Here is a 72,089-nt window from a genome sequence, read left to right as displayed (position 1 = left end):
GCATTAAAGTCCAGGAGCGCCGCTTGTGGATGTGCATTTTCTTGTTTTCTTATGGCCTTATACAGCTCGCTGAGTCCTGTCTTAGTGCCAGCATCGGTTTGTGGTGGTAAATAGACGGCTATGAATAATATAGATGAGAACTCTTGGTAGATAGTGTGGTCCACAGCTTATCATGAGGTATTCTACCTCAGGCGAGCAATACATCGAGACTTCTTTAATATTAGACATCGAGCACCAGCAGTTATTGACAAATAGACACATAGTCCCTCGTCTTAACAGACGTAACTGCTCTGTCCTGCCGATGCACGGAGAAGCCAGCCAGCTCTATATTATCCGTGTTGTCGTTCAGCCACGTCTCAGTGAAACATAAGATATTACAGTTTTTAATGTCCCATTGGTAGAATAGTCTTAATCGTAGATCGTCCAGTTTGTGAGTGAGTGCTACGGGGCGGTAATCAATGATTGCACATTGGTCAATAATACAGGGAGTAGTGGTGGTTTACCTTCTCGTCAGCAAATTCTTACTATGCACTCCGCCATCCTCCCCCTTTTTTCTCCATCTTTTCTTCACGCTGATGACGGGGATTTGTGCCTTGTCTTGACAAAGCAGTATATCCTTTGCGTCGGACTCGTTAAAGAAAATATCTTCATCCAGTTCGAGGTGAGTAATTGCTGTTCTGATGTCCAGAAGCTCTTTTCGGTCATAAGAGACGGTAGCAGCAACATTATGTACAAAATAAGTTTAAACAATGCGAAAAAACAAACAAAATAGCACAGTTGGGACCTCTCGAGTGGCGCAGTGGTCTAAGGCACTGCATCGCAGTGCTAGCTGTGCCACTAGAGATTCTGGGTTCGAGTCCAGGCTCTGTTGCAGCCGGCGGCGCACAATTGGCCCAGCGTCGTCTGGGTTAGGGAGGGTTTGGCCGGCAGGGATATCCTTGTCTCATCGCGCACTAGTGACTCCTGTGGCGGGCCAGGTGCAGTGCACGCTGACACAGTCGCCAGGTGTACGGTGTTTTTCCCGACACATTGGTGCGGCTGGCTTCCGGGTTGGATGGGCATTGTGTCAAGAAGCAGTGCGGCTTGGTTGTGTTTCGGAGGACGCATGGCTCTCGACCTTCGCCTCTCCCGAGTCATTACGGGAGTTGCAGCGATGAGACAAGACTAACTACTACCAATTGGATACCACGAAATTGGGGAGAAAAAAGGGGTGAAAATATAATTTTTTTAAATTAAGAAAACAGCACAGTTGGTTAAGAGCCAGTAAAATGGCAGCCATCCCCTCCAGCGCAATTATTAAAAAGGTGCAAGCAATATGGTGGAAACTTCCCTAAATCCAATTAAAAAGGTAGGTGGAGCCATCATTATATTGCTTAAACTTATCCTGTCCCCTCAAATCTACTAAATCAATCTCAGTACCTCTTGGCAATTGTCTCCTCCTTGTGTTTAATGTCCTTCAACATGCAGTCCATTGAGGGAAGCTTATTCAGCCCTGTGGGTGAAACAGATAATCCAACTGATATACAGCATGGCTCTGGACAAAATAAGTGCACCAAAGGGACTGTTGTGTCATTTTGATAGTTTTTTAAAAAGAACTGTAAGTGCCTTCTGAACAGAGAGGTATGCTTGTGGGAGCAAGACAGAGAGAGAGAGAGAGAGAAAGCGAGAGCGGGAAGTTAAACAAGTGGGCCAATGTCTGGTAAAATAACAGTGATGTACCTTTGAAGACCCTGGTGGCCCATCGGGCCTGCATTTCAGAGATGGGCATGATGGCTCCAAGCGGCTGCACCAGCCCTATAACGGCCAGTGTGGGACGCTCTAACCCCGGAGGGAACATGTACTTATACAGACTGGCCTTGTTACCGGAAACCGGCAGCATATTGGACGGTAGGAAGGGGAAGGAGAAGTTGTAGCCAGTGGCAAACACCTGGAAATGAGGTAATGGACAGGTGAAAGGTGGCAACTGTGCATGAGTTTGGGTGTGCGTATATATGACTATGTCTTGTTACGCACCACCAAGTCTATGTTGTCCTCCACGGTTCCGTCGTCAAACTCAATGCTGGACCCCTGAAGCCTGCGGATGTTGGGTTTGACCTGCACTGTGCCAGACAGGATCCGGTTGGGCAGCTCATCATTCACTGTAGGGTGCTGGCTGAACAGCCTGGGACATACACAACAGGTTTAAAATATACTTAGTTCTCTTTCTTTTTTTCTTTCTTTGTATGTGTGCTCTTACCTGTGTTTGGGCTGTAGAGAGTAGAGGCTGTGGTTGAATCTCTGGTTGATTTTGTTCTCTCTCAGTCTGCAGACCAGGCCAAAGGGCAGTACAGACTTGGCCATATTTAGCACCCTTCTAAATAGAACCAACGCAATGTTAGTGTACACTGAGTATACAAAACGTGAAGAACACCTGCTCTTTCGATGACGTAGACTGACCAGGTGAATATAGGCAAACGCTATGATCCCTTATTGATATCATGTTAAATCCACTTCAATCAGTGTAGGTGAAAGGGAGGAGACAGGTTAAAGAAGGATTTTTAAGCCTTGAGACAATTGAGATATGGATTGTGTGTGTGTGCCATTCAGAGGGTGAATGGGCAAGACAAAAAATGTAAGTGCCTTTGAACGGGGTATGGTAGTAGGTGCCAGGAGTACTGGTTTGTGTCAAGAACTGCAAAACTACTGGGTTTTTCCACACTCAACAGTATCCCATGTGTATCAAGAATGGTCCACCACACAAAGGACATCCAGCCAACTTGACACAACTGTGGGAAGTGTTGGAGTCAACATGGGCCAGCATCCCTGTGGAACGCTTTCGACACCTTGTAGAGTCCATGCCCTAACAAATTGAGGCTGTTCTGAGGGCAAGGGGGGTGCAACTAAAATATTAGGAAGGTGATCCTAATGTTTGGTATACTCAGTGTATGTTACTGATGGAACGCAACCTCCTTCAAGTGGAATCCATTGATCAGGCATGTTTCTGAAACGGGTGACATCTATGACCAAGTACTTTCTTTCATCTGTCCAATAATTTCTTATCAGTAATGATGGAGGAAGACATTTTGCATTTGTAATGTTTTTAAAGTGTAAGGCGCAAAAAGGTGATTTCCAGACAATCTACCTGTTCAATTCAAAGTCAATGGGCACCCCTTGTTGACCCACACGGTTGAGGATCCATGCCCCACGCCTGGTACTGAGGAATACCTGGAGAGAGAGATGGGAGAGTGGGGGGAAGAGCATGGAAGAGGAGGAGGCAAAGACAGGCAGAGAGGTCAGAGGATGATTTGACATAATAAAATGGTACTGGATAGACAGACTTGCCTTGTTTTACTGTTTCAGTCTTCTGCCCAAGTTTGCAATCTTATCTCAGTACCTCTGAGCATATGACAATATTGGCCCCACCTCACTACACACAGCAAATTGGGTTACATTTTGTGAGTGTGTTCAAATGGTTTTGATCATTTCTAGGAAGCCGTTTGATATGAATATGAACTGATTGTTACAAAATGCCCTGTTTGACTGGGGCCTACTTGGTGGCGTGTAAAAACGTTTTGCTTGGTCGTTGTACCCGTTAGGATTCTAACTCCCCGCTGTTCTACTGTACCTGTTTGGTGACCCTGCTGAGTTCCACAGCGATGTCTCCTCCAGAGTTGCCGATGCCGATCACCACCACCCTCTTCCCCCGCCACTCCTCTGCTGTCTTATAATCCCGACTGTGGAAGTACTGGCCCTTGAATGTGTCGATACCTGGAAGACAGGCCTGTGTCACTGACTGACTGACCACCCCGTACAGTACTACTAGGGGTAGTAAGTGCACAGTAAGCGAGATAAGACTGTGGCTGAAATGAGACAGAGAGAAAATGAATCAAGACATTTCACATATGGGTTCTGTCCGCTTTGTAAAGAGTGATCATGTACTTGATATTAACTGTGTTTCTAACCAACAGATAAATACCTTTTAAATCTGAATCGGACTTCAACCTACCTATCATCCGCCATGCATTGGTCTCTATCACGACTAAGCTGCGACACAGTGCCCTTCAGCCACTATTATGAGACTGCTTGATCAACAAACCTTAAAATAGAGTTGAGATAAGACCAGACTCGGGGTTGGAGCTGACATAGACTATATATACAAAAGTATGTGGACACCCCTTCAAATTAGTGGATTTGGCTATTTCAGCCATACCCGTTGCTGACAGGTGTATAAAATCGAGCACACAGCCATGCAATCTCCATAGACAAACATTGACAGTAGAATAGCCTTACCGAAGAGCTCAGTGACTTTCAATGTGGCAACGTCGTAGGATACCACCTTTCCAACAAGTCAGTTCGTCAAATTTCTGCCCTGGTTGAGCTGCCCCGGTCAACTGTAAGTGCTGTTATTGTGAAGTGTAAACGTCTAGGAGCAACAACGGCTCATCTGAAGTGGTAGGCCATACAAGCTCACAGAATGGAACAGCCAAGTGCTGAAGCGCGTAGCACGTAAAAATCATCTGATCTTAGTTGCAAAACTCACTAGCGAGTTCGAAACTGCCTCTGGAAGCAGTGTCAGCATAAGAACTGTTCGTCGGGAGCTTCATGAAATGAGTTTCCATGGCCAAGCAGCCGCACACAAACGTAAGATCACCATACGCAATGTCAAGCGTCGGCTGGAGTGGTGTAAAGCTCGCCGCCATCGGACTCTGGAGCAGTGGAAACGCGTTCTCTGGAGTGATGAATCACACTTCACCATCTGGCAGTCCAACGGACGAATATGGGTTTGGCAGATGCCAAGAGAACGCTGCCTGCCTCAATGTATAGTGCCAACTGTAAAGTTTGGTGGAGGAGGAATAATGGTCTGGGGCTGTTTTTCATGGTTCGGGTTAGGTCCCTTAGTTCTAGTGAAGGGAAATCTTAATGCTACAGTATACAATGCCGTTCTAGACGATTCTGTGCTTCCAACTTTGTGGCAACAGTTTGGGGAAGGCCCTTTCCTGTTTCAGCATGACAATGCCCCTGTGCAAAAAGCGAAGTCCATACAGAAATGGTTTGTCAAGATCGGTGTGGAAGAACTTGACTGGCCTGCACAGAGCCCTGAACTCAACCCCATCGAACACCTTTGAGATGAATTGGAACGCAGACTCCGAGCCAGGCCTAATCGCCCAACATCAGTGCCCGACCTCACTAATGCTGTTGTGGCTGAATGGAAGCATATCCCTGCAGCAATGTTCCAACATCTAGTGGAAAGCCTTCCCTGAAGAGTGGAGGCTGGAATAGCAGCGAAGGGGGGGCCAACTCCATATTAATGGCCATGATTTTGGAATGAGATGTTCGACGATACTTTTGGTCATGTATTGTATCTACAGGACACAGTTCAAGGTTCACTCTGTATTGTGCCAACGTCTAAAATAAAACTCTATTCCTTAGGGGTGCTGCGTCTAAAATAAAACCCTATTCCTTAGGGGTGCTGCGTCTAAAATAAAACCCTATTCCTTAGGGGTGCTGCGTCTAAAATAAAACCCTATTCCTTAGGGGTGCTGCGTCTAAAATAAAACCCTATTCCTTAGGGGTGCTGCGTCTAAAATAAAACTCTATTCCTTAGGGGTGCTGCGTCTAAAATAAAACCCTATTCCTTAGGGGTGCTGCGTCTAAAATAAAACCCTATTCCTTAGGGGTGCTGCGTCTAAAATAAAACCCTATTCCTTAGGGGTGCTGCGTCTAAAATAAAACCCTATTCCTTAGGGGTGCTGCGTCTAAAATAAAACCCTATTCCTTAGGGGTGCTGCGTCTAAAATAAAACCCTATTCCTTAGGGGTGCTGCGTCTAAAATAAAACCCTATTCCTTAGGGGTGCTGCGTCTAAAATAAAACCCTATTCCTTAGGGGTGCTGCGTCTAAAATAAAACTCTATTCCTTAGGGGTGCTGCGTCTAAAATAAAACCCTATTCCTTAGGGGTGCTGCGTCTAAAATAAAACTATTCCTTAGGGGTGCTGCGTCTAAAATAAAACCCTATTCCTTAGGGGTGCTGCGTCTAAAATAAAACCCTATTCCTTAGGGGTGCTGCGTCTAAAATAAAACCCTATTCCTTAGGGGTGCTGCGTCTAAAATAAAACCCTATTCCTTAGGGGTGCTGCGTCTAAAATAAAACCCTATTCCTTAGGGGTGCTGCGTCTAAAATAAAACCCTATTCCTTAGGGGTGCTGCGTCTAAAATAAAACCCTATTCCTTAGGGGTGCTGCGTCTAAAATAAAACCCTATTCCTTAGGGGTGCTGCGTCTAAAATAAAACCCTATTCCTTAGGGGTGCTGCGTCTAAAATAAAACCCTATTCCTTAGGGGTGCTGCGTCTAAAATAAAACCCTATTCCTTAGGGGTGCTGCGTCTAAAATAAAACCCTATTCCTTAGGGGTGCTGCGTCTAAAATAAAACCCTATTCCTTAGAGGTGCCACGTCTAAAATGACATACCTTAGGGTGGGTGTCATTTGAGATTGGCCTAGTATCTGAGGTCACTGTGTTGTAGGCTACCTGGGAAATCGTGTAGAGGCAGGTTGGGGTGACAGTGGTGTCCTATACAGATCATCACAGCATCAAAGATATGTTTCTCCTTCTCTCCCTTCTTGTTCTCCGTCTCCACATCCCACTGGCCCGAACGAGAGAAGTCTGGTCTTGGCTTCACCTGGAGGACTCTGATCTAACTCACACACACAAGTACACGCACGCACGCAATTATATCAGTGTTGTGTAACATATGTTCTAAACGCCTCACCTCCCTGAGTACAACCTTGAAACTGTATAAATGATTGCTGTGACCAGGAACTGAGCTCCTACCTGGAAGCGTATGTGCTTGGTGAGTTGGAAGTGTTCGGCGTACATGCGGAAGTAGTCCATGATGAGGGAGTTGTGCATGTAGTTGGGGAAGTGGGCTGGGATGGGAAAGTCAGAGAAACACATCATCTCCTTGGAGGTGTTGATGATGACAGAGTGGTAGATACTGGCCCTGTCAGCCTCCGGGTTCTCCTAAGGATGGAGAGAAGAATAGGTGTAAAAGGTCAGAAAATGATTTCCCCACACTTTTTATGAGTGATTCAGACAAGGAGATGGAGCCACTTTAGCCTATGGAGATGGAGAGAAGATGAGGCCACTGTATCTAGAGCAGTGTTCATTTTGGCAGCTATTTTAGATTTTGTTTTAGTGTTAGCCTTTATGACTAAAATACCTTTTAATAGTAGCAGGGAAGACTTATTTTGCTACTGAGTCCAGCAACCAAAAACACGAGTCATTGCTAAAATATAACTTAAGCCAAAAGCACATCAAGTTCAGGGACAAGTGCATCGGGGCAGGGGAGGGAGCAATATCACTAACTGAATTAGAGATTGAATTTAACACTGCTTATTGCATTGCCAAAGAGGAGATGGCCTTTACCAAATTCAGACCCATGTTACTCTCCCAGAAAATAATGGATTACAAATCTACCCGACATATGGAAACGAGGTGTCCTGCGCAAACATTGTTGGCACCATCGAGAACACTATCCGGGAAGAGGGTTAGTATTACCCGGGATCCTTGGGACGTATCTACCCTAAGCCTTAACCCTAAAAGCAAGTTAGATGCTAATAGCTAATATTCTTGATCAAAGAAATTGACTTGTTATTGTGAGAGGCGACTAAACATTTATTTCATTATCCAAGTATCAGCTCATAGTCAGCATGTTGCCTTGTTACAACATAAATATTATTAGCTACATAGTTTTGTATTATTCTGTTAGCTGAATGCAGTTATGGATAACAGTTCAGTTTGCAGTTGCACTTTTAAATACAATAAAGATTGTTTTAATCATCTATATACATTTCTTTGCTGTTGCACTTTTGAATACAATCAATGTTCTGTTTTGTATATTACTTTGTCCAAAACTAGTCACCTATGCAAATATGTTTGCAGTTGCACTTTTGAATAAAATTATTCAAAGTTGTTTTTATTGTAATGTCTTTCCCACTCTAGTGATGTGTTCTACAACATCAAGGTAACAACTGATAACAATTAGGGATGATAGGACAGTCATTTGCAGTAAATTTTGTCTGGTGCTCCTTTATTTTTGAAGTTAGTAGCAGCAATGCTACCAATTAAAAATGTTAATTTAGAGCACTGACTATACTCCTAATATTCAGCAAATAGCATGAAAAAACAACTGCAGCATTTGCGGACTGTGATAGCGGTAACACAGACGAATAACAGCGCATATGGGAAAATAGAGCTTCTGATGTGATTAAAGCTAAAATAGCCTAAAGGAAAGTAAGAGAGAGTAAACATTATTGTTTCTAGTTTAGGTTAGTTACAATTGAAGTGTATTGTCCTCACTGCGCATCAGCTCAAAAGATTGACGAGTGACTGAAGTGACCGCCCGGGAGCTGTGTGTGAGTCAGGGCAGATCAACTTACAGACCACGTAAATGAAAGACATTAATTCTGCCAATGAGAGGATTACATTAAATATTCTACAAAGGTTGGACAAAACAGATGATGTCATATTGAATGTCCATTAGTCACACTTGTAAATCTCATCGTCACATTTTTTCCCCGTCAACTAAAATGAAAGCTCATTTGTTACAGCTATCGTTTTATTCATGGCATCCCGTCTAATTATCATCATTCGTTTTCATCAGGGAAAATAGGATTACAAATATTTTTCGTCATAGTCAATGTTGACGAAATTAACACTGATTGAGATGCAGCAGTCCGTCTTACCTTGAACCGCCACAGCCCTCCGATGTCATCACTGCTCTCAAAGCAGGTGGGCTCCAGACCCTCGTCCAGACAGCTCTTGATGCTGGTCAGACCTGAACTTCCCCCTCCAATCACACACACGCGCCGTGACATACCGTCTGTCTGTCTGTCTGCAGAGGCAGGGAAAGACACAGTATAACGCAAAACATTAGGGTTAGTAGCCTACAAAAAATACATGCTGTCTGTCTCCACAGGAAGGACAGAAGTAGAGAGGAGATTCAGTAACTCATGAAGGATAAATGGAAGTAAATACTGTATACAGACTAGATCTAAATCTATTCAAACTCTCCAATCAGAGGGGTGGGTGTGGTCGCTGGTGAGCTGCTTGTTTACCTGTCATGCAGCACAGGCTACTGTAGCCATTGCTGAGTATCTCAACTCCTTCCATATCAAAAGAGGCTGCTGGGAGGAGCTATAGGAGGACGGGCTCATTGTAATGGCTGGAATGGAATCAATGGAACGGTATCAAACACATGGAAACCACATTTGACATTCCAGCCATTACAATGAGCCCATCCTCCTATAGCTCATTCCACCAGCCTCCTCTGGTCCATATATACATCTATACTGAGTTGAGCTGCGATTTGTGTAGGCGGAGTCTACCACCAACTACATGGAGTCGCTATCAGTCGACACTGAGCAATTCCACGGAATCAGAATGATGCTGAGACTTTTCACTTCAACAAACAAAACCAATGATTTCAAAGGTAAACAAACCATACAACTCTATGCACAAGGACTACTTGTAACAATGTACACATTTACTTGAAGAACAGTGCAGATGCCAAGTTTGGTAACAAAATGACAGTTTGTGCTGTCATTCTGTTACCAAATTTTGTATCTGCACTGTTCTTAAAGTAAAATGTTCTGTGAAAATTGATCAAAGTAGTCCTTGTGCATAACGTTGTATGGTTTCCAACTGGGCACACACTGGTTGAATCAACATTGTTTCCACATCATTTCATACATAAGAATTCAGACCTTTTACTCAGTACTTTGTTGAAGCACGGTCAGGTTGGATGGGGAGCGTCGCTGCACAGCTAGTTTCAGGTCTCAGTCTCCCAGTCCCTGCCGCTGAAAAAAATCCCCAAAAGCATGATGTTGCCACCGCTTCACTGTAGGGATGGTATTGGCCAGGTGATGAAAGGTGCAATTGTTTCCTCCAGATGTGACGCTTGGCATTCAGGCCAAAGAGTTCAATCTTGGTTTCATCAGACCAGAGAATCTTGTTTTTCATGGTCTGAAAGTCCTTTAGGTGTCTTTTGGCAAACTCCAAGCGGGCTGTCATGTGCCTATTACTGAGGACTGGCTTCCGTCTGGCCACGCTACCATAAAGGCCTGATTGGTGGAGTGCTGCAGAGATGGTTGTCCTTCTGGAAGGTTCTCCCATCTCCACAGAGGAACTCTGTAGCTCTGTCAGAGTGACCATCATGTTCTTGGTCACCTCCCTGACCAAGGCCCTTTGTCCCAATTTGCTCAGTTTGGCCGCCTGGCCAGGTCTAGGAAGAGTCTTGGTGGTTCAAAACTTCTTCCATTTAAGAATGATGGGGGCCACTGTGTTCTTGGGGACCTTCAATGCTGCAGACATTTTTTGGTATCCTTCCCCAGATCTGTGCCTTGACACAATCCTGTCTCTGAGCTCTACGGACAATTCCTTCGACTTCATGGCTTGGTTTTTGCTCTGACATGCATTGTCAACTGTGGGACCTTTATATAGACAGGTGTGAGCCTTTCCAAAACATGTCCAATCAATTGAATTTACTACAGGTGGCCTCCAATCAAGTTGTAGAAACATCTCAATGAAGATCAATGGAAACAGGATGCACCCGAGCTCAATTTCGAGTTTCATAGCAAAGGGTCTGAATACTTATATAAATAAGGTATTTCTGTTTTTTATTTTTAATACATTTGCTAAAAATTCTAAAACCTGTTTACGCTTTGTCATTATGGGGTATTTTGTGCAGATTGAAGGAAAAAGTATAATTTAATCCATTTAAAAAGAAGTCTAAAGTAACAAAATGTGGAAAAAGGGAAGGGGTCTGAATTCTTTCTAAATGCACGGTACATTTTAAAGTGTTGATTAACATACATTCTCAAGCCTCGTTCCCATTACCTATAAGCACTTTGTTACGTTCCGCCAAAAGTCATGCATTTCAGGAGGTTGCCGGCCACGCAGGCTCCTCGTGGAGTGCAATGTAAGGCAGGTGGTTAGAGCATTGAACTAGTAACCGGAAGGTTGCAAAAAATGAATCCCCGAGCTGACAAGGTAAAAATCTGTCGTTCTGCCCCTGAACAAGACAGTTAACCCGCCGTTCCTAGGCCGTCATTGAAAATAAGAATGTGTTCTTAACTGACTTGCCTAGTTAAATAAAGGTGTACATTTTTTTATAATATATATATTTTTTTAAATCGGCAAAATCGGTGTCCAAAAATACAGATTTCCGATTGTTATGAAAACTTCGGCCATTCCGATTAATCGGTCGACCTCTAATGCATATACAACAAGTCACCATAATCAATTACAGAGAGAAAAGTGGCCTGAACAAGCTTCTTTCTAGCCATAAGCAGGAAGCAAGCCTTATTACAAAAATAAAAACCCAATTTCAATTTAAGCTTTGTAACAAGATTATCCACATGAACTTTAAAGGACAACTTGTCATTCAACCAAATACCTAGGTATTTGTAGGATGACACTTTTTCAATGGATAAGCCACCAGATGTGACAATGCTAACGTTCTCTGGCAGAGTTCTAGCTCTGGTCATGAATTTTGTTTTTTGTACATTCAAGACCAGTTTGAGACCATAAAGGTAGGCCGGCTGTGACTGAAAAGCAGTCTGGAGCTCTTCAACAGCCTGAACCAGAGAAGGAGCACATGAATATATAACTGTATCATCTGCATATAGATGTAACTTTGCTGGTTGCATCACATTTCCCAAATCATTAATAAAAATTGAGAACAACACAGAAGCTAAAATGGAACCCTGGGGCACACCTCTATTAATCTCAAGAAAGCTAGACTTGTGATTGTCAGTATGTACACATTGTGTTCTGTCAGAAAGAGTTCCTAAACCAATGTTTCACAACCTTCACTGAGACCAATGTTTCTGAGTCTAGCTAGCAACAATTCATGGTCAACTGAATCAAAGGCCTTTGATAAATCCACAAAAAGATGCATGGCTGCCAACTTTTTGAAGAAAGCTTGGATTGAGATTTGCTATGTGAATTTCATTGCCCCCTGGTACAACCCCTAAATGGAAAATTTGACTGTTTTAAAGCTAATTTCCTGCAATTCTACGTATTTTGACATGGCTTAGGCGTATGAACATGGTGGAAATAAAAATAAAAAAAACATTTTAAAACACAGGTCAGGTGTATTCAGGGTTTTTTGAGCATTAAATGAACACCCAATTCGATGACTTTGTTACTTTGAGATTTGGGGGGGATGAAATTTAAAGAATGCTAATATTTTTTTAAATATATTTTTAAGGTGGTTTACAGTTTATCCAGACAAATGAGATAGGGAGACAGGCAAATGCTAGAAACAGTGGGAAGGTTGGAAGCAGGGACTGATCCCTGTTCTCAAGTGGAATGTTGTATGTGACACGTGCCAGGGAGTGTCACCACTACACCAAGGCTCTCCACAGGAAATACTAATAATAATGGTTGATGGCAGTGGGTAAACAAATCATAGATTGCTGTCTACTTGTTCATAGACTGCTTTTAGGGTAAGGACACAAACATTTTGTAATTTGGGTGAACTGTCTCTTTAAAATAGGGCTAGAAGAAAATCCTGCTTGCTCTCCAGGAGGGTTGGCCACCCCTGATCTATATAAGTTTCCTAAGTGCTGGGTGTTTGAAAATGTTCTAACAATAATTCCTCAAAATCACCCAAACTTCAAGAAAAATCTAATGAATATCAATATTCAGGTGGTTTTTGACCTTCAAGACAAATCTAATGAAAATCAATATTCAGGTGGTTTATGCCTATTAGTTGAAGATCCTTGCCATCATCTTACTCTACATAGACAAAATATGTGCTTATAAATTGTGAGTCCCCCTATCATCTCTGCCTAGCATGTGCACAATACTAAAATATAAACAATTATATTTGATTCCCGGACCATTTAATATCCAAAGCTTATTTGTATGACATATTATAAACTGGCCATGAATGGCTGCAATAATTCATAGCTTCATATAATTAATTTTCAAAGACACAAGTAGGCATATTAGATTTCAAATATGTCATTACACTGGCAAAATTGGGAAGAAATGGAATAATAAAATAAGTGTGGGGAATAACAGTGTTCTTGCTGACAAGAACAGTAATTACCCTATATTTTAGCCCATTAAGAATGAGAATTGTTCCACTGCTCAGACTAAATATAATAAACAGATAATCACATTTCTTGAAGACAAAATGACAAATCTGCCCTTACACCCTAACCAAATTATTTTTCTATTAATTGTCCCTCCTCTAGAATCAAACCTACACTTTTCAGTTCACAATCTGTTAGACAAAAATGTTCATAGTTACAAATCAGGTCACTCTACCAGATTTCCCTGCTAAAACGTGCTGTATGTAGGTCTGTCTGCTGCCTTTTTCGTTGTCACAGCCTAAATGACAATCACCAAATGAGGGGACTAATGCAAGTGGATTATATCGACTTTAGTACATGCTGTCAAAAGGCTGCATTCTGCAATAGGGACTGGAGTAACAGCAAACAAATTGTTGACAACATTGTACACTGAACAGAAATATAAACACAACATGTAAAGTGTTGATCACATTTTTCATGAGCTGAAATTAAAAATCCCAGAAATGCTCCATATGCACAAAAGCTTATTTTTCTCTAAGTTTGTGTATACATTTGTTTACATCCCTGTTAGTGAGAATTTCTCCTTTGCCAAGATAATCCATCCACCTGACAGGTGCAATTGGCATGCTGACTGCAGGAATGTCCACTAGAGCTGTTGCCAGAAAATGTTATGTTCATCTCTATACCATAAGCTGCCTCCGTCATTTTAGAGAATTTGGCAGTACGTCCAACCAGCCTCACAACCGCAGACCACATGTAACCACGCCAGCCCAGGACATCCACATCCGTCTTCTTCACCTGCAGGATCATCTGAGACCAGTTACCCGGACAGCTGATGAAACGGAGGAGTATTTCTGTCTGTAATAAAGCCCTTTTAACTAATTCTGATTGGCTGAGCCTGGTTCCCCAGTGGATGGGCCTGGCTGCCAAGTGGGTGGGCCTATGCCCTCCCAGGCCCACCCATGGCTGCACCCCTGCCCGGTCATGTGAAAACAGCAAAATTACTTTTGACTTTTGAACCATACACAAACATTATTACGTTTATGTTCAGTAAATTCATGTTTATTCTTATATCATTAACACTTAGCTTTAAGTATAAGCAAGTGCAAGCAAACGAGCTGCAACGAGGTAAGGCCTATTCATTCATCACTTTCAAAATGGACACCGACAGAAATTGAGACAGATGTTAGTTCAGATTAATTCAGCAACATGAGGCCTTGGCTCCTCTTTAAGTCACCGCAGAGAGCGAGAGAGAGAGAGAGAGACACTTGGTTAGCCTACCATTTGAAGTATTTTATTAGGCCTATGAGGTCTAAAAAGGAAGGAAAATACAATCATGAGGATCCACTTTTATATACAATATACCGACACACAGACAGCGCATTGCGCAAACAAAACAACCCTCGCAATATCAACTGGAATTACATGGGTCTATTACTGAACTTTTTGTTGAAAACAAATATTTGAATTTGAAGAGACTGTCACTGGCAAACATGGTTACAGACCCACCAACATTATATAGCATCTTCTCCTCGTCAAGAAATGCACGAGCTAATTATAATACACAAAGTAAGCAAAACTATGAAATCCTTCCAACTTTGCCTAAAATCATGAAGACGACACTAATGAAATAGACCTATATAACAATATGCCTATAACAAGTGAGATGTACAAACTATGGCATAAGGGAACGATGAGCGGATAAGAGGCTATCCCTAATTTCGATTAAGACATTAATGAACGAGATCAGATGGACGTGGTCAATATAACTATTTGTTCAGCACTTTTGAAATGTACAGCGACAGAATTGAGAACATGGGGTGTTCTTACAATATTCTCCCTGTACACCAAGTCAGAACCAAATGATGAATAAAGGGGGCATATAGGCAGACAGAGAAAGCTCTTACAATATTGTATAATGACATTTCTCTAAAACAGGCAATAGGCTACATGTGCACCACCAAGTCAAAGCAGTAGGCTACGTTCTGAGGGGAAAGGGATCAAATGATTAGGGTGAGGCACATGGGCTATTAACAGCTTACTACACAACATACACTTATTCTTACTTTCTTAGCTACAGTATACATATCTCCCTGGCATATTACATAATTTATGCAGCAGCATACAAGACATTTTTGGACTTGTTGTGCTGTGCTCACTTGAACAGGAACATGGAGTGGAGGTCTTTCTTGTGGGAAAATTTTGTCATCAAACTTCGTCATCAAAGTCTGGCCTTCTCTGGATGTATGATGCTTTCAAGACAACTGGGAACTCAAGAAAGCTCTAGAAAGAGGCCCAAGTTCCCGACTTGGAAATCTGAGTATTCAACCTTTTCAAAACTTTTTTTCCTAGTCGGAGCTAGTTTTTTCCCCCAGAGTTCCCAGTTGTCTTGAACTCACTGAAGTCTGAGATTTCCCAGTTCCGAGTTTCCAGTTATTTTGAGCACGGCAGGTCATGCTGGAATGACAGCATGGCCAATGTATTCAACCTTTTCTGTCTCATGGTGTTGCGTGTTAATGTTTATCCTTATAAGCTTGGAAAAGAGACCCTTTCAGATAGGTGTTTTAAATCCTTGAACCCAGACTTGGACTACATACCCTCTCCACCGAATAGCAGGCAGGGGAAGCAAAACAGCGATTGCTTTGCAATGCTTGCAGTTTGCCACTGATTCATTCAAAACCACTCATTGTTGCCAGTAGATTGTCGATGTGATTCATGATGATGACTGCTTGTCTAGCTTTTTTAATATACATATATATATATATTTTTAGCTAAGATTGAAAGATTGAAAGTATGATGTATCAGTCCAATCAAAGCTATGGTGACAGAACACTGAGCCAATCACTGCTCAGATAGAGAAGATTACCAAAGCCTACGCTCTGTATTTTCTGCTGGCTGCCCCTCCTCCACAGAAAGCACTGAGCTAGGCTGGAACACCTGCATTTTGGAGTTGCCTAAACAGGTGGGGCTCAAAACACCTGTCCTGAATGACTGGACGCCACTAAGCATAAATAAAACAGCGCTACACTTTTTCGTTTTCTAAACTCAGCAGAGAACATTCTCTCGCTCCATTCAGCTCAGCTCTAATCTTGAGGGGCGTATCTTTAAAACATGCATCCAATCCCCTTGATCCCTTACATAACTAGACCAATCACATGCTTCAATGTGCAGAGGTTCACAGTACTGTGGCAAGACAGGACAATGACAATATACTTTTTTCTATTGTATTATTGACTGTATGTTTGTTTATTCCATGTGTAACTCTGTGTTGTTGTTTGTGTCGCACTGCTTTGCTTTATCTTGGCCAGGTCGCAGTCTTGTTCTCAACTAGCCTACCTGGTTAAATAAAGGTGAAATAAATACATAAATAAAATGATAGCGCGTCAAATGTATGTCACATCCTTGCAAAGTTATTGTTAACGTTATAACGCATAATAAGACACTGTTATAGTTACATTGTTCTACTATTAAAGTACGACTTCGAATAAAACCGTGGTCTTACCTCGTATTATCCCGAAAAAAATCTGCAAATAGAAGTTCAGGAAACTTGCATGTTGCAACACAAATCGTCAAATGTATAATGTTGAGGGCAGAGTCTAATGCATGGCGCGTATAGGCTGGACTGACTGAGGCGGTCTGTCTGACTTCATTTGAACGTGCCTTCTCTTTATTAAAGGGACACTGCAATTGGGGATTCTGGGAATTAAAGAGCCACTGAACACGCAGATTTGGCACGTGCATTTTTCTGTTGCTCATTAGAAAAACAAGATTTCAGTCTTGGAGTCATCCCCAGAATGAATCTAAGATGACTCAAGAAATCTGTAATTAATTTATGTTTTTGTAGAGGATGTTTTAGTTGTATACTTTTACATCTAAGGTGTTTGGTGCAGTATTTCTCAAGTAAAAAATGTGTGACGTGTTGTCTGTCGGAACTGCTGGGTATGTATGTCACATCCTTGCAAAGTTATTGTTAACGTTATAACGCATAATAAGACACTGTTATAGTTACATTGTTCTACTATTAAAGTACGACTTCGAATAAAACCGTGGTCTTACCTCGTATTATCCCGAAAAAAATCTGCAAATAGAAGTTCAGGAAACTTGCATGTTGCAACACAAATCGTCAAATGTATAATGTTGAGGGCAGAGTCTAATGCATGGCGCGTATAGGCTGGACTGACTGAGGCGGTCTGTCTGACTTCATTTGAACGTGCCTTCTCTTTATTAAAGGGACACTGCAATTGGGGATTCTGGGAATTAAAGAGCCACTGAACACGCAGATTTGGCACGTGCATTTTTCTGTTGCTCATTAGAAAAACAAGATTTCAGTCTTGGAGTCATCCCCAGAATGAATCTAAGACGACTCAAGAAATCTGTAATTAATTTATGTTTTTGTAGAGGATGTTTTAGTTGTATACTTTTACATCTAAGGTGTTTGGTGCAGTATTTCTCAAGTAAAAAATGTGTGACGTGTTGTCTGTCGGAACTGCTGGGTATGTATGTCACATCCTTGCAAAGTTATTGTTAACGTTATAACGCATAATAAGACACTGTTATAGTTACATTGTTCTACTATTAAAGTACGACTTCGAATAAAACCGTGGTCTTACCTCGTATTATCCCGAAAAAAATCTGCAAATAGAAGTTCAGGAAACTTGCATGTTGCAACACAAATCGTCAAATGTATAATGTTGAGGGCAGAGTCTAATGGCGTTTATATAATTCATTGGCAGAGTGTAAAGGTCCTTGCTTTCCGGAATTCTTGGGACGTCCCTACCACATTGAAGTTGAAATGTAACATGGTTAAAGGGACAATCAGCAGTTGTTACATCCATTTTTGGACTTATAAATTAATTATATGTATCAAATCGAATACAATTGTATTTGTCACATGCGCTGAATACAACAGGTGTAGTTACAGTGAAACGTGTACTTACAAGCCCTTAACAAACAATGCAGATAAGAAAAATAAGTGTTAAGAAAGGGTAAGTGTAGGGGTTAGAGTTTAGGCAGTGGTGTAGTGGTGCCAAAAATATGAACTAAAATGTCCTAGTTTCAAACATTTAAGGAACTGGACAAATATAGTGATGCTATTGATAGGTCTAACCGTCTTATGGTAGATGGAAAGGATTTCCCTAAAATGTTCAAAATTAAATGTTAACTAGCTACAAAGTAGCGTATGACTACCTGGATGAATTATATAATGATTATTTGCATCATTCCAGTGGCCATTTGTTTTGCAAACTCAATCTCATGTGGCTACAAGATCACACAAGATGGCGCTGACAGAGAGGGCTTCCTCACTTCTAGTCCTTAGGAAACTTTGCAGTATTTTGTTTTTTATGTATTATTTCTTGCAAAATGTACAAGCATTTCGCTACCCTCGTAATAACATCTGCTAACCATGTGTATGTGACCAATAAAATTTGATTTTATTCACAGAAGCAGAGGTAACCAAAGAACAGTGCTAGCTGCCTGTGCACTTGAATTAAAGGGTAACTACAAAAAAATATATATACTGTATATATTTATTTATCCCAGACCTCAAAAGTGGTCTCCTGATGTGGTTTAAGCATAGTTCTGGACTTATAACTTCCAATGTTGTTATTTTTCTATTAAAGTGTGACTTTGAAAGCAAAAACCTGAAGAAAAAAAAGAAACCTGTGAATTTATGACTCAGTTGACAGCGTCTTTTATCTAGTTCAATAATAGGCCTACTATTAGCCTACATGCACAGTACAGTTTGGGTTGGCCTGACTGAAAAACCAATATGATATTTATCATTTTAGGTCATTCAGAGTACATGTTACTGTTTCTCGTATAATTTTTCCACACGGGCACCTTTCCTTTGCCGGGCAGGCCGTTTGGGAAATGTTAAGCAAAATTACAGTATACCCACTTCTCCAGACAGCACTTGCATGGCGCGTATAGGCTGGACTGACTGAGGCGGTCTGTCTGACTTCATTTGAACTTGCCTTCTCTTTATTAAAGGGACACTGCAATTGGGGATTCTGGGAATTAAAGAGCCACTGAACACGCAGATTTGGCACGTGCATTTTTCTGTTGCTCATTAGAAAAACAAGATTTCAGTCTTGGAGTCATCCCCAGAATGAATCTAAGATGACTCAAGAAATCTGTAATTAATTTATGTTTTTGTAGAGGATGTTTTAGTTGCATACTTTTACATCTAAGGTGTTTGGTGCAGTATTTCTCAAGTAAAAAATGTGTGACGTGTTGTCTGTCAGAACTGCTGGGTAGGTCTTTCTCACTGTCTATGCTATTGGATAGAGAGCAATCACCGCAGCTGTTCACCCCATGTTAGTGGGCAAGTGGACATTGTCAAATCAAAACCTAACCTTCATTTACCCATTGTGACGCACAGATATCCCAAACTCCATTTTAGATGAGATTTACTTTATGAAAAATGATCCTATTTACACTTTATAGTCAATTTTGACACTAGAATAAATGTTTGACTCATATCGATGCCACATAGGAAGTTTTGAAGGGATTTGTTGCTTTTTAAAAGGTAATCACACTTTAAGCTGTTTTTCACCTACTCAAGAGTCAGATGAACTTATAAATACCATGTTTACATCTCTGCATGCAGTGTAAAGGAAGTTAGAGGTAGTTTCACAAGCCAATGCCAACCAGCGTTAGCCAAAGACTGGAAGTCTAAAGTTAGTAACATACGCTAGTAACAAACAACATTTTAATGTAGGCCAATTGATAAAAGCTGGTGGGTAATGTGTCTCGGTAATTAATTCAACAAACTACCCCAATCAATATGTTTCAATAACTGTATTAATCAAACAATTTAATAGATTATAAAATATTCATATAAAATCGTCTCCATTCATTGACAAATACTTATTTTCAACTCCTGCCAGGCCTACTTTACTTGCAGGGGCCAAGGCAAGCTCTATTGGAGGGCTTATCCCTGTTCATGGAGAGCTACCATCCTGTAGGTTTTCACTACAACTTTTAATGTAGCACACCAGATTTAATTAGCTGGTTGATAAACTGAACCATGCTGCTTTTATAATCAAGTGGGAAGGTGGTAATTACCAGTTGTGAAGTCTTAAATATGAGTTGGGTACATTTACATTTTGAACTGGGAAATACACAAACATGGACGTCTTTAGAAGGCTTGTGATTGTTTTGCTCAGTCAGTTTCTGCCCATAAAAAGTATATCCAGAGCTGCTTTCACTTTCTAAATCAAAAGACATAACAGAATGAATTTTGTATCAACAATTTGTATTTAGTTCTTACCATGAACAACAACTGCTGAAGATGCCGCCAGGCTTGTAGTCTTTTTGTTGACAGTGATGTCAGAGGTGCAAGTGGGAAACTCAGAGCACAGTGATGAGACAAGTTTCCCACTACTAATTACCAGTTGGAGGGCCATTCAATTGGATTCTTCCCAGTTGTTTGTGGTAAATATTACCACCTTCCCACTTGGTCGTGAACACAGCATCAGGTTAGTTACAACTGGGGTTGGAGCGAAAACATACGAGGGCAGCTCTCCAGAAACAGGGTTTGATAGCCTTGCTTTATTGCATTCTCTTGTACATTTTCTCTAATAAGGCAGCACAATGGTATTAGTCTACAGTAGTTGTCTTTCACACACTTAGTACCCCCTGCTCTTATGGGCCCATTGCAACCAACAGGCAGAACTTAACACTCAGTTGTATGTTAGCACTTGATGCTACTAACGGGAAATTACATGCACCTAAGTGTTAAGACAAACTTGCTTTCAACCAAAAACCCACAGATCAGTTGATCTCATGTTGTTACCATGTCAAACAAGTCTGATACCAAACATCTGCATCTTGGCTATCTACTTCCGACCCCAATGAAATATCGAACTATAAGGAACATTCCAAATCGGAAGGCTGGTAAATAATGTAAAATGCATATTGTAAAAATATTAGGGCTGCCAAACTAAAAAAACATGTAATTGAGTTAATCGAAAGTATTCCTGTGATTAATCACGATTAATGGAAAATTCAGAATTTGCTCAAATTAAGCTGTCATTTAAGATGTTTTATACAAAAAAGCATTATAAGAATATTGATGTCTTGATTTTGTCCAAAGTAACGGTTAGCAAAATCGGGTAGATTGATAAAGCACACTTTCTTTAACCTCAATGTCAACTTGTTTTGACATTGCATTGTTGTTTTTAGCTGTATAGACTGTTTTCAGTGTATTTTGTACGCTTTTAGACAATTCGATTAACCACGATAAAAATAAATGTGAGCACTAAAATTACAAAAACGTAATTTGAGTTCACTGAATAACTCTTAAAGCCCTAAAGAATACAGTATTCATATAAACATACCAATATAACTAAATTTTTGTCATCTGAAAAACCTTGATTAGACTATAATTTAATACAGATTATATTAACTTAATCATGATTGGCTTGATTTTGTTACACATTTCAGATGTGGACAGTTCAGGGATATTTTAGCCATACTTAATTACACAAGTTATAATTCATGAATTACATAATTTGTAAATGAATAAGTAATGAGTGCACCAACATGAGTTTTCCCTTCATATAACCTATATTGCCACAGTATAATTGCTGTCTTAAACAAGAAATGACTATTGTCGTTGTACTGAATGATTATCAAATAGTTAAATCACCCCTTAGTTTGCTCGATTACCAGGTTTTATTTCTACCAAAGAAAATACCCTGTAGAACATGTTGGGAGAAAACAGGACTAACTTAACACCAACCTCACACGTAGCTCTGCTTTTTGGGAGCAGCAAATTTTGGAAGCAATTGAGATCAGCTGTACGGGTGATGTTAATGTGTATTGATGGTTTAACAAGAGATCACCTGGAGATAAAATAGTGGCCAACAGTGGTTGCAATAGGCCCATAGTGTTCATTTCCACCCCCACATGGTCTCAGATGGACTGTACATCTTATAGAGGAGGCCTGTGGGATGTGAGAGGAGTGATGAGAGACTGTGTCTAGTATAGAGGGTTAGTAGGAGAACAGCGCCAGACAGGGTCAATGTCAGTCTCAGACTACAGGAAGCTCTGGTTCTGCTCTCTGGTTGTGCAGCCATCCTGGTCCTGAATGGCTGGGCTACTCGCTCCCACTGGGTGAGGATAGCCTGTCGGGCCCCGTCCCACTGCCCTGGCCCTCTCAGACGGTACTGGTACGGAGTGCAGGGCCCCAGCAGCACACGAAGCCCCACACCAGGCTCCCTCAGCAGCAGCCCTAGGAGGTTGGGTCGAACTCCTAACTCCTCTGCCATGGAGTCCAGGTAGGGGATATGGTCCACCTGGAGAGGGTGACGCTCCAAACAGGCAAACCTGGAGGGAGAGGGAGACGCACACAGGTGAATAGTTTGTTACCTATTAGCAAAATAATGATGTGAGTGTAATAACGCATGGTTGTTGTCCCACCTGTTTTGCAAGGTACTGGTGTCTCTCTTTATATCCTGCAGCATGGCTTCTTCAGAGGGCAGAGTTAGTAACCCTGGAGCAAGAAATTATGTAATCACACATTAATAATGACAACAACCTCAAAGCTTCAATCACTCGCATTCAAATACACTAATCTACCCAACAACTTCAGACACAGAGCTGGACAATTCAGGAAAAGGGGAGTTAATGAGTTAGTTAGTTTTTACCTTTAAAGACCCGGGTGGCCCAGCGGGCCTGCATCTCAGCCAGAGGGTTGATGGCTCCCAGGTTACAGATGAAGCCCACTACAGCCAGACTGGGCCGGGCCAGCCCAGGGGGGAACACATTACGGTACAGAGACAGGCGGTGACTGCTATTAGCCAGCAGACCCGAAGGCAGGAAGGGAAAGTCATAGTTGTAGCCGGTGGCAAACACCACAACATCCACCTAGAAAGGAGAGGTAGAGTAGGGTAAAGGGGAGGTGAGAAGGGAGGAGAGAGAGTGTGTGTGTGTGTGTGTGTGTTCACCTTGTCCACAACGCTGCCGTCCTCAAACGCCACACTGGAGCCTCTGATCTCCCTGATGTTAGGTTTGATCAGAACACGACCAGAGATGATTCGACCAGGCAGGTCATCATTCACCACCGGGATCTGGGCAAAGAACCTGAAATAGATGGATCAGTCAGCCAGCCAGCCAGTCAGCCAGCCAGTCAGATATGTATAGAGCATACCTGTGTTTTGGCTGTAGGCCGTACAGTCTGTGGTCAAAGCTCTGGTTCAGATTCTTCTCCATCATCCTGGTAATCCAGGAGGGGAAGAGCTTCTGCAGCAGCTTGTCCAATCGTGAAGTGCCCACCAGGTCACCTGGCAGGCCCCCTGCCCCCACCCTGCTGACCACCCATGCCCCCTTCCGTGTGCTGAGGTACACCTGTAGACCAGGAGAGGAAGGGTTAATGATCTTTGTCAGAGGTGGCCTAGTTTCATTATACACCGACAATATTTTACTTTATCTAAACAATGTATCTCAATACCTCTCAAACGCTTTGAAGATCAGTCAAATTCAGCACCATCAAGTAACAAAATAAATCTAACCAAATCTGTCCTACTGCCTCTCAAGACCCCGATGGAGGACTCCATCTATACTTATGGAATCCCAATAGTTTTCCATTTTAATATTTAGGAATAAATATATTTCCTTCCATAGATAAAACCATTTCTAGAAACTTCAACAGAACACTCAAGTCAATACGACCTCGGTAGATAGACTAACATCCGAGTTGCGTTAATTGCCACTGATGAATTTCTGTACAGTGCCTTCAGAAAGTATTCACACCCCTTGACTTTTTCCACATTTTGTTGTGTTACAGCCTGAATTTAAAATGTATTAAATTGAGGGGTTGTCACTGGCCTACACACAATACCCCATAATGTCAAAGTGGAAATTCTAATTAAATAAAAATGAAAAGCTGAAATGTGCTGAGTCAATAAATATTCAATCTCTTTGTTATGGCAAGCTTAAATAAGTTCAGGAGTAAAAAGTTGCTTAACAAGTCACATAAGTTGCATGAACTCACTGTGTGTGCAATAATAGTGTTTAACATGATTTTTGAATGACTAACTTATCTTTGTACCCCACACATACCAATAATTGTAAGGTCCCTCAGTCGAGCAGTGAATTTCAACCACAGATTCAATCACAAAGACCAGAGGTTTTCCAATGCCTCGCAACGTTCTTGACCCTAACCAGTCAGGCTTCAAGACGGTTCACTCAACCAAGACTGTTCTTCTCTGTCACACAGAGGCTCTACGCAATGCCAAAGCTGACTCTCCTCTGTTCTCATCCTCCAAGATCTATCCGCTGCCTTTGACACCATGAACTATTAGATCCTCCTCTCCACCCTCTCAGGGCTGTGCACACTCTTGGATTGCATCCTACCTAGCAGGTCGCTCCTACCAGGTGACGTGGAGAGGATCTACGTCTGCACCACATACACTCACTACTGGTGTCCTCCAGGGCTCGGTTCTAGGCCCTCTCCTCTTCTCTCTACACACCAAGTCACTCGGCTCCGTCATGGTATCTCCTATCATTGCTATGTGGATGACACTTAACTACTTTTTCCTTCCCCCCTTCTGGCACCCAGGTGTTAACACGCATCTCTCCGTGGCTGGCAGATATCTCAACTTGGATGTCGGCCCACCACCTCATCCTCAACAAGACTGAACTGCTCTTCCTCCCAGCAAAGGCCCTCCTACTCAAAGATCTCTCCATCATGGTTGAAAACTCCACAGTGTCGCCCTTCCATAGTGCAAAGAATCTTGGTGTGACCCTATCGTTCTCTGCAAACATCAAAAGCAATGACCCGCTCCTGCAGGTTCATTCTCTACAATATCCGTAGAGTACAACCTTTCCTCACACAGGAAGCGGTGCAGGTCCTAATCCAGACACTTGTACTCTTCCGTCTGAAATACTGCAGCTCGCTGTTGGCTGGGCTCCCTGCTTGTGCCATCAAACCCCTGTAACTTATCCAGAACGCAGCAGCCCGCCTGGTTTTAAACCTTCCCAAGTTCTATCATGTCACCCCGCTCCTCTGCACATTCCACTGGCTTACAGTTGAAGCTTGCATCCACTACAAGACCATGGAGCTCACCTATGGAACAGCAAGAGGGGAAGGTTGCTCTAACCCTACACCCCAACCCGAGCACTCCGTTCTGCCACCTCTGGTCTCTTGGCTCTCCCATCCCTACGGGAGGGCAGCTTCCGCTCAGCCCAGTCCAAGCTCTACTCTGTCCTGGCACCCCAAATGGTGGAACCAGCCTCCCCCTGAAGCTAGAACAGCAGAGTCCCTACCCATCTTCCAAAACCTTACCTCTTCAAAAAGTATGCTAAATAATCCTCCTCCTCACCTCGACCCCTTCTAGCTCTGACTCTACTGACAGCCACATTATTGAGGAAAAATGTACTTTCTATGCCTGTGATATGTGGTTGTCCCACCTAGCCGTCTTAAGATGAATGCACTAACTGTAAGTCACTCTGGATAAGAGTGTCTGCTAAATGACTAAATTGTAAATGTAAAATGCAAAGAAACCGCACAGGGATTTCACCAGGAGGCCAATGTTGAATTTAAAACAGTTTAAATGGCTGTGATAGGAGAAAACAACATTGTTACTCCACAATACTAACCTAATTGACAGAATTTAAAGGAAGCCTGTACAAAATAAAAATATTCCAAAACATGCATCCTGTTTGCAACAAGGCACTAAAGTAATAATGCAAAACATGTGGCAAGGCAATTCACTTTTTGTCCTGAATACAAGTGTTATGTTTGGGGCAAATCCAATGCTAAGTACCATTCTCCATATTTTCAAGCATAGTGGTGGCTGCATCATGTTATGGGTATGCTTGTAATAGTTAAGGACTGGGGAGTTTTTCAGGATGAAGCAGAAATGCAATGGAGCTAAGCAGAGTCAAAATTCTAGAGAAAAACCTAGTTCGGTCTGCTTTCCACACAACCCTGGGAGATGAATTCACCTTTCAGCACAACAATAACCTAAAACACAAGGCCAAATATACACTGGAGTTGCTTACCAAGAAAACAGTGAAGGTTCCTAAATTGCAGAGTTACAGCTTTGACTTAAATCTACTTGAAAATCTATGTCAAGACCTGGAAATGGTTGTCTAGTAATGATCAACAATCAATTCGACAGAGCTTGAATAATGTTTTAAATAATAAATGTCACACAATCCAGGTGTGGAAAGCTCTTAGAGACTTAACCAGAAAGACATAGCTGTATTCGCCTCCAAAGGTGCTTCTACAAAGTATTGACTCAGGGATGTGAATACTTATGTAAATGAGATGTTCCTGTATTTCATTTTCAATAAATGTGCAGAGAGAAATTGTAAACATGGTTCCCTTTGTCATTATGGGGTATTGTGTGTAGATTGGTGAGAAAAAAACATATTTAATCCATTTTGAATTTAGGCTGTAACACCCAAAAAATGTGGGATAAGTCAAGGGGCATGAATACTTTCTGATAGTACTGTTGTTCAAATGCTTCCCTTGTCTCCCCCTTCTAGCTATTGGGGGAAAAATCCATAGTGGGTTTCGATCCCGGGTTAAAATGAACAAACTTACAAAGAGGGAAAGACGTAGGAGGACTATCCGTACTAAACTTTAAATGTCTGTTAGCTTAGAAAGTGAATTAATGTCCAAATCGTAAAGATAAGACCTGTGCAATGTTGTGCGCATTTTTTCCAAAATAATGACACATTTGGAGTCTGTGGCTCAAGTGGTTTGAGCGCTATTGAGGTTTGAAAGCGCGAATATCCGTTGAATACATCAGCTAACAGGCTGAGGTAAAGACAGTTTCAAGTTGGATATTCGCGCTTTCAAACCTCAATAGCCTACAAACCACTTGAGCCACAGACTCCAAATAAGTGTCATTATGTTGGAAAAAATTGCGCACAACATTGCACAGGTCTTATTTTCACGATTTGGACATTAATTCACTTTCCTAAGCTAATAAACTTGTGGAAATGTGAGCAGCATTTTGTATTCCTGGTTGAATTAGTTAGGGAGCGTAAACAAAGTACAAACTTTTTTTACATTCGAATTTCAATAGCTCATTGGTCATGTGACCTACTTGACTCAAACAAGGTCCAGAATGTCCACTGACTACCCTTCTATATTGCACAATCTTTAGTTTGTCAATTTTCATCTCACAAGATTTTACATTAATTCTTCAAAATTTAGAATTTCAATAGCTCCTTGGTCATGTGACCTAGTGACTTCAAAGACGGTTCAGAATGTCCACTCAGTGGGTCTACACATTGCACACCCTTTAGTTAGTCCATTTTCATCTCACAAGATTTTACATGAATTTTTCAAAATGTAAAATTTCAATAGCTCCTTGGTCAAACAAGGTTCAGAATGTCCACTGACTATACCTTCATATCGCTCACTCTGATGTTTGTCTACTTTCATATCATGCTATTAGACTAAAATTTGTAAGCTTTGCAGGCCTTCATTTCACATGGGTGTTAAACATTTTTATTTATTTATATATATATATTTTTTTACTTCTTATGGCTTCAGGCGCAGGATTGAGTAGGTGCACAGAGGTGCCCAGGCCTGCTCCTCAGTCATAGTTGCTAATACATGCATATTATTATTAATATTGGATAGAAAACACTCTGAAGTTTCTAAAACTGTTTGAATTATGTCTGAGTATAACAGAACTCATATGGCAGGCAAAAATCTGAGAAAAAATCCAAACAGGAAGTGGAAATTCTGAGGCTGGTCGATTTTCAACCAAGATCCTATTGAAATCACAGCGAGATATGGATGAGTTTGCACTTCCTACGGCTTCCACTAGATGTCAACAGTCTGTAGAACCTTGTCTGATGCCTCTACTGTGAAGGGGGGCCGAATGAGAGGGGAATTAGTCAGGTCTGCCATGACCTGACCATTCTTTGACCATGCACGTTCACATGAGAGGGAGCTCTGTTCCATCGCTCATCTGAAAATGTAATTCTCCGGTTGGAACGTTATTCAAGATTTATGTTAAAAACATTCTAAAGATTGATGCAATACATCGTTTGACATGTTTCTACGGACTGTTACGGAACTTTTGGACATTTCGTCAGGTTTTAGTGAACGTGCTTCCCTGACGTTGGATTTGTTTACCAAACACGCTACAAAAATAGCTATTTGGACATAAATGATGGACATTACCGAAAAAAAAACATTTCTTGTGGAAGTGGGAGTCCTGGGAGTGCATTCCGACGAAGATCAGCAAATGTATGTGAAGATTTATAATGCTTTTTATGAGTTTTGTTGACTGCACAATTTGGCGGGTAACTGTATGGCTTGCTTTTGTGGCTGAACGCTGTTCTCAGATGATTGAATATTGTGTTTTGCCGTAAAGCTTTTTGAAATCTGACACAGCGGTTGCATTAAGAACAAGTGTATCTTTAATTCTATGTAAAACATGTATCTTTCATCAAAGTTTATGATGAGTATTTCTGTTATTTGACGTGGCTCTGCAATTTCTCCGGATATTTTGGAGGCATTTCTGATCATGGCGCCAATGTAAACTGAGGTTTTTGGATATAAATGTGAACTTAATCGAACAAGACATATATGTATTGTGTAACATGAAGTCCTATGAGTGTCATCTGATGAAGATCAAAGGTTAGTGATTACTTTTATCTCTATTTGTGCTTTTTGTGACTCCTCTCTTTGGCTGGAAAAATGGCTGAATTTTTCTGTGAGTTTGTGGTGACCTAACATAATTGTTTGTGGTGCTTTTGCTGAAAAGCCTATTTGAAATCGGACACTTTGGTGGGATTAACACCAAGATTACCTTTAAAATGGTATAAGATACATGTTTGAGGAATTTTAATTATGAGATTTGTTGTTTGAATTTGGCGCCCTGCACTTTCATTGGCTGTTGTCATATCGATCCCGTTAACGGGATTGCAGCCATAAGAAGTTTTAAGTTAACAAATGTTCCAGCCTCGCAAAACTATCTTTTACATGGACACTGAAAAGATCCACAAATGGCTGTATGTGGTATGGATCAAGCGCAGGAGAGGTGTTCAAACAGAGGTGCTTAAAGGAAGGCGCACAGGTAGGCCTCATGAAAACAATGTTTCATATGCTCTTTTTAATCACAGTAATAGGCACAGATTTGTCAGTCAGAGTGAGCTTGATAAGGTGAAAGAATCCTTTTCATTGCATCACTTTCATATACTGTACATTAAGATAAATCCTTCTACGTTGAGTATTAGAACGCAGTTTACATAACCTGATAATGACTTGATATTTGAGTGCATTCACAACAAGCCACCTGCAGACAACGTACAAAATGCAATAGTGCATTTGAGGGTTGGATTTTCTGATGAATATAATTATTTGATGCACGGCCTACTATTTCTAAAAATAAATTCCTACGTCTTTTGTGAGTAAAATCCTTTTCCCAAAATTAATTTAGGTACATTTTTGTGAAGATGTATGAGGGTTGTGATATGGGTCATTTAATAGTAAAATCATTTAAGGGATCAATACATTTCTATATTGCTTCCCCAGTATCTGCATGAACCATCAGGCCAAGTGTTTTTGGTTGACCCTGCTGGACAGAAAGAGAAGGAGGAATCGGAACACGCTAGATTCAAATTCAGGTCTTAGTTATTCCATTGTACTGGATCTAATACATATTAGCATTTTACATACATTCATAGATGTAATCATTTTTTATGACATACTGTGAAAAACTCTTGGCTGCTGGCTCTGTCACTTTCAGACATGCGCAGAGCAGACTGAAAGGGGAAGGGTAGCTCTTGACTTGAACCTTGACTTGAACCTCTTTACTCTCTGTAAAGAGAGTAATCCAAAAGGCACAGACACACACCCCTTGACCTGTATGTATTCTCTCCTGATTGGCTCTGTGGTGCACAGTCTGGTAGTCTGACTAAAGTGCCAGAGGTATGAGGAGAGACATCCTCCTTTGTATTTATGGGAACAAATATTTCCTAACACTTTGGATCCTATTCTTGGATAGTTAGAAGACAAAATGCATCAATGCAAAAAAAACAAAAAAACATACTATTTACTGTCCATGAGTAACCTCAACCTTGTGTGTCTGTGGGTGTTTTGGCCAATAAAGTGCCAACTCAATTCTACCAGTGACGAGTCACTCATGCCCCTATGAACGGGGACACAGGGCAATAGTTTTTCATCTAAACCAGCCCTTTTTTACTGGAGTACACTAACCCCTAATTGGGGCTCTTTTCTTGACACACAGTAGCAGTTTACCAGATAAGAATTCAAGAAGATCAAAAAGTAGATTGTTGTAAGGGTGTATTACGTCCTGTGTTGGCCACATTGTCATATCTATTCTGGATTCTGAGTGGTAAAATCATAGCTGAAAAATGCCTCTATGTATGTGTACACATTTTTCCCCAAAACAGAACTGCCAAAGGGGGTGGAGTTGCAATCTACTGCAGAGACAGCCTGCAGAGTTCTGTCATGCTATCCAGTTCTGTGCCCAAACAGTTTGAGCTTCTACTTTTAAAAATCCACCTTTCCAGAAATAAGTCTCTCACTGTTCCCACTTGATACAGACCCCCCTCAGCGGCACCCTGGACACCATATGTGAATTAATTGCCCCCCATTTATCTTCAGAGTTTGTACTGTTAGGTGACCTAAACTTGGATATGCTTAACACCCCGGCCGTCCTACAATCTAAGCTAGATGCCCTCAATCTCACCCAAATTATCATGGAACCTACCAGGTACAACTCCAAATCCATAAACTCAGGCACCCTCATAGACCAACCTGTCATCTAAATACACGTCTGCTGTCTTCAACCAGGATCTCAGCGATCACTGCCTCATTGTCTGCGTCCGTAATGGGTCCACAGTCAAACGACCACCCCTCATCATAGTCAAACTCTCCCTAAAACACTTCAGTGAGCAGGCCTTTCTAAATCGACCTGGCCCGGGTATCCTGGAAAGATATTGACCATTCCGTCAGTAGAGGATGCCTGGTTATTCTTTAAAAGTGCTTTCCTCACCATCTTAAATAAGCATGCCGTGTTCAAAATGTTTAGATAGTCAGGTCTGGTTCACTCCAGACCTGACTGCCCTTGACCAGCACAAAGACGTCCTGTGGTGTACTGCATTAGCATCGAATAGCCCCCGCGATATGCAACCTTTCAGGGAAGTTACGAACTTATCGGCAGACTCAACAGCCTTGGTTTCTCAAATGACTGCCTCGCCTGGTTCACCAACTTCTGGCAGTCTCTATGGGGGTGCCAAAGGGTTCAATTCTCAGGTTGACTCTTTTCTCTGTATACATCAATGATGTCGCTCTTGCGGCTGGTGATTCTCTGATCCACTTCTACGCAGACAACACCATTCTGTATACTTAGTTTACTTCAAGTAAAACTAAATGCATGCGCTTCAACTGATCGCTGCCTGCACCTGGCCGCCAGCCTAGCATCACTACTCTGGACGGTTCTGACCTAGAATATGTGGACAACTACAAATACCTAGGTGTCTGGTTGGACTGTAAACTCTCCTTCCAGACTCATATTAACCATCTCCAATCTGAAAGTAAATCTAGAATCTGCTTCCTATTTCGCAACAAAGCCTCCTTCACTTATGCTGCCAAACATACCCTTGTAAAACTGACTATCCTACCAATCCTCGACATCGGCGATGTCATTTACAAAATAGCTTCCAATACCCTACTCAGCAAATTGGATGCAGTCTATCACAGTGCCATCCGTTTCGTCACCAAAGCCCCATATACTACCCACCACTGCGACCTGTATGCTCTCGTTGGCTGGCCCTCGCTTCATATTCGTCGCCAAACCCACTGGCTCCAGGTCATCTATAAGTCTTTGCTAAGTAAAGCCCCGCCTTAACTCAGCTCACTGGTCACCATAGCAGCACCCACCCGTAGCACTCGCTCCAGCAGGTATATTTCACTGGTCACCCCCAAAACCAATTCCTCCTTTGGCCGCTTTTCCTTCCAGTTCTCTGCTGCCAATGACTGGAACAAATTGCAAAACTCACTGAAGCTGGAGACTCATATCTCCCTCTCTAGCTTTAAGCATCATCTATCAGAGCAGCTTACAGATCATTGCACCTGTACATAGCCCATCTGTAAATAGCCCATCCAACTACCTCATCCCCATATTGTTATTTACTTTATATATTTTTCTGCTCCTTTGCACTCCAGTAGCTCTACTTGTACATTCATCTGCTGCACATCTATCACGCCAGTGTTTATTTGCAAAATTGTAATTATTATTTTGCCACTACGGCCTATTTATTGCCTTACCTCCCTAATCTTACCTCATTTGCACACACTGTATATAGACTTTTCTATTGTGTTATTGACTGTACGTTTGTTTATTCCATGTGTAACTCTGTGTTGTTGTTTGTGTCACACTGCTTTGCTTTATTTTGGCCAGGTCACAGTTGTAAATGAGAACTTGTTCTCAACTGGCTTACCTGGATGAATAAAGGTGAAAAAAAAAAAAAAAAAATACTGTATGTGGGAATGTCTTCTGTCCGTCCTACATGTAGTGTTGGTACATGGAATATTCCTGAACTGCATATATCATAAATTGCTATTGCAAATAGAAGTATTGTGTTCCACAACTGACATTTTCAGATATTACTTTGACAAACACACTTTGGTGCTTACAATTCATTCTCTATTGTCATAGATTTGGTGGGCACTGTCATCTGTGATCTTTGTGATATGACTTTGTTTAAGCACGTACTGATGAAACTGTCACTTCATATTTTTTTCTTAAAGTCTACAAACGCTCTACATTTATTCACTCTGTGATAGGGTTGGATCCTATATGCTACTTTTATTATTGTCCTGTAAATGGTTCAGTGCCTATAATTTAAGCTGTGTGTGTGTGTGTGTGTATATATATATATATATATATATATATAAATAAATAAATAATGGGGCATAAAGGAAATTACCTCTACTACTAAATTATAGTGATAAGGAAAACAGCATACAAATGTGGCTTGTGTATTCATTTGCCTATTACTAATCAGAATTCCATTATGTTTACATAAAAAAGAGAATACTTCAAAATGAGAAGATACTGCCATGGAAAAGATGACTGGATGGACATAAAGTGGAATGGAGGGGAAATAACTCACACCATGCAGCAGGACACCTTCAGCTGCAGGGTCTTTGTAATGCAGGTTTGATAGTTATATTTTCAATAATGAATGGTTAGCTGTTATGTGACAATTAGGTCAAAAACTGTATTTTATTTTTTGGTGTAGATGGCCAAGGAAGTTGCACAGAACTTCCCCAACATCCCCTCCCAAATTGATATGGAACCTTCAAAAACACATGGAGCAACTGCGAAAAATAATGGCTGAGGATATACAAAAATGTCTGGTATGTAATGACATTTAATTCAAAGTAAATGTAAATTCTTTATTTGTATGTAGTTGTGTGGGACAGCCATATGTTCAATTCATGCCTATGATTTCAGAGGTCAACAAAGCCAACGACTGCTTCATGTGTGCCACTGATAAATAACCTGGATGTGGCCCAAAGACTGACTGGGTTAGTAACTTTATTTAACATGTTTAGAATCTTTTGACAACAGTGACGGCATGTAAGACAATTTATGATATAACACAATGGATGGCTAATTCGTCATACTACATTGATATTATTTATAACGTGTTACGCTTTGTTTTGTTTTGATAGAATGTTTTGCATGCCAACGGTGGTTCCATGCGCTGTAACTAGGAATGAAGACAAAATAGTTCAACAGAGTAAAGAACACAACCTGGAAGTGCTGTCTTTGTTGTTGAAAATGTATGCTATACCCCATCCATACTGAAGAGGCTCTGAATGTACATCAACCAGGGATAAAGAGAAAGTTAACACGGTGAAATGTTTCATACTTATTTGAAGTTAAGTGTCTGTTGACATGTTGGAAAAGATTAAAGGTCTACAATTTTTGTTTAATTTGTCAATATTACATTTTTATTCATTGATATACTGGCCACCATTACTGTGGTTACATGTTCAGTATATGTATTGACCAGCAAACCCACTGCAGCCTACCTCACTAGCTCACTCCATCCCTGCTTTGGACAATTAATAGCATGACTCTCGTACTTTGCCCTTTTCCTTTATGGTTGATATTAACGACGAAAGGAGATATTATCTGTCTCTCTTCTATTGTGTACTGCTGTTAATAAATACTGTGGAAAAATAAACAGGGAAAATAAGTACTTAGAACTACCAATTATTATAGATAAATATTAAAGAAAAGGGTAAACACAACACTGGACTGAACCCCCTAATTGTCAAACTAATATTAATGTACAACAATATAGAAGAGACATAACTAAAGGTTATGCAATATGGGTGTATATCCACTGCACGCTTCAGAGGTGTGTAATTGACATGACCAAGGAGCTATTGAAATTTAAAACTATGAAAAATGTATGTGAAACCGCGTGATTTTACAGTACACGAACAAGAGTGTGCAATATAGAAGGGTACATTCTGCACCATGTTTGAAGTCAGTAGGTCACATGACCAAGGAGCTATTGAAATTTTACATTTTGAAAAATTCATGTAAAAACGTGTAAGATGAAAATGGACAAACTAAAGGGTGTACAATATAGAAGGGTAGTAAATGGACATTCTGAACCTTGTTTGAGTTCAGTAGGTCATATGACCAATGAGCTATTGAAATTCAAAAATTTAAATAAATAATTTAAAATAGTGCGAGATGCAAATCGACAGAAAATAAATGTGTGCAATGTGTGTCTATGCCATCGGGTTAGCTAGAACCAGTTTTTAAAGTTTTAGGAGTAATGGTTAAATAGCTTTTGAAATTTGAAAAATGTGATTTGTCACTATGTTGACGGTCCCTAACTGGTGTTGGTGGACGTAAGGAAAACTGCAGGCGAATATCCGTCGAATATCCAACTTGTCTTTACCTCGGTTTATTTAACACAGGAAATATTTTACGATGAAATTGACCCCATATGATGTGGGAGTGCATTGCAGTTAAATGCTGCTAGGACAAAGTTACAAAATTCATTTTGAAGTGCATGAATTTAAATATTAAATGCTTTGCATTTACTATGTTACTTAACGATGATAGCTCCTTACAGATGATTACCGTTGGGAGACAGCACTGCTGCAATAAAGATGTTGACTCTCAGATGGCAATCACCTCACTCTTTCCCAATTTGCCAGTGGATACAGTTACCATTAGAATTATCGACAGAGAGAATGAATGGTGCTAGAGATTGCTTAGTCTCTTCCTGTTCATGATAGCTAGGAGTTTTGCATACTTCCCTACATAATATCTGAGAGAAATACTTCCAGAAGAATCAGATGACTTCCCACTCACCTGCTCCGCTACTCTGCTGGCATCCACAGCGATGTCACCTCCAGAATTCCCGATCCCGACCACCACCACCCTCTTCCCCTGCAGCCCCTCAGCACTGCGATATTCCCAACTATGCAAGTACCTGCCCTCAAACTCCTCTATACCTGGGTGGATAAGATAAACAAATGATAAATAATGATACTCTATCATGGTAATTGATTAATGATCGAGCATATTATTCAAATTATACGTTGTGAGGGCTATGACTGGGATTTACACATGATGATGTATGTATGTAAGAAGGATGTGATTAGGATTTGAGTCTATATATCTCCAGTGATAGTAGCATATAAAATGAACAATACACAAATACACAATGTCACCGGAGACTATGATAGCGACAGAGATTTGACAGTTACCTGGGAAGTCATTGAGAGGCAGGTGTGGTTGTGTAAAGTGACCGGTGCAGACCATCACAGCATCAAAGACCTGAGTCTCCCTCTGACCTTCTGTCCCCTCTGTCTCCACCTCCCACTGGCCCGACACTGGGAAGTCTGGCCTCTGTCGCACACTCACCACAGTGGTCTGACACACACAGGTAGACAGGCAGACACGCACGCACCGCAAAATGAATCATTATTTACCATTGAAAGGGATCATAACATAAGATGTGACTGAATAAACATCATCTTCCTTCCTTCATGCCCTCTGACCTGGAAGACGATGTGCTTGAAGAGGTCAAAGGTCTCAGCGTAAAGTCGTAGGTAGATCAGCAGCTGGGAGTGGTGCATGTTGTTGGGCAGGTGAGCTGGAGGGGGGAAGTCGCTGTATGACATCATTTCCTTGGAGCTGTTGATGATGACAGACTGGTAGATGTTGGCCCTGCCTGGGTCTGGATGCTCCTACAGGACAAGGACACCGACTAAGGATATGCTCCAATAGACACACTACTATTCAACATATAACAACTAGCAAGGTTATTTGGTAAATATTTTCTTAACTCTTCTTGAACTGCACTGTTGGTTAAGGGCTTGTAAGTAAGCATTTCACGGTAAGGTCAACACTTGTTGTATTCTGCGCATGTGACAAAGTTTGATTTGAAGGGCGCATCCAAATTGTTACGACTGTTATCCTCCTTACGGCCCATTAACTTCTCTAGGGTAGGGGGCAGCATTTTCACGTTTGGATGAAAGCATACCCAAATTCAACTGCCAGTTACTCATCCCCAGGAGATAAGATATGCATATTATTAGTATATTTGGATAGAAAACACTCTGAAGTTTCTAAAACTGTTTGAATCACGTCTGTGAGTATAACAGAACTTATTTAGCAGGCGAAACCCCGAGGACAAACCATTCAGATTTTTTTTTTTTTTTGAGGTCACTGTCTTTTCAATGAGTTTTCATTGGGAAACCAGATTTCTAAGCGAATTGCTTGCAGTTCCTACGGCTTCCACTAGATGTCAACAGTCGTGAGAAATAGGTTGAGGTTATTCCTTTGTGTAATGAAGTAATACGGCCATCTTGAAGTCGAGGCACTCCAGGTGTCCTGGACATGCGCTTCAATCAAACAGAAGGCATGCTACATATCGTTTTAATCCTGTATTGAACACATATCATCCAGTCTTCAATTTTATCGATTATTAACGTTAAAAAATACCTAAAGTTGTATTACATAAGTAGTTTCACATTTTTTGGCAAAGTTTACAGGTAACCTTTGAGATATTTTGTCGTCACGTTTCAGCAAGTTGGAACCGGTGTTTTTCTGGATCAAATGCGCCAAATAAATGGACATTTTGGGTATATATCGACGGAATTAATCGAACAAAAGGACCATTTGTGATGTTTATGGGACATATTGGAGTGCCAACAACTGAAGCTCGTCAAAGATAAGGCATGAATTATATTTTTATTTCTGCGTTTTGTGTCGCGCCTGCAGGGTTGAAATGTTCTCTCTCTTTTGTTTACTAGGGTGCTATGCTCAGATAATAGCATCGTATGCTTTCGCTGAAAAGCCTATTTGAATTCTGACATGTTGGCTGGATTCACAACCAGTGTAGCTTTAATTTGGTATCTTTCATGTGTGATTTAATGAAAGTTAGATTTTCATAGTAATTCATTTTAATTTGGCGCTCTGCATTTTCTCAGGCTTTTTGCCAAGTGATACAGTAGCGTCTTGCCTAAACTCAGATTTTTGGATATAAATATGAACTTTACCGAACAACAAATACATGTATTGTGTAACATGAAGTCCTATGAGTGTCATCTGATGAAGATTATCAAAGGTTAGTGATTCATTTTATCTCTATTTCTGCTTTTTGTGACTGCTCTCTTTAGCTGGAAAAATGACTGTCTTTTTCTGTGACTTGGCTCATACCTAACAGAATCGTTTGGTGTGCTTTCGTCATAAAACCTTTTTGAAATCGGACACTTTGGCTGGATTTACAAGTGTAGCTTTAGAATGGTGTAAAATACTTGTATGTTTGAGGAATTTAAATTATGGGATTTCTGTTGTTTTGCCCTGCAGTTTCACTGGCTGTTGACGAGGTGGGACGCTAACGTCCCACATACCCTAGAGAGGTTAAACAAACAAAACTTTGTTAAATATGAATTACTAATTAATAGTTTTGAGAAATGTATGTTAATTCTATGTCGAGGAAAATTATTTAAAATATAAACGTTTGTTTTCACATAGTATACGCACTCGGAAGCTGACATTATTTAGCATTAGCATTCTCATAGAGAATGACTGGCGGTGTTAGCTAGCTAGCTTTGTGACAAAATATTGCAAATATCGTAATGTTATCTATACAGAAAACATTTTGAATACGGTTTCAGTCTTCTTCATTGATATTCTGTGTAACAACATTGCCATTTCAAGCATTGATCTTTGATTAGGATACAGCCTCTAAGTATAACGACCATTTGATACAGTCTAATATGCTAACTAGCTATCACAGTCAATCATTCTCTATGAGAATGCTAATGCTAACTAACGTCAGCTTCCGAGTGCTTATAGTACGTTAAAACAAACTTTCGCAGTTTTTCAATCATTTTCCTTCACAAAGAATAAACACATCTTTCAAATTCTGTGCAAGTTTTGACCAACTTAATTAATATTTAATTAAGTTTTGCTGCTTTGTGAATGGGCCGGAAGTAGAAAAGCAATCACGTTCGATCAGGAACGTGTCATCACTAGTTACCACAACGACAAAGTCATAAACCTTGTCTATTTATTTCTACAATCTTCTTAAAATTGTATTTTAAACCGCCGTAACACTAACCACACTGCTAACCTTTAGCCTAACCGTAACCTTAAATTATGACCAGAAAGCACATTTTTGTTTTCATTCATGTTTTCTTTGTGGCTGTGATAACTAGTGGAAACCCAGGAACTAGGTCAAGTGAGCGGGGCATCATAAGGTGAATATACCCCTTATAATGTGTCCAATGCATTAGATATTGGAACAAAGCCAGGGTAATCTATGATGCATAAACTTTAGATATTGAAACAGAGCCAGTGTCATTTATATTGGATATTGAAATCTCCAGCAGTAGTGGGCAATCCCAAATCTCCATATAGGTACACACTCAACACACACGTACGTACGTATGCACACATGCAGAGTAGATTAGTGTTGATCAGGCATCAGGTTCCTCACTCAGTCCACTCACCTTAAACCTCCACAGCCCTCCGATGTCTTCACTGCTCTCAAAGCAGGTGGGCTCCAGACCCTCATCCAGACAGCTCTTGATGCTGGTCAGACCTGAGGGACCCGCCCCGATCACTGCTACTGTACGCACCATTATGATGGAACTACAAACACACAGAGAGAGAGAGAGGTTTGTACCATTGGATTAACTACAACCAATTTACAATATCACACTCACCTGGAGAAAGACTGACAGTGGTGTCATAATTTCCTCAATGTTTGTACCGACAGATGTAGCTTATTGAATAGCCTATATAGAATATGGATAAAATGCATCCCCCAATTGCAACGTCTACCTATGCCCACAGTCTCAATACATTTTTATATGTTTAACACTCTCAAACACCAAGTTAGGCATACTTAATTTCAAAATTCATTATCATGAATGTTAACTCTTCACGCTTTACTGGTGAAATGGCCAAACTGCATCTGCATGCCATTCATTTGATCTCAATCAGTTTCATGGATGGGAATATGCATTTAGCTATTCTTGAATTACTCTTTCGTGAGCGATTTAGAGCAGATGGCATTTAACTATTAGTCTTTCTTGTATTTTGTTTCAATCAAAGCATATGTGACCGACCGGCTCCAAACCGGTCTTATGTAGAAACATTTGGACCTGTTTTTTTACATTGGACAAAAGTTGAGATTCAGAGCTACAAAATGCTAGATCATACACTACAGTTGAGGAACAATGGGAAAGTAATTTTGGTTACTTTCAGCACAGTTGCAGTCACTAACGCTCTAGATAACATAACAGCCTAACCAGCTTTGCTATTTTAAATGGCCATTGAATGTTTTGGTACTACTATTGGAGAGCCTTCTACAATCATTCAGCATCGTTCACACCCTCTTAAGCTTTAGCACCGCCCAGCTCCTTAAGGTTTGAACCTAGCGTTCTGTACGAACAGAAGTCAAGCACCCAAGCTAACTTGCTAGCTACTTCCAGACACAAAATTACAGAACAGCTCACTGAACATTACTCGCCCTAGCAAAGCTGGTTAGGCTGTTATGTTATCTAGAGCGTTGGTGACTGCAACTGTGCTGTCAGATTGTCAGTTCGTAAATTCAAAACGTGTCACTTTCGGAAAGTTCAACGCGCACTCCGGACACTCTGGCCGATGATTGATCTAAACGTTCTGGCCTCACAACCGCAGTAATAAAACAAAGACATCAACAACAAAAAAGTCTACATAGAAATCTCAGTATATCACAAACATATTATTTCTGTCTCTATATCTGTCTGTAGGAGTGCAGGTCAGTCAATTCGGGATTCAGTTCAGTTTGTGGTTCAGTGCATTGTTCCTTGGTGCTTCGCTGGTCCCCCCTCTCTCTCTGTTTCCACACCCAAGCTTACTGGCCAAGATTGGCTAGCTTGCTAACTACTTCCAGACACATAATGAGAGAACACCCCACTCTGACCATTACTTGCCCTAGCAGAGCTGGCTATGTTGTTTTGATGTTATCCAGAGCGTTGGTGACTAACTTTGCTGCAAATATCCCAAGCAGGGCTACAGCAACTTCCAGAGAGGATCAGGCTCCTTGGGCTTTTCAGTGGCCACTCTGGTTTTGGGGTCTTTGGCAGAATGGTGTCGCTTTAACCAAGTGGTCACATATCGTTCTGGGTTCCACTGCGCGAGAGTGGGTACGTGGAGTTTTATGAACATCAATGCAGACGCATTGAATTTGGATCATAGATACAGTTGGTGTGAGAAAGTTCATCTGTTTAAACCCCGTCACACTCCGCCGAGCTGCAGATTTTTCCCCCACGTTCTTATTGGCCAAAATGGTCAAGCCTGACGGGCCTCCGCAGTACACACACGTAGCCTACAGTTCGTCATAAGTCTCGCCTCTGTTAGAGAAAAGACACTGCCACTTACCTACCTTTAGGCTGCTATACATATTTATTTTGTCTGCCATTCATCATGGGATTTTATTGGCAATTAAATATAATTTATTTAGAATTTATCAAAATTAATTTTCCAAAAATAGTTTTACAGGCTCCGGAAAAAGTGAGGGAGCATCACTAGCCCACGCTCCGGCAGCACTACACCCCTGGACACTAGGAACCCTGCATGCCAGACCAGATCAGTGCCTCTGATTGGTTAGTGGGAATGGCACTGTTTCTGGAGGATGGTCATGAAAAATGTCCAGCTAAGATACAACGTTTATGACCCCTTGACTATAGGCCCTTGTGGGGTGGGTGGGGCAGTGGACTGAGATGAACAGCACCACAGGAAGGGGAATTCAAGGCTTTCTTTCTGATTAGTTTTATTTGAACCGTGTTGGTGTTATTTTAACCATGTTTTGCATTTCTCTGAAGGCACTATTTCTTTAGAACTTCACTGATTGGATTTTAAATCCAAACACCATTGTCAATCAATCAATGATTGGCTTAGCAACTCACAGCTATTTACAGCGCATTCAGAAAGTATTCAGACCCCTTCTCTTTTTTCTACATTTTGTTACATTAGCCTTATTCTAAAATGGATTGAATTGTTGTTTTTGCCTCACCAATCTGCACATAATACCCCATAATGACAAAGCAAAAACAGATTTTTATACATTTGCTGAAATATCACATTTATATAAGTATTCAGACCATTTGCTATGAGACTCGAAATTGAGCTCAGGTGCATCCTGTTTCCACAGTGGCCTTCATCATTCTTAATTGGAAGAATTTGGAACCACCAAGACTCTTCCTAGAGCTGTCCGCCCGGCCAAACTGAGCAATCGGGGGAGAAGGGCCCCGATCAGGGAGGTGACCAAGAACACGATGGTCAATCTGAAAGAGCTCCAGAGTTCTGCAGTGGAGATGGGAGAACCTTCCAGAAGGACAACCATCTATGCAGCACTCCACCAATCAGGCCTTTTTGATAGTGGCCAGACGGAAGTCACTCCTCAGTAAAAGGCACATGACAGCCTGCTTGGAGTTTACCAAAGGCCCCTAAAGGAATCTCAGACCATGAGAAACAATATTCTCTGGTCTGATGAAACCATGATTGAACTCTTTAGCCTGAATGCCAAACGTCACATCTGGAGGATGGCACCATCCCTACGGTGAGGCATGGTGGTGGCAGCATCATGCTGTCGGGATGTTTTTCAGCAGCAGGGATGGGAGACTAGTCAGGATCGAGGCAAAGATGAACGGAACAAAGTACAGCGAGATCCTTGATGAAAACCTACTCCAGAGCGCTCAGAACCTGACTGGGGAAGGTTCTCCTTCCAACAGGACAACGACACTAAGCACACAGCCAAGATAACGCAGGAGTGGCTTTGGGACAAGTCTCTGAGTGGCCCAGCCAGAGCCCGGACTTGAACCCGATCCAACGCTCCCCATCCAACCTGACAGAGCTTGAGAGGATCTGCAGAGAATGGGAGAAACTCCCCAAATACAGGGGTGCCAAGCTTGTAGCGTCATACCCAAGAAGACTCGGCTGTAATCGCTGTCAAAGGTGCTTCAACAAAGTACTGAGTAAAGGGTCTGAATACTTAGGTAAATGTGATATATAAATTTGCAAACATGTCTAAAAACCTGTTTTTGCATTGTCATTATTGGGTATTGTGTGTAGATTGATGAGGGGAAAAAAACAATTCAATCTATTTTTGAATAATGCTGTAAAATAACAAAATGTGGAAAAAGTCATGGCGTCTGAATACTTTCCGAATGCACTGTAAGTGGGTTTGAGTTAGTCTATACTGTAACTTCACATTAATCTATATATTTCCCCCCTTTAACCTTCAACAATGAATTTACACCTCAAACTAAATGTTATCTACAGAGAGAAGCAGCAGTTATGTGGATGTGAACTTTGGTCTAGTTAAACGTTTTTACAGCTCCTGTCCTGGTCTCCACTCCTTGAGGCATGAGGCAGTGGGAGAGCAGGGGACGATAAGGGGCAATTCAGTACATATTACTGAATACTTTAAAGGGCTTTTTTCTACGAAGAACCCATTTATCAGGGTTAGTGATCGGAATCTTTGCTTTAATCCTCTAAAGGTTCTTCCTTGAACTCTCTATGAAGGGTGCAAAGCCTTATTTGCATATTTACCCGTGTGCCTTTCGAGTGATCTCGGTGGGCTTGTGGTTAGAGTGTCCACCCTGAGATTGGAAGGTTCAGAGTTCCATCCTTGACTGAGTCATACCAAAGACAGTACACAAACACACTGGTCAAAACTTCTGGTTTGCAGGCCACATCAGGCATGCAAGTCACATTATGCTCACTTGCAAGTGATGTTTTTTCCCCTATTGGAATTCCAGCCTGAGTGAGGATACCCAACAATTGGAACATTTAACCCCCACACAACCTGCAGTTGAAATGATTGCCACGGTAGGGAAGATTTATAAATGAGACTACTTAAACCATCTAAACTGGAACAACCATCTCAGTAACAGGGTGCAATAAATCCAACTACTAACAGATAGGATTCGTTTAGAAACATGTATGTTATTGTTTGAGAAGCATAAGATGAATCCATCAATGTAGCTGTCAAGCACAGATATTGAAAAACTATTCAAAATCAACCTGCAATAGATCATGCTCAGAAATATGATAATGATGGGTGTGTTTGAGTATTTCTAAGTGTGTTACTCTACACAGTGTAACAATGACCCAATCACACTCAACTCTGGGTATTAACACCAACACTGGGGTTATTTTACACCACTTAGTTAATTTAACTCCTGAATCAACTCTAGAAATGTTACACTGAAAAATCATCACTAGGTAACACTTGCCAATTTGCTGTGTACAAATACTGTATTATTCCCATATTAGTACAGTTAAAAACACTCACATCTCTTTAAAAAAAAAAGGACCCTGTCTTTCAAAGATAATTCGTAAAAATCCAAATAACTTCACAGATCTTCATTGTAAAGGGTAAAACACTGTTTCCCATGCTTGTTCAATGAACCATAAACAATTAATGAACATGCACCTGTGGAACGGTCGTTAAGACACTAACAGCTTACAGACAGTAGGCAATTAAGGTCACAGTTATGAAAACTTAGGACACTAAAGAGGCCTTTCTACTGACTCTGAAAAACACCAAAAGAAAGATGCCCAGGGTCCCTGCTCATCTGCGTGAACGTGCCTTACACGGAACCCAAACCGGCTGCGTGCGTGCGCCATCATGCATAAATGTATTTTGTCCCCCCACACCAAACGTGATCACGACACGCAGGTCAAAATATCAAAAACTCTGAACCAATTATATTAATTTGGGGACAGGTCGAAAAGCATTAAACATTTATAGCAATTTAGCTAGCTTGCACTTGCTAGCTAATTTTTCCTATTTAGCTAGCTTGCTGTTGCTAGCTAATTTGTCCTGGGATATAAACATTGAGTTGTTATTTTACCTGAAATGCACAAGGTCCTCTACTCCACCAATTAATCCACACATAAAACAGCCAACCAAATAATTTCTAGTCATCTCTCATCCTTCCAGGCTTTTTCTTCTCTTGACTTTATATTGCGATAGGCAACTTTCATAAATTAGGTGCATTACCACCACTGACCTCATTCATCTTCAGTCACCTATGTGGGTATAACCAATGAGGAGATGGCACGTGGGTACCTGCTTCTATAAACCAATGAGGAGATGGGAGAGGCAGGACTTGCAGCGCGAACTGCGTCAGAAATAGAACTGACTTCTATTTTAGCCCATGGCAAAGCAGACGCTCGCGAGCAGTGTGGGTGCAATAACTGAATAAAATAGATTTCTAAATGTATTTTTCAGCACTCACGCACGCGATGCGAGCGGTGTAGTCAGCCTTTTAGGCATGCTGCTAGGAGGCATGAGGACTGCAGATGTGGCCAGGGCAACAAATTGCAATGTCCGTTCTGATCGCACCGTAGTGGCACACCACGTTTAACAACACCTGCACAAGATTGGTACAGCCGAACATCACACCTGCGTGACAGGTACAGGATGGCAACAACATCAATCCCTCCATCAGTGCGCAGACTGTCCGCAATAGGCTGAGAGAGGCTGGACTGAGGGCTTGTAGGTCTGTTGTAAGGCAAGTCCACACCAGACATCACCGGCAACCACGTCGCCCATGGGCACAAACCCACCGTCGCTGGACCAGACAGGACTGGCAAAAAGTGCTCTTCACTGATGAGTTGCGGTTTTGTCTCACCATGGGTGATGGTCGGATTTGCGTTTATCGTCGAAGGAATGAGCGTTACACCGAGGCCTGTACTCTGGAGCGGGATCGATTTGGAGGTGGAGGTCCGTCATGGTCTGGGGCAGTGTGTCACAGCATCATCGGACTGAGCTTGTTGTCATTGCAGGCAATCTTAATGCTGTGCGTTACAGGGAAGACATCCTCCTCCCTCATGTGGTTACCTTCCTGCAGGCTCATCCTGACATGACCCTCCAGCATGACAATGCCACCAGCCATACTGCTTGTTCTGTGCGTGATTTCCTGCAAGACAGGAATGTCAGTGTTCTGCCATGGCCAGCAAAGAGCCCGGATCTCAATCCAATCGAGCACGTCTGGGACCTGTTGGATCAGAGGGTAAGGGCTAGGACCATTCCCCCCAGAAATGTCCAGGAACTTGCAGGTGCCCTGGTGGAAGAGTGGGGTAACATCTCACAGCAAGAACTGGCAAATCTGGTGCAGTCCATGAGGAGATGCACTGCAGTACTTAAAGCAGCTGGCAGCCACACCAGATACTGACTGTTACTTTTGATCCCCCTTTGTTCAGGGACACATTATTCCATTTCTGTTAGTCACATGTCTGTGGAACTTGTTCAATTTGTCTCAGTTGTAGAATCTTGTTATGCTCATACAAATATTTACACATGTTAAGTTTGCTGAAAATAAACACAGTTGACAGTGAGAGGACGTTTCTTTTTTTGCTGAGTTTACAATTACTCAAACTCTTGATGTTAAAGTTTAAACGCTGGGGTAAACACTAATGCTCAGGCACTATTTAAAAGAAAGATTCAGAAGGGCCCTATAACATACATAACATACATAACATACATAACATACATAACATACATACATACATACATACATACATACATACATACATACATACATACATACATACATACATACATGGATAGGAGTATACTGCCAAGACAGAGAGGGGAAATAAAGAGAGTGCGAGAGAGAGAAACCCACTGGGCACATGCTGGTTGAATAAATGTTTCCACGTCATTTCAATGAATTGACATTGAACCAACTTGGAATAGACATTGAATTGACTTCTGTGCCCAGTGGGAAGAGAGGGACAGGGAGGGTCTAGGGTAACAAAAATGTTGGTGTGAGCCAAAGAGAACGGAACATGGCAGAGAGCCAAAACACATATTTCCTGGAAATCCTAACGATCGCTGTAAAGCTGCTCAACTCTCAGTAACACAGCATGATACGAGTTGTTCCACGAAGAGTGCCTTTAATTTACACTCAATTTAACAGCTGGATCACATACCTCTACGCTTTAACTAAACCATGTTAAAAATTATAATATTAGTGTTACCCTGTTACCCATACATAGAAAGGCTAGACATTTTTTTACAATGTTTTTGTTGCCCCTCCCTTTTGCACACAACAAGCATCCGTTCCACCTGTCACAAGGGAAGGTATGGCTAATTTAAAATGTTACTTTAATTGTCACCCATTATAGTCATTTTTCTTAATTTAACCTTTGGAGATGGAAAAACATTTGTTATGAAGTTGAGCATGTGCTCTTTATGACAATGTACAAAGTTTAAAATACTTTCAAATAAATAAATGTACAAAATTATACTACCCATATATGAGTGAGTCAATCAGGAGGCCACAGAAGGGTATTAACATAAAATAATACACTAGTCGGAACTAGGAAACGGACATTTCTGACTTGCTAACTTGCTGTAGAAAGATGATCCTGAGTTTCCCACTCGGGAGGTATCAGAATCATGAGGGATCCTGAGTGGCTCAGTGGTCTAAGGCACTTCATCACAGTGCTAGAGGCGTCACTACCGACCCGGATTCGATCCCGTGCTGTATCATAACCGGCCGTGAATGGAAGTCCCATAGGGCGGCACACAATTGGCCCAGCGTCATCCGGGTTAGGCCGTTATTGTAAATAAGAATTTGTTCTTAACTGACTTGCCTAGTTAAATAAAAATTAAATGAAAAAAATGAAAAAAATAGACCAAAGGGAAGAGCTACGCAAATAACTTATGTTAATTTTAAGAGTCGTAGCCAAACCAGTGCCTCACGGATAGTGCCACTGTTTCTGGGGGATGGTCACAAAAAATGTCCAACTAGGAGCAAAAGTTTATGCCCCCTTGACTATAGGCCCGGAATCGGGGGATGGGCAGTAGTGAGATGGTGATGAGAGAATGTAAACCCTATTTTAACCCTGCAGGAGTGGCTATGCTTACTGAAAAATAGTAATTTGCATGTCTCTGAAGGTACTGTTTCTTTAGAACTTAATCCATACACCATTGTCAATCAATGATTCACTATTTAAGAGTGCTTGAGTCGATCAGAAGAACACAGAAAGGTATAAATAGAAAATTATACAAGTAATCAAAAATACCTGACTTCAAACTGAACAATAAGAACCTCTAGAAACAAAGTATCTGCCTCTTCAGTGAATAAGGAACACAGAGATCCGTGAACATGCTTTATCAGTCTTTGATGTAATCAGTGTCTCAGGAAGATTTGCAATATACTGTAAATACCGTGCTTTTGTTTTCCCAGAAAATTTAAAAGGGAGAGTTGCTCACCCATTGCTCTGGTTAGATTTTTTTTCTCATAAAAAGCATGAAACATGCAGCCTGTTCCCGTTTAATGTACGCTTGTGGAATCTGGTGGATTCGCGAGGCTATGAGACGTCATCGATTAACACACAAAAAAACTTTTCAAACAGTAAACATTGATGAGGAAGTTGTGCTTACCTCCCTATTCCAGTGGACACGGGTTGAAATGAGCCCAAGCTACAAACCCCAGAGATCTTTCTCTCTTCCACCCCTCCCCCCAAATCTTACAGCCCCTTGTCACTGAAACCAGCGCTGATTGGTTCATTTCACTAGCCGTGTGTCTGTGGAACAATTATGATTGGTCAACTGTGGCTGATTAGTCAACCGAGATGAGACACAAACCCCAAACCTGATCAAACTGTTTTACATTTTCTTCATTGCTTTTTAAATGTCTAACATCTCTTTATACACTACAGCAATGCCTTCTTCACTAAGAAGTTGATTTGGTTGGATGTTGAACAGGTACAGAAAGAGGCTGGATATAGCCTACAAGAGTACAAACTAGAGGATAGAGGCTACATAAAAAAATAACTAATATTGCCGTGTATTTTTGGACATTTGTAGTATTTACTACAGTGTTTTTTTGTATGGATAATACTGTAGTATTTATTATAGTATTCTACAGTATATTACAGTTTACAACAGAATTCTATAGTAAGTACTTGTAATATTCTATAGTAAACTTTAGTATTTTTTCATGTGGGCAGTTATGAAGGATGGTTTAATTCAATTTAAGCAGGGAGTCCAATTGAGATCAAGGTCTCTTTTTCAAGAGGGCCCTGCATGATGAGATCAGCAGCAATTATACAACAATGTTAGACACAGATACTACAATCAAGGGAGGAGAATAAGAAACACACATTTTTTATAAATACAAAACACAATTATAAACTAGAAAATGACATTTCCTGAAGTAAATGTGTGTGCTTTTGCGTTGTAGTCTTGAAGTAGGCTGAAACGGACCAAGAGCAGTGGCAAATCCAAATGTTGCCTTTGAAGTCTATGGAGCTTTTATGCAAATGTAATGGTCATAGTTCAAATTGTATAGATAGTGAAGGGTTGGCTGAGGACACACTTGATTGATCTTTATAAGGCCATATCAGGACATGTTCAGTATAACCTGTAATTTTCCATTCTGTATAAGCTGTATTTTTCCACTCAGATAATAAAATGGCTTGTTAGCGGGCCTTTCTCTGCTGGACACTAGCCAGGCAATGCACACTTGTTTTTAAAATTATAATTTTGTGTGGTTGGTTATGGAGCCTCTTCCAGGCACCAGCTCTTTATATCCAATGTCATTCTGTGAATATTCCCTTTGAAACTTATCAGTCTCATATTACCCAAAGTCTGTAATATTGCATGTATAAGTCATTCAAAATTACTATATAAACCCTGAGACTCAGAACAATCATTTGCCTTGGAGCCTTTGAGACATTTGGCATCAGGCCTCTGTTCTGACATTAAATACATTTTCAGAAACTTGATGACTCATCTGAATTGTCGCCTTTAACACAGAATTCTCCCCCCCCCATTTTTTTGCGTTACAGCCTTATTCTAAAATGGATCAAATATTTTTTTTGCAGGAGTGGCTTCGGGAGAAGTCTCTGAATGTCCTTGAGTGGCCCAGCCAGAGCCCGGACTTGAACATCTCTGGAGAGACCTGAAAATAGCTGTGCAGCGACGCTCCCCATCCAACCTGACAGAGCTTGAGAGGATCTGCAGAGAAGAATAGGAGAAACTCCCCAAATACAGGTGTGCCAAGCTTGTAGCGTCATACCTAAGACTCGAGGCTGTAATCGCTGCCTAAGGTGCTTCAACAAAGTACTGAGTAAAGGGTCTGAATAGTTATGTAAATTGTGATATCAGTTTATTTTTTAATAAATTTGCAAATTGCTTTGTCATTATGGGGTATTGTGTGTAAAACAATTAAAGCAATTTTAGAATAAGGCTGTAACGTAACAAAATGTGGAAAAAGTCAAGGGGTCTGAATACTTTCAGAATGCACTGTACGTCGAGTCAGTCTGCACATTTAAAGTTGGTTTGGCATGTAAAACTAGTTATGGTACAAATGTTTACCATGTTAAAGCCCCCATGCAGTCTTTCTAATTGTATTTTTAAATCACTGCATGTCCAAGACATCACTGTGGTCTATTTCATTAAAACAAATGTATTTCCCTGGACCTCTTTTTGACCTTGAAATGCTCAGTCTGTGGGCATGTTGATACAAATTGTAATATATTTACACGCACAGCCCTGAGTGGCGGAGAGGATCGTCTAGACCAGGGGTAAGTAACTAGATTCAGCCATAGGCTGATTTTTGTGGGAGCGGATAGTCTGTTCCACAGCCCCGTAGTCACATCTGCTCTCAAAGCAGGTGGGCTCCAGACCCTCAGTCAGACAGCTCTTGATGCTGGTCAGACCTGAGGAACCTGCCCCAATCACACACACGCTGAGACATACCGTCCGTCTGTCTGTCTGCAGAGGGTGGGAGACATACGACAACACTATAGAAGGCAGATGACAGACACTAGTTCAGTTTCCACTGAGCCTACAGAGACACAATTGCATCACCACACAGATCCGTTATCGTTCCTCTGTCTGTACTGGCAGCTTAAACCAACATCTATCCAACTCACTCTACCAACAGAATCACACCTCAGAAAATGTAGATAATTTCATAAACCTGAATAACAATGCAAACTAATCTAAAATCAGTTGGCTGTCACCCATAGATTGTACTCACCTGGTCCAGTGAGTGGATCAAGAAACCTGTGCCTTGCCTGTATATACTACCTGTTTATTACCTGTGCTAGCTGGTGTGGAAAACTTCTAAACTCCCAGAACCCAGGTTTTTGTGTAACCCCAGTCTGTAATGTAGTCTGAGTGAGTGAGAAGGTCTTTGCACCCTGTTAACTGGAACTCGGTCAGATGCAGGTCATAGTTTGGTACCCCACAGATAGCCCTTATCAGGACTCCAATTCCATTACATTGGGTCATTGGACGTCCCCTGCAGCCTTGTGAGTGAAATGTCCCGACACAAATATGCCTCTCACGCAACAGTTTTGGAAACAATTGCAACTTAACTTTTCATATGAATGAGAAAGATTCTTTCTTGCTGGTATGAAAGTTAAGATACGAAGGTTTCCAATACCGTATCGCAAGCGGATTATTGATGTTTCTAAACGTTAAAAAACAGCTTCGGGAATGAAGTTCACATGGAGCCAGCTGGTCCATACCTTCAGCTGAGAACCGAAAGGGAGGCTGGCTGAGCCGCTCCACAGTGTGCTTGTGGTGCTCCCCCATGTTAGATTTCAGGATGCATTCTTGGAATAACTGGATCTGTAATCTGTAGTGAGACATTCTCTCAGGTCAAACGTTCTAATTCCTTGAGGATTTGAACTTTTCCCTAAGAGCCTGTCCTGCATACAGACTCTGACCAGCATATTAGCAGAGTAAAGAAACTTCACAAATCAGGAAGTGAACAAAAAGCAGAGTAGGGGATGTCCTATAGGTCAGTGGTTCTCAAACCTCTCTTCAGAGACCCTCAGACATTTCACAATTTTGTTGTAACTCTGAACTAGCTCATCTAATTCAACGGCTTGATGATTAGTTGACAAGTTGAATCAGGTGTGCTAGCTTTGAAATAGATCAAATACATGGAACAGCTGGGGATCCCCAAGGAGAGGTTTGAGAACCACTGCTATAGGCTAACCCTTTTCTGACATATTTAAATAACGCCGAAGGTTGTTACTAGCCTACAGAAGTCAATTTCATCTACCTATGGGAAGAAGCTGAAACTCAAACATGATGAACTCATCTCACCAGCCACCATTTTACCTCCAACTTGTTTTGACAGAATCCTCTTGAAGGGGTGGACATGTAAGATAAAGTGCAGACCAGAATACTGACAGCAGGGAATTATAACGTATTTATAAATGTTTCTTTTCACACACAAACCATCAATAAAACACCAAATGATGGAATTTCTTGTGGAAGAATGGTGTCGCATTCCTTCAATAGAGTTCTAAACACTTGTAGAATCTATGCCAAGGTGCATTGAAGCTGTTCTCACTTGTGGTGGCCCAAGCCCTATTAATACATTTTATGATGGTATTTCCTTTATTTTGTCAGTTACCTGCATGTTTAGTGTGAATATTTCTGAAGTACATGTCACCTGTCTGGTCTTGAAGGGCTAGAACATGCATTCAAACTGGGTGAAGATGGCGCGGCGTGCCCTGGGCTGGTGATACTGTACTGGTAGGTGGTGACAGGGCCCCAAAGAACCCTCTTGAACAGGGGGTAGTCAGTGAAGAACAGCCAGGCCAGGCTGGGCCCGACCCCTACCTCCCTGCAATGTCATCCATGTAGGACACAAAGTCCACCTGCAGCGGCACCAGCTTGGATACGATGTAGCTGTGGACAGGACAGATTAACAGAGCAACAGAGCTTGGCTAGAACAAATTGATGCCCGGCCCCCCATGGCCATCAGTCTCCCAGTCTGACCAAGCGGGACTGCATGATGGCTCCCAGGGCATGGATGAAGCCCACAATGGCCAGGGTGGGGGGAACACATGCTTGTACAGCCCCACCCAGTGGCCAGACGTATGCATTAAGTTGGGAGGCAGGAATTGAAAGTCGTAGTTGCGCCTGTAGTGAACAAAATCACATCCACCTAGCAAACACACAACTAGACAGGTTAATTAGGGTGTGTGTATTAGTGGAGGCTCCTCAGAGAAGGAAGGGGAGGACCTTCATAAAAATAGTGAAACATAAAATGTATCCTTTTTAAACAAAACTATACTAAATATATTCACGTCACCAAATAACTGATTAAAACACACTGTTTTGTAATGAAGGGCTATAGTAGCCTCAACAGCACTTTGTAAGGTAGCACCAGGACATTTATTTTCCATCCTCTTCTGGGTACATTGACTTCATTATAAAACCTAGGAGGCTCATGGTTTTCACCCCCTTCCATAGACTTACACAGTAATTATGACGAGTACCGGAAAAGATGTCCTCCAACCTATCAGAGCTCTTGCAGCATGAACTGACATGTTGTGAATCCAATGAAAGGATCAGAGAATTAATCTAGTACTGAAAGAATAAGCTACAGCTAACTAGCACTGCAGTGCATAAAATGTGTTGAGTAGGTGACTCAATGAAAGAGAAAGACAATAGGTGAACAGTTTTGAACTCTCCCGAGCCCGTACGGGAGTTGTAGCGATGAGACAAGATAGTAATTACTAGCGATTGGATACCACGAAAATTGGGGAGAAAAGGGGGTAAAAAAATTTTTTTTAATAAAAAAATTAAATAAAGATTGTGCTACCATGGAAAGGAAAATACTTGTCTATTTATGGAAAAATCACCCTGATTTAACTCTTTAGTTATATCCCAGTTTACCTATTTGCTCATGGCCCTGCCTAAACCAAACAACTTGTTTTTTAAATTATATGACCAAAAAATATTCAATTTAATTTGGAACGGCAAGCCATAAAAAATTAAACGGGCCTATTTAAAGTGCATTCAGAAAGTATTCAGACCCATTGACTTTTTCCACATTTTGTTACGTTACAGCCTTATTATAGCAGCATACCACCCTGCATACCACTGCTGGCTTGCTTCTGAAGCTAAGCAGGGTTGGTCCTGGTCAGTCCCTGGATGGGAGACCAGATGCTGCTGGAAGTGGTGTTGGAGGGCCAGTAGGAGGCACTCTTTCCTCTGTTCTAAAAAATATCCCAATGCCCAAGGGCAGTGATTGGGGACACTACCCTGTGTAGGGTGCTGTCTTTCGGATGGGACGTTAAACGGGTGTCCTGACTCTCTGAGGTCATTAAAAGATCCCATGGCACTTATCGTAAGAGTAGGGGTGTTAACCCCGGTGTCCTGGCTAAATTCCCAATCTGGCCCTCAAACCATCACGGTCACCTAATAATCCCCAGTTTACAATTGGCTCATTCATCCCCCTCCTCTCCCCTGTAACTATTCCCCAGGTCGTTGCTGTAAATGAGAACGTGTTCTCAGTCAACTTACCTGGTAAAATGAGAATTTGTCGATGAGTGGGTAACACGCCACTACCATCCGTTCTATTGGCCAACGTGCAATCACGGGAGTATAAACTGGACGATCTCCGATCGAGACTATCCTACAAATGGGACAATAAAAACTGTAATATCTTATGTTTCACTGAGTCGGGGCTGAACGATGACATGGATAATATACAGTGAGCAGGGTTTTCCATGCATCGGCAGGACCGAACAGCTACATCTGGTAAGACGTGGACTACAGGAAAAGGAGGGCCGAACAAGCCCCCATTCACATCGACGGTCCTGTAGCGGAGCGGGTCGAGAGTTTCACATCACCAAGAAACTATCATGGTCCAAACACACCAAGAGAGTCGTGAAGAGGGCACCTTTTCCCCTCAGGAGACTGAAAAGATTTGGCATGGGTCCCCAGATCCTCAAAAAGTTATACAGCTGCACCATTGAGAGCATCCTGACCGGTTGCATCACCGCCTGGTATGGCAACTGCTCGGCATCCGACCGTAAGGTACTACAGAGGGTAGTGCGTACGGCCCAGTACATCACTCGGGCCAAGCTTCCTGCCATCCAGGACCTATATACTAGGCGGTGTCACAGGAAGGTCAAAAAAATTGTCAAAAGACTCCAGTCACCCAAGTCATATACTGCCTCTGCTAACGCACGGCAAGCGGTACCAGAGCGTCAAGTCTAGGTCCAAAAGGCTTCTTAACAGCTTTTACCCCCAAGCCATAAGACTGCTGAACAATTAATCAAATGGCCACCCAGACTATTTACATATAATCCATCTGGAGAGGATTACGCTCCGAACAGGCAAACCTGGAGGGAGAGGAAGGGGCAACATAAACAGGTGCTTGTATAGTGCTTATAAATCATTCTTAAATACTTTGTTACCTGTTAGTGAACTATTTGTGTTAATATAATATCACATGGCGATTGTCCCACCTGTGGTGCATAGTACTGGTGTCTTTCCCTATGTCCTGCAACATAGCTTCTTCTGATGGCAGTGTTAGTAACCCTGGGGGGGACATCATATAATCACACATTAATATTGATACAAACCTTAAAGCTTTAATCACTCACATTCAAATACACTAGGCTACCAAACAAATTGACACAGAGCACCGGGACGAATCAGGAAAAGGAGAGTTAGTGAGTTAGTGAGCAGTGAAGTACATGTAGTTCAACTAGTAGTTTAACTCCATTTTGCAGTAGCTTGGTGGTAGTTGAACTAAATTCAGATCTTGGTAGTGTTTTCAGAAGTGAATTACTTTTTTTTGCCATGTAGCGGAGTAGCTAACTATTGGAACTACACACTAGCAGTAGCAACCTGTGATCCTGTTAAGCCCCTGTTTATCTCCCTGTTTCACATGTTATTTTAGCATTAATACATGTCACATATCAGTTTGCAAACAATGTAAAAAAAATCATTGAATCCCATCGGTCACAATAGTGACCGTAAAAAACGTTTTCAGTTATAAGGCTCTAAAAATGTTACTGAATGATCTATCAATGCATTTCCAGCAAATATTTAAATAATAAAGGGTCTCAATGAAAGATGTGCAGTGTCACATGTTTAGTGTAAATTGTCACATGACCAGAGCTGTTTACTTCCTGGTTGCACCATGAGAAGAGGATGACTGCATCAAAGCTCCCAAACAAAAGGTTAGTAAAGTATGTTAACATAAAGTTAGGACAAAGATCTTTGGTACACATCATCTTTAAGGTGTCTAGTATTGATATATGCATTTGCAATTACTCAACTTTGTTCAGTGTGGTCATAGAATGTGTAAACATGTTGACGGCAACAATAGTGACCGGTGGGATAACACAGTGCGTCTAGGTATACACATAGTTATACACATACATAGTTCTTGTTTTACCTAACTTTCTACTCTGTTCTTTCTTTTAGTTTCACTTTGAGTCAAGTTCTGGATATGTTGGATCTAGGTGACTGCCCAGACAAGGCATGCAACATTGCAGTTATCCCTCAAAATGAGAAAGATGCTGTCCTGAGTGATTGTGATAGCGATGGGTCAGATATGGACTATGGACAGGCCATTTTCCAGCCAGGCTGTTAAAGGCATATGCTGAACCTATGCAAACAGATCATGACAGGAACAACGTTATCAGTGATGATGACCCCCCCCCCCCCCCCTCCCCCCCATCCACAACCTCCCCCACCCCCCTCCATTGTTGATAGTGAAGGGCCAAGGGCCTCTACCCGCCAGAGGGTCCAGTCAGAAGAGCCAAGGGCCTCTACAAGCCATACGGGTCAGCCAGAAGAGCCAAGGGAAAAGCTGCAGGTGGTCAAAAATAAAGATTGAGTGTTCAAACGATCGAAGAGGCCTGCCACTGATGTGATTCCAAAACACATAGTATATAGCCCAAATATGCAAACGTTTGGCACGAAACCACTGAGCCACGGAAGGAGATCTTTACTGGCTGCTACTGTTGAAGATCAGGCAAGATATGACAAAACTTCTCACTGGCCAATCAACAAGATGCACCGGTTCCAGAGAAGTCGTCATTGTGACAAACGTACTACCTATGCATGTGAGAAATGCAAAGCGCCACTGCACATTGAGTGCTTCAAGATATACCATGGACAGTAGAAAAGGAGATAAGATCGAATGAAAACGGGCTGAAAAAGACAATAAAAGAAAAATAGAAAAGTCGATAAAGGGTGAGGAGAAGAAGTACAACGGACTCTAGGAAGAAAAGAAAAGTCGACGAAAAAGACAATCAAAATGACTGAAATGTTTTTGGAAAAGAAGGTCAATTGATTCAAGACATACTGTATGACAGTAGGACTGACTGATCACAGTTCAAAATAGTGATGCACAAACTAATCTTGCACTTGGTTCTGAAGCCTAACTCTATGATATATATATATATAAGCACTCATTGTGCAGTGGTGCTTTTTAAATATATATATAATTGTATTTTGTTCAGTGTAGGCCTCTACTTGAATGCATATTCTACAGGCTACCTCTATCCTAAATGTTACCTTTATGTTCAGTGGGAATGAATCACACGACTGCTATACAGTTGTGAGTGAATGTTACACTAAAATGTCACAATGACAATGTTACAATGAATATTGCACTAAAGTACAAGTTCAAATGTTACAATAAAGTTACAATATTAATGTTTCAATACATGTTGCACTAAAGTAACAATGTTGAAATACGTTGATGTTTTTTTTTGTTTTTGTCTTTGCTCTCAGTATTCATATCGGTGTAGTGTAATGGTTTTTGATGTGTAAAATAGTCACACTAGAATGTGACGGGGCATTCTAGTGGCAATGCTGGGGACTGCTAGTGACAGAGTTTTAAATGTGTTAATAACTGGGTTGGGATATATAAGAATGAAGAGTGCCTTTATATGAAGAGTGCCTTGGTCCTCCTTTCTTTTTGATGACCAATTTACCCCTTTTACCCAAGAGCACCTTCTATCTACCAAAATGTACTTTGTGTACCTTAGTAGTGCTTCCCTTCCTTCTCTTTCTACGGGGATATATAAGAACTTTGATAACTGCATAGGAGAAATATGTTAATTCAGTATATGTAACATTATCCCACCGGTCACAATTGTGACCGACCATAAAACACACTTTTTCACCTACTTTTCCATTAAAATTTCAAAAAATAATGATTGATTACTTCAAAGGGTTACTAATGACACTTGATTTGGATATTTTCATGTCTGGGAAAAATTCGGGATTAAATGTGTTAAGCCCCATACAAACATGGTCTCTTTTTTGCTTTCTTGAGTAAGGCAGCTCCAAAATGCAGGTCTTTCAGCCTAGCCCAGTGCTTCCTGTGGTGGTGGGGCAGCCAACGGAAAAGACAGAGCGTAGGGGTTGTAATGTTCTCTAGTTGCGCCGTAATTGGCTCAGTGTTCTATCACTCATGGGGATACTAACTCACTGCAAAATATACAGGAGATTTGGAAAAATTAAAGCCCCTTGGGTGCTGCCATAGAGTTACATTAGAAGTGCCCATCCAAAAAGGCCACAGATAAAATAACGTCAAATCACGTTATATCTACCATAGCTTTGATTTGACTGATCATGTCAACATCTTACTTTCAAAATCTTAGCTAGCAAGCTAGACAAGCAGTCATCATGAATCACATCGACAATCTACTGGCAAATCCTTTTCAATCCTTGTCATATGAAGAGAACGTATAGATAAAACATATCAGTGATCATCGGCCATAAACATTACACAACAATTTGAAATCGCAAATTCAACATCTAGCTCTGATCAACTTAAAATTCTATGCAATACCTACAATCTCACTCAGATTGTCAACAGTGTAACTAGGTTGAATATAAAATATCCTCTGAAATCCTCTTTGATTGATTTGATCTTAACCAATACTCCTCATCGTTTTAATGCTTCTGGTATTTTTGCAAATGACATAAGTGATCACTGTGCTATTGCCTGTGTGAGAGATGGTAAAATTCCTAAGAAATCTCCACGTGTTATTACGAAAAGAAACTGGAAGCGGTTTGATATTCTAGGTTTTTTACATGATGTATCTAGCATTGAATGGAATAGAATGGAATTAATCCCTGACGTTGAACTAGCCTTTTCTTACTTCCACAACGCATTCCAGGATGTATGCAATAGGCATGCCCCTTTTACATTTTTTGGGATTAAGGGCAGAGAGAACCCTTGGTTTACTAAGGAACTTAAATCATAAGGGAACGAAATGCTATGTGGGCTAAAGCAAGAGGGACTGGTTTGGCAGATGATTGGATGGCTTTAAAACGTCTTCGAAATATGGGTGTGGCTATGATCCGTAAATTGAAAGCAGACCACTACCTGAAATCTACTACTCTACTCTAAAATTTAAATAATCCATCCACATTTTGGCAAGTAGTGAAAGGTTTGGAGTGCAGAAAAGATACACAGCTTCCTAAACAATTGTTGGTAGACACACAGATTGTAACTGAGAGAACCTTCATTCTGAAAGCCTTGAACCAGCATTTTTTAGATGCAGGCAGTTTATTTGAAAAGGTCAAAGGTATAATTGAGCCCCCTATACATTTACCTGACACCCCTGTGCACTACTTCACCAGGTTCTCCTTTTCATCCTTCTCTGTTTCAGAAGTGTGTAAAGCCCTGAAAGAAATAGATTTTAAAAAATCCCCTGGCCCTGATGAACTAGACCTCTGCCTCCTACACCTAGCTGCAGACATCATTGTTCCCCCTTAACATGTATTTTTAACCTTACGCTTGATGATAAGGAAATCCCCAAGTTATGGAAACTGCTTTTGTACTGCCTCTCCTGAAAGGTGGAGATCCTTCGCTACTTGACAACTATCGACCCATATCAAAATTGTCTGTACTGTCAAAGGTACTGGAGTCCTTAGTTAGTAGGCAGCTAAAGACCTACATCCAAGAAAACAACATCTTAAATGGAATGCAATCAGGTTTTAGGTCTGGCCACAGCACTGTTTCAGCAACATTTAAGGTTTTAAATGACATCCACTGTGCTCTTGATAATAAGTTACATTGTGTGTCTGTTTTTATTGATTTGTCAAAGGCTTTTGACACCGTGGACCATGCTGTGTTAGTGCAAAGGTTAAAATGTTGTGGAATTACTGGTCATGCTCTAGATTGGTTTATAAATTACCTATCAAATCGTACACAATGTGTAATGGCAGATGGTTGTAAATCTGAGTCCATAGAGGTGTGCTCAGGTGTTCCGCAAGGTTCTATTTTGGGCCAACTGTTGTTCATTTTGTATATCAACAACATTGGGTATCTTATAGAAACAGCAGATGTTCATTTTTATGCAGATGATACTGTTCTTTATTCAAATGGTAGTAGTTTATCTTTAGCTTTTGTAAATGCCCAAAGAGCATTTAACATCATACAACAGAATCTGTATGATTTAAAGCTGATTCTAAATTCGGGTAAAACAAAATGCATGGTATGTTCAAATGCCAGGCATGTTACAAATCATGTCATTGCTACATTGGCTGGTGTCACGCCCTGACCGTAGAGATCCTTTTCATGTCTCTATTTTGGTTGGTCAGAGCGTGAGTTTGGGTGGGCATTCTATGTCTGGTGTTCTATGTTGTCCTTGTTTTGTATTTCTATGTGTTTGGCCTGGTATGGTTCCCAATCAGAGGCAGCTGTCTATCGTTGTCTCTGATTGAGAACCATACTTTGGTAGCCTGTTCCCACCTGTGTTTGTGGGTGGTTGTTTTTTGTTTTGTGTGTATACCTTACAGGACTGTTTCGTTTCGTTCTCTCTCTGTTGTATTTTGTTCATTCAGTGTTCAGTTTATTTAATAACATTAAAATGAACACTTACCACGCTGCACCTTGGTCTTCTCCTTCTCCCGACGACTTTCGTTACAGCTGGACATACTATAGAGCAAGTTAAAGTGTACAAATATTTGGGTGTGTGGGTTGATGATAAGCTGAGCTTCACTGTGCATGTAGGGAACTTGATAAGGAAGCTCAAGCTGAAAATAGGATTTTATTACCGGCATATGGCTTGTTTTTCTTTTGAGGCCAGGAAGGAGCTGGTACGATGTACATTACTGGCGGGTTTTAGATTTTAGTGATGTTATATATATGCAGCCCTCAGGTTCATTACAAATCAGAAACGTCTAACACATCATTGTGATCTCTACAGCGCTGTTGGCTGGTCGTCATTGACCTTGCGTAGGCTGAAACACTGGTATACACTGATTTATAAGGCCATATTGGGTAAAATGCCATTTTATCTCTGTTCTTTTTTAGTCAGGTCAGTAAATAAATATCAATTACGGTCCCATTCTGATTTGCTTCTAACAGTACCAAAAATTAGAACAGGTGGTAGAAATATGATAGAAATAGTTTTAGTTACTTAGCACCGGGTCCTGGAATTCTCCTGAACATTTTAAAATGTGATGATCTAGTTTTGTTGGTGGAGTTTAAACACTTGATCGATGTATATATTATAGAAGAGTGTAATTGTTTTTAGGTCAGCTGTTTTTAGTCAAGATGTTTGTGTTTTTAATGTAATATGTAATTGTTGTACTGTATGTGTGTTTATAGTTTTGTTTAATGTTGTGTTAGTGTATGTAAGTTGTTTTGTCTGAAACGTTTTTCCCCCTGCTACTATTGGACCAGGTCTCTTTTGGAAAAAATATATCTCAATGAGAAAAAACCTGTGTAAAATAAAAACTAAAAACAATGAGTGAATTGTTAGGAATCCGTGGCTAACTGCAAGCGTTGCAATGCCATCAATAGCCTGCTAGTCAGTAGAGTGGGTGTGTGGTCCATGTCTGGGTTTAAGGGTCTCTTTCCAAGCTTAGACAGGATAAACATTCATGGGCCAGAAAAGGTTGAATACGTTGGCCATTCTGTTAATCCAGCATGACTTCTGCCGCGTTCAAAACAACTAGAAACTCTGAACTGGGAAATCTCAGATTTCAGTGAGTTCAAGATAACTGAGAACTGAGAAAAAACGAGATCCGACTGGGAAAATAAGTTTTGAACGGTCATCCAACTCAGAATTCCAAGTCGGGAACTCGGGCCTCTTTCTAGAGCTCCGAACTGAAGATCACTGGCATCATGATTCAACCTTGTTTTTTTCCAAGTTCCCAGATGTCTTGAAAGCAAAAATCCCAGATTTGCACACAAGGACAGCCGCACCACCTTCCTGTTCAAGAGAGAACAGCAAAACAAGGTGAGTCCAAAAATGTATTGTATTGTCCTGCATAAATTATGTCATATACCAGGGAGATACAGTTGAAGTCGGAAGTTTACATACACTTAGGTTGGAGTCATTAAAACTCGTTTTTCAGCCACTCCACAAATTTCTTGTTAACAAACTATAGTTTTGGCAAGTCGGTTAGGACATCTACTTTGTGCATGACACAAGTAATTTTTCCAACAATTGTTTACAGACAGATTATTGTGCGCCTCCACGGTCCAGTGCATCCGGTGCCTCGGCCAAGGACAAGGCCTCCTGCATGTCTCCCCAGCCTGGTGAGTCCTGTGCCTTCTCCCAGAGCCAGGCCTCCTGTGTGTCTGTCCACTCCAGTGGTGATCCATGGCACGAAGCCTCCAGTGATGATCCATGGCACGAAGCCTCCAGTGATAATCCATGGCAAGAAGCCTCCAGTGATAATCAATGGCACAAAGCCTCCTGTGATGATCCATGGCACGAAGCCTCCTGTGATGATCCATGGCACGAAGCCTCCTGTGATGATCCATGGCACGAAGCCTCCAGTGATGATCCATGGCACGAAGCCTCCTGTGAGGATCCATGGCACGAAGCCTCCGGTGAGGATCCATGGCACGAAGCCTCCGGTGAGGATCCATGGCATGAGGCCTCCAACGAAGGACGTCAGTCCGGAGCCTCCAGCTACGCCTTCTAGTCCAGAGCCTCCAGCGACGCCCTCTAGTCCGGAGCCTCCAGCGTCGCCCTCTAGTCCGGAGCCTCCAGCGTCGCCCTCTAGTCCGGAGCCTCCAGCGTCGCCCTCTAGTCCGGAGCCTCCAGCGTCGCCCTCTAGTCCGGAGCCTCCAGCGACGCCCTCTAGTCCGGAGCCTCCAGCGACGCCTTCCTGTCCGGAGCCTCCAGCGTCGCCCTCCTATCCGGAGCAGCCAGAGTCGCCCTCCTGTCCGGAGCAGCCAGAGTCGCCCTCCTGTCCGGAGCAGCCAGAGTCGCCCTCCTGTCCGGAGCAGCCAGAGTCGCCCTCCTGTCCGGAGCAGCCAGAGTCGCCCTCCTGTCCGGAGCAGCCAGAGTCGCCCTCCTGTCCGGAGCAGCCAGAGTCGCCCTCCTGTCCGGAGCAGCCAGAGCCGCCCGTCAGTCAGGAGCTGCCTGAGCCGCCCGTCAGTCAGGAGCCGCCTTTCACTCCGGTGCTGCCGGAGTCGCCCTTCACTCCGGCGCTGCCGGAGTCTCCCGTCTGTCCGGCGCTGATGGATTGCGGAGTCTCCCGTCTATTCGGGGCCCGCTGAAAGGGTCCCCAGTCCGAGGTCGGCGGCGAGGGTCGCCGCTCCAAAGGCGCCACATAAGTGGGCCAAGACTATGGTGGAGTGGGGTCCACGTCCCGCACCAGAGCCACCGCCGCGGTGAAATGCCCACCCAGACCCTCCCCCTTTTTATGTCTTTCTTTTAGTTGGTTAGGGCGTGAGTTAGGGTGGACATTCTATGTTGTTTTTCTATGTTTTGTTCTGTTGTGGGTGGTTGTTTCCTGTGTTATTGTTTGCACCATATGGGACTGTTTCGGTTGTTTGTTTGTACTTTTGTTATTTTGTTCAGTGTTCTGTGGATTTATTAAATATTCTCATTATGGACACTTACCACGCTGCACATTGGTCCGATCCTTGCGGCGACTCCTCAGACGAGGACGAAATCCGTTACAAACTGACCTAAGACAGGGCATTTTTACTAGGGTTAAATGTCAGGAATTGTGAAAAACTGAGTTTAAATGTATTTGGCTAAGGTGTATGTAAACTTCCGACTTCAACTGTATGTAGTATATACAGTGGGGAGAACAAGTATTTGATACACTGACAATTTTGCAGGTTTTCCTACTTACAAAGCATGTAGAGGTCTGTAATTTTTATCATAGGTACACTTCAATTGTGAGAGAAGGAATCTAAAACAAAAATCCAGAAAATCACATTGTATGATTTTTAATTAATTAATTTGCATTTTATTGCATGACATAAGTATTTGATACATCAGAAAAGCAGAACTGAATATTTGGTACAGAAACCTTAGTTTGCAATTACAGAGATCATACGTTTCCTGTAGTTCTTGACCAGGTTTGCACACACTGCAGCAGGGATTTTGGCCCACTCCTCCATACAGACCTTCTCCAGATCCTTCAGGTTTCGGGGCTGTCGCTGGGCAATACGGACTTTCGGCTCCCTCCAAAGATTTTCTATTGGGTTCAGGTCTGGAGACTGGCTAGGCCACTCCAGGACCTTGAGATGCTTCTTACGGAGCCACTCCTTAGTTGCCCTGGCTGTGTGTTTCGGGTCGTTGTCATGCTGGAAGACCCAGCCACGACCCATCTTCAATGCTCTTACTGAGGGAAGGAGGTTGTTGGTCAAGATCTCGCGATACATGGCCCCATCCATCCTCCCTTCAATACGGTGCAGTCGTCCTGTCCCCTTTGCAGAAAAGCATCCCCAAAGAATGATGTTTCCACCTCCATGCTTCACGGTTGGGATGGTGTTCTTGGGGTTGTACTCATCCTTCTATTCCTCCAAACACGGCGAGTGGAGTTTAGAGCAAAAAGCTCTATTTTTGTCTCATCAGACCACATGACCTTCTCCCATTCCTCCTCTGGATCATCCAGATGGTCATTGGCAAACTTCAGACGAGCCTGGACATGCGCTGGCTTGAGCAGGGGGACCTTGCGTGCGCTGCAGGATTTTAATCCATGACGGCGTAGTGTGTTACTAATGGTTTTCTTTGAGACTGTGGTCCCAGCTCTCTTCAGGTCATTGACCAGGTCCTGCCGTGTAGTTCTGGGCTGATCCCTCACATTCCTCATGATCATTGATGCCCCACGAGGTGAGATCTTGCATGGAGCCCCAGACCGAGGGTGATTGACCGTCATCTTGAACTTCTTCCATTTTCTAATAATTGTGCCAACAGTTGTTGCCTTCTCACCAAGCTGCTTGGCTATTGTCCTGTAGCCCATCCCAGCCTTGTACAGGTCTACAATTTATCCCTGATGTCCTTACACAGCTCTCTGGTCTTGGCCATTGTGGAGAGGTTGGAGTCTGTTTGATTGAGTGTGTGGACAGGTGTCTTTTATACAGGTAACGAGTTCAAACAGGTGCAGTTAATACAGGTAATGAGTGGAGAACAGGAGGGCTTCTTAAAGAAAAACTAACAGGTCTGTGAGAGCCGGAATTCTTACTGGTTGGTAGGTGATCAAATACTTATGTCATGCAATAAAATGCAAATTAATTACTTAAAAATCATACAATGTGATTTTCTGGATTTTTGTTTTAGATTCCGTCTCTCACAGTTGAAGTGTACCTATGATAAAAATGACAGACCTCTACATGCTTTGTAAGTAGGAAAACCTGCAAAATCGGCAGTGTATCAAATACTTGTTCTCCCCACTGTATATATATATATTGTTTTAATGAATGCTGGTATTTAAATGGCTGGATTGCTAAATTAGTTGCTATTTAGCTTGCTAATGTTCCTTAGCCGCACACCCTAGTGTAACGTCCTGACCAGAGTTATTATGTGTTTTGCTTGTTTAGTGTTGGTCAGGACGTGAGCTGGGTGGGAATTCTATGTTGTGTGTCTAGTTTGTCTGTTTCTATGTCCAGCCTAATATGGTTCTCAATCAGAGGCAGATGGTAATCGTTGTCCCTGATTGAGAATCATATATAGGAGGCTTGTTTTGTGTTGGGATTTGGTGGGTGTTTCTGTAACGGTTTTCTTCCATAGTTGAAGAAGAGGACCAAAATGCAGCGCGGTTAGTGTTCAACATGTTTAATCTGACAATAAACGGGAACACTATACAAACAACAAAATAACAAATGTGAAAACCGAGACAGACCTATCTGGTGCAGAACACAAACACAGAGACAGGAAACAAACACCCACCAAATCCCAACACAAAACAAGCCTCCTATATATGATTCTCAATCAGGGACAACGATTACCATCTGCCTCTGATTGAGAACCATATTAGGCTGGACATAGAAACAGACAAACTAGACACACAACATAGAATTCCCACCCAGCTCACGTCCTGACCAACACTAAACAAGCAAAACACATAATAACTCTGGTCAGGACGTTACACCTAGCCAAAGCCACAGTGAACGGCCCTGTCTTGTAATATTTTTACAGCCCTGCTAGCTACTTAAAGATTACTTATTATCGAGGAGTACTGACGTCAAACATGTTTTTGTATTTTTGGCAAAACAACAACTGAAGGTCTAAAACTTCAGGCAGGCTGGCTGGCTAGCTATAATTTCAATGCTACCTAGCCTTAACCGCGCCAGCTCGCGATTAGCATGAAAACATTGACAAAGCTCACAAAGCTCATTTGACCGAGGACAACCCCGTAAAAACTTTGCTAATATCTACAACAGATCAGCTTTCCAACAGCACAGATATTACTTTCAAATACTCTTTGAAATATGAATATTTCATCTAAGCCTATGATGTAGAAATGAACAACTTCAGAATAAACCAGGAACGTTAACGTTAGTACTATGACACTGTTTAAACAGGAATCACAGTCGCATCCATGGTCTCTATTTTCACAAAACTGTCGTCTTGCAGAATGGAAACCACGCAGAGGAGCCTTGAGTGGGCTAAGGGGAGGCTGATAAATGTTGGGTTTACTGTTGATTTTTTTTTTTTCACTCTTCGTTCTCCAGCTGCCCATTGTATTCGTTCTTGGTCAACATTTGTATTTATGTCTTGGCTTTAAAATCCAACATTATAAAACATTGCCAATTTGTGACAGTTACTATAATTTAAAAGTGCTTTTGGAATGAGGGGGTTGGGCTGTGTCACAATACATTAAGTAGCCTAAACACAGTGTATTATTGTTACAGCCAGTTCCGGTTACCGGGCACCTCGGACTTGGAGAGGAGCTATAGGTGCACCTTGTTATGCCATCACTCAAGAGCAACTGAGGTTTCTGATGTCCTGTGCTTTCAGTGTGTCTCAGATGGCAGATATTCTACATGTGTCCCGATCGACAGTCAAACGTTGTCTAAGGTCAGTTGTGCTAGGGAGTAATGCTATAAACTACAGACTTTAGATGCATGGTTTTTCCCAGACACTTCAATCTGTCACATGCACCGTTATATTCTGACATGTCAGACTTGGCTCTGGATGAAAAGATTAAGGACTTCGTGGCTGGGAACGACAAACTTGGACCGGAGGCTGTTCGATCACAATTAAGGGCTCTGGGTGCAGAGACGCAGAGTGAGGGACAGCATGCTTCGTGTTAACCAGAGGGCGGCTGCCCTCAGAGCCATGTAGCAGAGGCTGCATAGAAGGTCATACCGTGTTGCTGGACCAAACTCGTTATGGCACCTTCATGGAAACCACAAACTGATAAGGTAGATGTATCTTTGTGATAGACACAATTATCTATATCACTGGTGAGAAGTTGTACATTATAACATCTCAAATTGTTCATCAATAACTAACAGTTCAGTAAGCAATGGCCCTTGATACCATATGTCACTAGTGGATAATAATTGTTTTATTGTGTTTCTGCTACTTCTGTGATTGATAGAATATCTGCATCATGAAATGAACAAACATGCTTATATTGAGGAGATACGGAGGCAAAAACAGTCGGAGCAAGGTATTTGTGCCTAAGTGTGAACAACAGGAGAGTCTGTCCTCTTGACTCATCAAGATAAACGTGGTTATTTTTCCAACTGAAGTAGATATTGTAATCACACATCTTCCGCTGCAGGAAACAGTCTAGAACAAACCCTTGTTGTGGCCTTTAGAGGGCTAACGGAAGTACTTATAGTTGTGATCCACAGTAGATTGTTCATTATTTTGGATGTTAATGTAATATTTGGTCTGCTGCTTTGTTATATACTGCAGGAACCTGATGCAGCATCTAAGTGGTAAAGGAGGATGGTGATGTTTGTATATTTAATGTGTCTTCAGCTTTTGTATCATCCAGTGCTGTATTTTCTGATTTAGGTGGAGGACAGTCATACATGGTGGCATTGATGGGTACAGCAGCCTCGTTGTGTTTCTCCGTGCTTCCAGCAACAATCGCAGCAGTACTGTAATGGATTGCTTGATGAATGCTGTCTCCAGATATGGCGTTCCCTCCAGAGTTAGGACGGACTAGGGAGGAGGAAACAACACCGTCTGCTTGTTGAAAATTGTATTTAAAAAATCGAGCTACATGCATCCTTAAAATGTCTTCTTGACCTACACATTGATTACATTCTATAGTGAGTGATGCATGCGGCTACATTTTTCAAATGTAAATCATTTTCAGAACGCAATCACCTCATGTTTGACAGCTTTATTGCTTTCTCCCAGTTTTTGAAATGTATAAGCCTTTAAATTACCTTTTATAGACTACTTCTACAAACGAGGCTACACTTGTGGCAGCACCTATTCCTGTGGCCCCCCCATCTTTTGCACCACTTCTTGTGGCCCCCCTCCACCTATACCACTTCCTGTGGCCTAGCCTCCACCATTCCCTGAGGCTTATCGTCCACCTTCACCACACTCTTCTGTTGATGTTGGTGATGACAATGAGTAAGTCACCCCTGTAAATAATTATGTGTCTTATTACAGATGAATTGTGGGAAATATCTGAGTTTTGTGATTCTGAATGTCTCTTTTTTTAGTGTTGACCTCCAAACACTGCTGAAGTTAATGAGCAGCAAGGTTGACTCTTTCTTTCCCCTGATGCCAACCAAATTAATGTGATGAGGAACAACGTTTATGATTGTGCAGAGGCTTTAAGAAAGCACGCTTTAATCCGGAGGCAAAAATAGACATGGTTTTTAGAGATGCTGACGGAAAAGGGACAGCTGATGAGGGTGGTCCCTCGAGAATTTCTCCGGCTGCTAATGAGTGCCATCCATTCCTCTGCAATATTTGAGGGACCTGATTGGCAAAAATGCCTTTCGTGCAACTCTCAAGGTGAGTTACACTTTTACACCAACAAAGACACGTTTGTTTATGGCAATATGTATGACTTGAGTAAGACATTAGATTTTTGTATGTTATGTAATGTGTCCTTTATTTACTGTTTGTCTTATGTGTGACAGCACTCCATGGTGGCGTATACAAGCAGGTGGGCCGCATGATTGCTGTCTGTCTGGTACATGTGTAACGATCGTCTGAAGAAGTGGACCAAACCGCAGCGTGGTACGTGTTCATTATAATTTATTCCACAAAAACACTCAAGCAAAATAACAAAGTGAGAAACGAAACAGTTCTGTAAGGTGCAGACACTAAACAGAAAATAACTACCCACAAAACACAGGTGGGGAAAGGCTGCCTAAGTATGATTCCCAATCAGAGACAACGATAGACAGCTGCCTCTGATTGGGAACCACACTCGGCCAAAAACAAAGAAATATAACACATAGAATGCCCACCCTAATCACACCCTGGCCTAACCAAAATAGAGACTAAAACCCTCTCTATGGCCAGGGCGTGACAACATGGGGGTGTAGAGCCACACGTTTTTTCAGAGGCTATACAGGCAAGTGTGTGGCCTACAACCTCCTGTGCCAGAACTGAAAGAAATTGCGGAATATGACTTGAGAGAGAAGTTGGAGAAGGTAAGTACTTTATACTGTGATGGATGTTATGTTACTGTTAATTTGCAGTTTGAAAAAAATATTAGGGTTGTAGATGTTCATGAATACTTTTCCACATGGATTTGGTTTCCTTTTGTTGGCAGTCAATTTTTTTAAGGGTAGTGATAATCAGTTTATTATTTAGCTCATTTGTCCCAAAACACAATCTAAGATCTAGTTAGCACAAACTGTTGACGAGGCACAGGAAGCGGTCATGTTGCGTTCAGTGCGATACATTCATACATTGGAGAGGGATGCCCTGGTGGAGTCAGCCACAAAATTCTACTTAGAAAGCAGGATAAGGGATGCTCTTGAGCAGTGAGTTTCCATATACGTATCTAAGGAATCTCAAGTTTAGTTAAATTCTTCAGGGCAAATTCATTATGTGACTTTTTAAAAAACTTTATAGATTCAAAGAGGGTCTGGAGTGTCTAGGTCTCCTGCCTTACATGAATAGACACTCAAGCCTCTTCAGAGAAGTTTTCATCTACGCTGAGAAACCTCTTTTGGCCAAAGACATAGCTTCCCTCTTCAAAGCAGAGCGCTCCCCACCTGGTACCAATCAAAGAGCAATAGAGAGAAGAGGCATATGTTTCTGGAGGGACTGGCTGCTGGAGGTGGAAGGTTAGATGCAAAACCATGATCATTGAAGTAACATGGCCCACATCAATAAAATATAACACCTAATCACTCTAACAACTATGGGACAGCATTTTGTAGCCTTCTTCTTTCATGAGCCCCCTAAGAACGTAATAGAAAAATTAAATCCTAAACTACTTTCACTTAGAGTATCATGTTCTCAAATAATTGTTACTTATGGACTTTAATGTCCCACCCTTATTTTTTCAGGGGGAACACATACCCTTTAACCATGGAGAAGGTTTCATTTTCACTTTGGGTGCTTCAGCATTCCTAGGCTGGGATTGCCAGTGGAGCCACAGCTACAGTTCTCTCTGCTACTGCACGGCAAGCGGTACCGGAGCGCCACGTCTAGGTCCAAGAGGCTTCTAAATAGATTCTACCCCCAAGCCATAAGACTACTGAACATCTAATCAAATGGCTACCCAGACTATTTGCTGCTACTCTATTATCTATGCAGTCACTTTAATATCTTTAATACCTACATGTATATATTAACTCGACTAACCGGTGTCTGGCGCTAACCGGTGTCAATGTGCCGGAGCTGGCGCTCCGGCACATTGACTCTGTACCGGTATCCCCTGTATATAGCCTCGCTATTGTTATTTTACTACTGCTCTTTAATTATTTTTTACTTTTATTTCTTGTTTTTTTGTCGTTTTTTTAAACTGCATTGTTGGTTAAGGGCTTGTATGTAAGCATTTCACTGTAAGGTCTACTACACCTGTTGTATTCGGTGCATGTGACAAATACAATTTGATTTAAAGGGAATTCATTTTAGGGGAATTATCCAAAATGTTTATTGCATGACTACCTAGTAAATTGGGAAGACTGCAGCCAATGTTAATTGGTGATGTGTCCCAAAAGGATTGATATTATGAAAGTTCCGACAGGATTGTCCATCAGCAAAAAAAAGTTGTGTTGTGAAAGTTTTCAAAAACATTACAACCAATCATAATCAATTGGACACAGTAATACATAATGCAGCTTTTATATTTTAATAAATGTATGATTTCTTAGTGGGTAAACTGAGCATTATGCAAAGTAGTTAAGTCATGTATGTCAATATGTGCAAAGTTACCATAAATAAATCTTACAGTAAATATGGACATTTCATTTACATGTTATGGCAATACAAACAGACACCGTAGTTGGTACATAGGCCGTGGTGCAGCAAGTTTGAGGGTAGTGGAGAAGCACTAGTGGGACTTTTTGAGTGACTGAGGGCAGAAAAGGATATCAGGGTGCCCGGGAACTTGAAGCTGCTGATCATCTCCATGTCAATGTAAAGTAGATGGGAGAATGGTAAACGGGGGGGGGGTCTACACACTGTGAACAATTTAGACTAAGGATGCATTGAGATACTGATCTTTCATTACCAGGACAGGAAAACAGGGACAAAAGGGGGCTGTAATGAGAAGAGTAATTACTATCAATAAAAAGGTTTTGTTTATAAATGTATGTTCTAACAGGGATGATGTGTGCTAAATTGATAAGCTGGAATTCGAGTCCTATACTCAAAGTAAGCGCTAAGGACTGTCATTCTAAATCCGACCATCACCCCTGGTGAGACAAAACCGCGACTCGTCAGTGAAGAGCACTTTTTGTCAGTCCTATCTGGTCCAGCGACGGTGGATTTGTGCCCATAGGCGACATTGTTGCCTGTGATGTCTGATGAGGACCTGCCTTACAACAGGCCTTCAAGCCCTCAGTCCAGCCTCTCTCAGCCTACTGCAGACAGTCTGAGCACTGATGGAGGGATTGTGCGTCCCAACTCGGGAAGTTGTTGCCGTCCTGTATCTGTCCCGCAGGTGTGATGTTCGGATGTAACAATCCTATGCAGGTGTTGTTACACGTGGTCTGCCACTGCGAAGACGATCAGCTGTCCATCCTGTCTCCCTGTAGCGCTGTCTCAGGTGTCTCACAGTACGAACATTGCAATTTATTGCCCTGGCCACATCTGCAGTCCTCATGCTTCCTTGCAGCATGCCTAAGGCACGCTTACGCAGATGAGCAGGGACCCTGGGCATCTTTCTTTTGGTGTTTTTCAGTCAGTCAAAGGCCTCTTTAAGTCCTAGGTTTTCATAACTGTGACCTTAATTGCCTACCGTCTGTAAGCTGTTAGTCTTAACGACCGTTCCACAGGTGCATGTTCATTAATTGTTTATGGTTCAATGAACAAGCATGGGAAACAGTGTTTAAAC

At 41.7% G+C, this 72,089-nt stretch overlaps 2 protein-coding genes and 1 long non-coding RNA gene across 6 annotated transcripts in view; 1 reads left to right on the top strand and 2 right to left on the bottom strand.

The window, feature by feature from the left end:
* LOC139541249 (flavin-containing monooxygenase 5-like) overlaps positions 1-16,744 on the bottom strand; it is a 20,812-nt gene extending 4,068 nt beyond the window's left edge. Inside the window, exons 1-10 of one of the 2 annotated variants that reach the window (XM_071345668.1) lie at positions 16,585-16,744; positions 8,724-8,872; positions 6,811-6,999; positions 6,508-6,673; positions 3,605-3,747; positions 3,122-3,204; positions 2,237-2,353; positions 2,014-2,161; positions 1,720-1,927; positions 1,420-1,492 (exon numbers count right to left, since the gene is read on the bottom strand). In XM_071345668.1, coding sequence (XP_071201769.1) covers positions 1,420-1,492; positions 1,720-1,927; positions 2,014-2,161; positions 2,237-2,353; positions 3,122-3,204; positions 3,605-3,747; positions 6,508-6,673; positions 6,811-6,999; positions 8,724-8,855 — 1,259 coding nt within the window. In that variant the 5' untranslated portion in view covers positions 8,856-8,872; positions 16,585-16,744. The remainder of the gene's footprint in view (positions 1-1,419; positions 1,493-1,719; positions 1,928-2,013; positions 2,162-2,236; positions 2,354-3,121; positions 3,205-3,604; positions 3,748-6,507; positions 6,674-6,810; positions 7,000-8,723; positions 8,873-16,584) is intronic. The other variant, XM_071345669.1, reaches the window with a different exon arrangement.
* A 3,872-nt stretch (positions 16,745-20,616) lies between these two features.
* Positions 20,617-50,779, bottom strand: LOC139541247 (flavin-containing monooxygenase 5-like). 3 transcript variants are annotated; one of them, XM_071345666.1, is made up of 10 exons: positions 50,638-50,779; positions 39,091-39,232; positions 36,130-36,318; positions 35,836-36,001; positions 35,438-35,580; positions 23,239-23,435; positions 23,036-23,171; positions 22,736-22,955; positions 22,509-22,581; positions 20,617-22,415 (listed from the first exon to the last, which is right to left on the bottom strand). In XM_071345666.1, exons 2-10 carry the CDS (start codon positions 39,220-39,222, stop codon positions 21,980-21,982), a joined length of 1,692 nt encoding a protein of 563 aa, XP_071201767.1. In that variant the 5' UTR covers positions 39,223-39,232; positions 50,638-50,779; the 3' UTR covers positions 20,617-21,979. The 3 variants fall into 3 exon arrangements, with proteins under 3 accessions (XP_071201767.1, XP_071201768.1, XP_071201766.1); XM_071345667.1 differs by having other exon boundaries at positions 50,699-50,720; XM_071345665.1 differs by lacking the exon at positions 50,638-50,779 and adding an exon at positions 48,033-48,133.
* A 4,675-nt stretch (positions 50,780-55,454) lies between these two features.
* LOC139541246 (uncharacterized) lies at positions 55,455-57,127 on the top strand. Its single transcript, XR_011668326.1, has 2 exons — positions 55,455-55,600; positions 55,848-57,127. It is a non-coding gene; the product is annotated as an uncharacterized lncRNA (long non-coding RNA).
* Positions 57,128-72,089: the final 14,962 nt, after the last annotated feature.

This window comes from Salvelinus alpinus, chromosome 16, assembly GCF_045679555.1.
Source record: "Salvelinus alpinus chromosome 16, SLU_Salpinus.1, whole genome shotgun sequence".
In the NCBI taxonomy this organism is placed as follows: domain Eukaryota; kingdom Metazoa; phylum Chordata; class Actinopteri; order Salmoniformes; family Salmonidae; genus Salvelinus; species Salvelinus alpinus.
The sequence above is the reverse complement of the archived record's forward strand: the minus strand, read 5'-3'. Positions and strand labels throughout refer to the sequence as shown.

What these genes read in the sequence shown, in the direction of transcription:
- LOC139541247 (XM_071345666.1), bottom strand. Translation starts at nt 39,222, where the DNA reads ATGGTGCGTACAGTAGCAGTGATCGGGGCGGGTCCCTCAGGTCTGACC. An exon ending in CCAGCAGAGTAGCGGAGCAG is followed by an intron (nt 23,436 to 35,437) that starts GTGAGTGGGAAG and finishes CCTGGTCTACAG; the next exon opens with GTGTACCTCAGCACACGGAA. An exon ending in ACCAGTACCTTGCAAAACAG is followed by an intron (nt 22,416 to 22,508) that starts GTGGGACAACAA and finishes CTCTCCCTCCAG; the next exon opens with GTTTGCCTGTTTGGAGCGTC.